At 46.7% G+C, this 54900-nt stretch overlaps 2 protein-coding genes across 13 annotated transcripts in view; both read right to left on the bottom strand.

Moving 5' to 3' along the window:
- Nucleotides 1-3803: 3803 nt before the first annotated feature.
- Nucleotides 3804-30455, bottom strand: CLIC4 (chloride intracellular channel 4). Its single transcript, XM_069035725.1, has 6 exons — nt 30283-30455; nt 15734-15843; nt 10885-11010; nt 9929-10035; nt 8561-8742; nt 3804-7810 (listed from the first exon to the last, which is right to left on the bottom strand). Exons 1-6 carry the CDS (start codon nt 30352-30354, stop codon nt 7646-7648), a joined length of 762 nt encoding a protein of 253 aa, XP_068891826.1. The 5' UTR covers nt 30355-30455; the 3' UTR covers nt 3804-7645.
- A 12802-nt stretch (nt 30456-43257) lies between these two features.
- The window catches only part of SRRM1 (serine and arginine repetitive matrix 1), a 17191-nt gene continuing 5548 nt past the window's right edge, over nt 43258-54900 (bottom strand). For 3 of the 12 annotated variants that reach the window (XM_069035930.1, XM_069035931.1, XM_069035933.1), the window contains 14 exons: nt 54714-54900; nt 54399-54511; nt 53812-54012; nt 53144-53347; nt 52491-52610; nt 50715-50986; nt 50499-50579; nt 50075-50161; nt 49302-49446; nt 47229-47333; nt 46250-46711; nt 45077-45254; nt 44441-44635; nt 43258-44245 (listed from right to left, as the gene is read on the bottom strand). The exon at nt 54714-54900 is cut by the window's right edge. In XM_069035930.1, coding sequence (XP_068892031.1) covers nt 44141-44245; nt 44441-44635; nt 45077-45254; nt 46250-46711; nt 47229-47333; nt 49302-49446; nt 50075-50161; nt 50499-50579; nt 50715-50986; nt 52491-52610; nt 53144-53347; nt 53812-54012; nt 54399-54511; nt 54714-54869 — 2424 coding nt within the window. In that variant the 5' untranslated portion in view covers nt 54870-54900 and the 3' untranslated portion in view covers nt 43258-44140. The remainder of the gene's footprint in view (nt 44246-44440; nt 44636-45076; nt 45255-46249; nt 46712-47228; nt 47334-49301; nt 49447-50074; nt 50162-50498; nt 50580-50714; nt 50987-52490; nt 52611-53143; nt 53348-53811; nt 54013-54398; nt 54512-54713) is intronic. The other 9 variants (XM_069035924.1, XM_069035934.1, XM_069035925.1 and 6 more) reach the window with 8 other exon arrangements.

Raw genomic sequence — 54900 nt, 5'->3', positions numbered from 1 at the left:
TTTGGGCCAGGGCAGGTTCAGCAGCCAAGCTCTGCCCTCCAAAGGGCCTCCACTCAGATCTCAGATGATTTTGGCTACAGATGGGAAATGCCACCAAAATCTTCCAAAGGAAATGATCACTTTGAATTTTTGAAATTAAATTAATTGAAATGAAAAAAAAAAAACAAACAATCAAGGAAAGGGGAATAGTTCACCCTACATTTTAATTACCCTACATTTCCACTACAAATGGGAACAGCCTGACACAGACAAGAAGTGAACTCATGGCCTCTAAAGTCAACTCCAGGGATCCAGATCATCCTATTCCTCCTTAGGCTCTTCCCAACAAGAACTTCACCCCAAAAACAACCTCCAACAACTGTGCAGGAGCTCCACGTGGCTGTTCACAGGGCCCAGCTCTTCTGCTCTGTGTTTAAAGGCAGCAAAGCCTCTAACGCAGCTCAAAGCCTCAGGCAGGAAACGGTTCAGGAAGACAACTGGGGGGGTCTTCATCTTTTTCCTGGCATCCCACAACAAGGGCAGGAGCATCCAGGAGCTGGAGTTCCCCTGGGAGAGCTGTGTGCACACAGCAGGACGCGCACAGAGCAGCTGGGAGAAGCTCTTTGGAGCTACTGGGCTCCCTGCAGGAGGCTGGAGCTGCTCTGCATCGGAAACATCTGGATGAAGGCAGCAGCAAAGTCATGGAAGCAAGGGAGAAACAGGAGAAGCTGTCGAAGATGGAGGGTCCTTGATGCTGGGAATGGGCAGCCAGGACTGACCAGTCCCCACGCTGGGCAGGACTCTGACCCACACCAGTTCCTGTCCCTCTGCAAACTGGACAGAAGGAAGAAAACTACAAATAAATCTGTCTGCTCCCGCTCCCATCACCAGCTTTTGATAAAGTACTGAGCAATCCCACTCGGTGGTGCAGGGTCCCATCTCCCCGGGGGCAGGCTGGGAATGCACAGCAGATCAAAGCAGCCCCTGCTGCCGAGCGGGGCCGGGCAGGCGCCGCTCCCCGTGCCCCAGCTCCCTCCCTGGCAGCCTCTCAACCCTGCTGCCTTCAGTGTCTGACTGCTCCCAATCGGCTTTTTAATCACACATCATTTAGAGCCTTGCCGTGCCCTGCACCCAGAGCTCAGCCCCACCCATTTCTCCTCTCCCCCACATTCCCCCCGCGCGTGGACAGGGATGTTCTAACCAGGCTGCCTTCGGACTCGCTGAGAGGAGTGGTATCACTTCAATCAGCCTCTTTAAAATGAGAATTCTGTGTGCAAACTGACAAAGTCATTCCCTACGTCCTGCCAAGCCCTTTGCCGTAGGCAAAGGAGCTGAGACGTCCCTTAGCATCAGTTTTGTTTGTTTATTTATAAAGTTCACGTTTGATCTTTGTTTAGTGACTGTTTTCATCTCCCTGTCCAGTGGTAAAAACACAGCAGTTCTTCCCTTGAGTCAAAGAATCATGAGTTCTCTTTTCCCAGCTCTGGAAAACATCCAGCATCAGCTTGGAGAGCTCATCCCCAGTTTAGCCAGGCCGAGTGCAGGAGGCTCTGTGGGAGAAGGGCTGCTCACCTCGACTGCTCACCTCTCCCAGTCAGGCTCTGGATGTCCCCTTAATTAAGACTTTTCAGAAACTACCTCGTGGCTAATTCACCTCCCCCACTGGGGTTGGTTTTGAACGCTGCCATCATGACCCCAACTTGCTCAGTCACAGCTTCTGGCAGTCCTGGACTAACCCAGGTTAGAACACTCTGCTACTGCCAGAGCTGCTGCACTGTCTTTCCTGGGAGGCTCAACTGCTTCCAGTCTCAGCCCTCTGCCTACAGAGCTCAGGAGACCCCACAAACCCAAGCACTTGGGAGGGAACCGTTCCCCAGATCCAGGAAATTTTGCTTTTGCAGAGGGAATTCAGTGAAGCAAAGGCCTCAAGAGCAGTTCCTTAACTTTTGGGATTGAGAATTCAGTCAACTCCTCATGGACCATTCCCATTAAACACCATCCTGATTCACGTCAGTCCATCAAAGGCTCTCCTTGGCCTCCTGTGATCCATGGAGAAGAATTTGGGAGCCACTACAGTTAAACACATTCTTGATTAGTGAGTCTGCACATCCATCCTCTCCTGGAGACTTTCAGAAACAGCAAAAACATTCAGCTCATCCTCAGCTTTCACTGCCCAAGAGCCCTGGGGCAACCACGGGCACAAGCTCCTATTCCACCCCAATGAATACAAAGGCTTGTCCAGGTTTCTCCCTTTTCAGAAAAATCTCCACCACCCTCTGACCGAGTGTTCTGTTCCTACACCAGGAAGTGCATCTCTCCAAGATGCTCCCAGGGTCTCCTCAGCCTTTCAGCTTCTGTATTTTGCTGCTGTTTATAAGGAAAATGAGCTGAGGAAACAACTAGAGAATTGTTTCTGGGATTTCCACAGCACAATTGGCACAACTCTGGGCAAACAGCCCATGTTTTAGTCTCTTTGCAATGAGAAAATTGGACCTTTGGGAGGAGGGAAGTGGCACAGGGAGAGCACAGGGCATGTTCAGCCTCACCAGCTCCCCTCAAGCTCTCAAATCTCCCATTGCTCAGTCAGCAGCTACACAGAACTGTTTGGCCCTGGGCTCCACAGCTTTCTCTAGAGCCAAAATCCAGCTGGTTTCTTGCTGGGATGTTCAGGAGGAACCTGAGTCACCTGGGGTGTGATAAAAACAAAATCTAGCAAAAATACAGAGGTCATTAACGAGGTAAGAGCAGCAAATCAGGATTATACACAAAACTTGTCCCATGTCCCCATACATTTGCCCTGTGGGACATCATCATTCCCAGCTCAACACTTCCCTGTCAGTGTTCCACACACAGAGGGGCTCCTGCAGCCCTCTTTTGTGGATTTATGTGACCAAAGACTGCAAATCTTACAGCAAAACCACCTCCAACCTCACACCTCAGTCATAAAACCAAGGGATCCTGGTTTGGGCTGGAAGGGACACACAGAAATACAAAGTATTTAATCGTACCAAGGCTTGAATTGCTGCTCTTGCTGCTCCTTCCTGCCCAGGCTGAAGCTCAGGTGATGGCATCCCAGATTACAGGCTCCAGGAATGTCTTCTGGATTCCACAAATTTCCTTTCAGAAACAAAAATCAGAGCCCAGCTACACCCCAAACACTCAGCAGCCAGCCGAGAGATGGATGGGATAAGGCTGGGGAAGTCTGGGAGAACACTTCCACTGGTGGCTGGAGGTCCCTGCTCTGCAGAGCCAGGGCCTCAGGGGCACCCTCAGATTAAACCCAAGGCTGGGAGGGCTTTGCTGGGGTGGTGGAGACTTCTTGGAAAGCAGGAGACAGTAAAGAAACATCTGAAACTCAGGAAAAGAGCACTGAAATCCAGGAATTCTGTAATGGGATCAATTCAATCTCAACTCCTGAAATGGCCACCCAGGGGATAAAGTTGAACCAAACTTGAGGTATTTTTTGATGTCTTTTTAATCGAATCTCACACATCTCTGCAAACCTGTATTCCACAGAAAAACAGGCTACCAAGATTTGTTCTTTCCACTTAAAATCTGAAAAATAATCTCACTTCTCCTAAAGAAATTGTGGAAAGTCATTATTTCTCAACTTGGTCTTAATTTTAAGAAAGTTCTAAACTTTCAAGGGCACCACAGCTGGTTATAAATGTTAGAAATAACACCAATTCTGCCTTAAAAAACCCTAAACCTGAAGGCCAAAACTGGAGAATATAATTATTAATAAGTTGTGTTGTAGAGTTCAGCCCATCATCCTGCAGTCCTGGATGACACATGAGATCTTGAGAAATAAGAGAAAGATCTGCTTGGTAGTGAAAATATAATTTTATTTAACAATAGCTGCCAGCAGTATACTGGTATATCTGTAAAAGATGTTCCAGAAAGTGAAAGACATAAGCAAACTACAACAAATTGTATCAACTCTTCAAGTATTTCTGCAAACCACGCTCCAATCCTCCATGTCCTGTCTTGGGAGTCTCCATCCCCTAATCCTGCTCCCACCCCCTCCAGAAACTAAACACAGGAGTTGGTGGCACAGGTTCTGAGGCAGATGGAGCATTTCTCACTTGGGTTACAGCCTTCTCCTGAAAAATGTTCCTGGGATGTGCTCAGGTAGTTCTGAGTGGCACAGGGAGCACAGCAGAGTTGGCTGCACTTCACCACTTTTTGCTCTGCACCCAGATAGGCATCGGTGGGTTTGGCTCGAGCATCTCCCATTTATTCCTGTCTGTGCTCCTTTGATACCAAATGCTAATTTGCTGCTTTAGCATAAAAAATTTGATTACATCTCTCTTCTTATCATGGAGCTGCACGCAGCTCTCGATCAGTTTGGACATGCCCACTGCGGAGAAAACACCGATTTTATGGGGAACTGCAAAGCTCTAAGCTGGGACTGCCAGTGTGGGACATGCAGGGAGGAGATGGACAGGGAAGCTGTGGAGGGAACTGTTCCACGAGCCCACACGGCTCTTGTTTAACAGGCAGCCTTCCCACAGCAGGGATCTCTTCAAGAAGGAAAGCTTTGTTAAGGGGGGAATAATAATAAAATAATAATAATGCATCTAGGATAATCTGTTCTCCCACACAAAAACAGGGTGCAGGTGATGGATTTTCCCTTTGTGTTCAGGAAATACACAAGTCACCTGTTTTAATGCGAATTTAAGCATATTTCAGCTTGAGAATAAAGTAAGTTATTCAGCATGCTAATACATGCAACCAACTTGCAAACAGGAATGCTTACTTGAAAGAGTAACTGCTGTTTTTAAATTGGAGAAGGGGCTAGAAGCAGCATTTTAAATTTAAACAGGGGGTAGATTAATTGCTGTTTGATGAAATTAAAAATGCATTTAAAGATCAGATTGTAAACAAGTTGACAGAAGTCAAGAATTTACATAGTTATGAAAGGGCTTTTTTAATTAGTGTGGAGCTGGTGATTGGGGCCAGATGAAAGTGCTCTGCCCACACCAGACGCTGCCTTTCCCCACTGCTCTGCAGGATCACCTATGGAGCTGGGAGCTGCTCCTCTCCACCAGATTCCTGCTCCCTCCCCGAGCCAGGAGGGGCTGGGCAGCTCCTGCCACAACAAAACTGAGCAGCAGGAAGCCTGAAAAACACCCAGGACAGTTAGCAGTGCCAAGCTGGTGCTCATTGGAATTCCACCTCCGAGGGAAAGGCTCCGTTGTGCCGAGATAAGAAATCCACTGGTCACAGACAGAGCTTGAACTTTGTTTACAAGCTCTCAGACACAATTAAAACACTGAGAGAGAATGAGAATGGTTTGAAGGCTGCCTGAACAGCAGAGGGAATGGATTATCTCCAGAAGGAGCTGGTGTTTAAGGAGGTGGGGATTTGCTTGCAGCAGCTGCACCCCAGGAACTCCTGGCTGTGGGTGATGCTCAGTGCTGTGCCTGTGCTCTGCACTCCAGGGATAATTCCCTTGGGAAGGGAGCACAGCCTGGCTCCTACAATCCCATCAACATGACTTCCAAGGGCCATCCTGATCTGTTTTTGAAAGGAGAGCTAAAAACTTAACAAAGCTATGCCCACAATCACGTGCTTCCTACAGTTTTGTGAACTCTACCATGGCAAAGAGCACCAAACCAAGGAGGGCTGGGCTTGGGTTTTTTCTCACCCTACATGTCATTAAAAATGCTGTTACCTAAATAAAAAAGCCATTCCTTTTTCTAGATGTCACATTGTAGCACAGACTGAAGCCCTACAGAGGATTCTTATGGCTGAGAAACTTCATTCAGGAGGGGAACGTGACACGAGAATACAGGAATTATTAAAGGGCTACAGTTAAGATTTTCCTAACCAGGTCACTCCCCAGGATTTTCCCTCTGTGCCTAAACATTCCTGTAACAAATCAGAACAGGGATTAAGTGTACCTAAGAGAGTTGCCTTTGAAAGAGATGTGACAGGATTGCTAAATGCCTTTATATTGGAATTCTAGCTCTAGGAAGGCAAGGCAAGGCACCACAAGCCAGGTATACAAATATGGATCTTCTATGTCAGACTAACTCCATGGGTATATAAAGTAGCAAAAGCAGGATGCTTAGAAAAGTCAGGCTGGTTTTCAGAAAGCCAGTGCTTACCAAAAAAAAAAAAAAAAAAAAAAAATATAGTGTATAAAAGTGTTTATGTGAGCATTTCCACGTTATTGCAGAATGTTAAATATTCCAAGAACAACCTAGCAGGAATAGCACTTTCCAGCTTCTAAAATCAGTTAAATATAAAAGTATCTTTACAAAAAAATAGGCATATAAGTCTAGCATTCTTTGGAGTTGTTTATGATGGTCTCTTAAAAATAACCTAGCAGTTTATTTCGTGCATCAAAATCATTAATTTTAAACTATTCCCTGGTTTAGAAACATTTGAAAATTGGTTTTTAAAAAAAATTGTAGTGCTATTCCTCAGTGTTGCTGTAAAAAGATTTAAGTATAGTAGTGCAATGATTGTGAGTATGCAAAACTGCAGTCCAGGTGCACAGACAAACAACTGGAATAAACTCAATGGAAAGGACTGTATTCCACCACCATTTCTTTACAAAATTCCCAGATTTCCTTTCAGGGAAAAAAAAAGCTACTATCATTTAAGGCAAATGTTCTCTTTAAAGGTCACTTTAGCTTTCTTCAGGGAAGAAAGGGCATTAAAAAGTTCCCACTTCATGGCTCTCAGTCCATTTTGCATCACTAATCATTGCACTGCTATTCCCCACCCAGAGTTAGGACACTACAGTTTCCATGGACTTGGGGTATGACAGAACAGATTTTTAAGTAAAAATCACCAAAAAGACCTATACAAAACAAAGGCTCTTAACTACCAAAAAGAAAACCACTTGCAATTCCTTAAGGTGAACAGAGGGCAGCTTCCAATTCTGCCGTTTCCTGACAATTATTTGTTTGCCACAACTCAAAATTCAGACAATGCAGGTGTTTAAACCTCCTCAAGCTCTTGAAGACACATTAAACATTGAGCTTTGAGCTTCCTGCCCCAGCTCTCAGGCCTGGATTCAAACTTCCCTGATGCTGAGGTCATTCAAATCCAAGTTCCACATTGAGTCCATTCTCAACCATTAACGTGACTTCAAATCCAAGAGATTTAAAAAAAACCACAGCAAAACCAACAAAACATTGCCAAATATTTTGCAAATGGCTCTTTTGGATACTAAGTTCCCTTCTCTATGTAAATAGGATAGACAAGCAGGTACAGTTCAATGTGTCACAGGCATGACAATTGTGTACAGATCTTCTGGAAAAGCAATAAATTCCAAAATACATAAATATTCCTTGTACCATACAGTGAGACAGGATCCTAAACCAATTCCTGGACAAATCATGGACCACATGTTTACAGAGAAAAGCAGCAGGGGCAAGACAATCCTTCACAGTGAAGAATCCAGAGTCACCCCAGTGCAACAGGAACACGACTGCATCGATAATATTCAAAGGCTGTGAGAGGAGGTCAGGAAAAACAAGCCTGTAATTAAGTCTGCAAACCTTAGGTAATTACTGTACCTGGTCTATCCACCGTGACTTGGAGTAACTGCGAGTTCATGCAAAAAACAATTGCTATTTGATATGAAAAGAGCAGTCTGTTAGAAGCATTGTTATGGGATATGCAGGAAGTCATCCTTTGCAAGTGCTGATTACTTGGTGAGTCTCTTGGCTACATCACTGTAAGCTATTTCAATCTCCTTGTCTCCAGGACAGGTGTTGGTGAACTCATCCCTGCTGTAAGCATTTGTCAGGTATCTCCAGATCCCTGTCATCTCCTTGGGAATCTCGAAGTTGCGGTATTTTTTGGCCACCACCTGGAACAAAAGGGTTACGTTATGAATTTACATTCTTCAGCTTAAAGCACTTTTCCAGCCCTGGTCACTCTCTTGTGAAGTTATCCTTCCAACCTGGACACCTGGGGTCACTCCTGAAGTTTCCAGAAGCTGTTCTGAGGGATGCTCCTGCCTTGCTCCCTTTGGGGTTGCCCTCAGCCAGGGAAACTCTCCTGCAGCCAGGCAGAAACTGAGCCTGTGGCTCCATCTGCAGTACAGAGCTGACACACATCACTGCAGGCAGGGAGAGGAATCAAACCACACTCCTGTGGGCACATCTGCACTCCTGTGGTTACCCCAAGCTGCCTCTTCCAAGATTCCAACCTGGTTTTATTTTATGCAATCCCTTTATTTCCCACTTTGTCATTTACTGTTCTGGAGCAGTTTTCCCTGCAGAAGTGAGCAGACGCCACTACAGCCATTCCCTGCTCACCTGATCTTAACCTTCCTCCTTCTTGTGAGCTCTGCAGCTCCCTGCAACCACGGGCTCAGTGCAGGGAAATGGGCTTTGGCTCCTGCCATTCAAATCCTCTGCTGCCCAACCTGTCCACGGCTTCACACCTGCACTGAACTCCACTGCTCAAAGCCCTTGTGAATGACTCAAATCTTGCACAATTCCAGGTGTTAACAGTGCAGTTAAGCTTACAAACAGCTGAAATTAGCCGGGCTCAGGACTGTCACAAACCATAAATATTTTCTCCTGCATTTCCACTTGGAACCCCCAGGTTTTACCTTGACAATGTGCAGTTTGGGCAGCAGGTTGCAGTCGGCCAAGGTCATCTCGTTGCCATCCAGGAACTTTCGGGTGGAGACTGTGACATCCTCCAGGCTGTTCTCATCGATCTCATCGGGGAGGGGGGAGTTCAGGTACTCGTCCAGCTTCTGCAGGGTTTTCAAGAGGCCACGTTCTAAGGCTGCACAGGAAGGGACGATTTCAAAACAAATTATAAACTGAGACTGGTGCCACGTCTGAAATACAAACGCCACATCCCTGTGCTACCCAGAAACTCTGAAGGATTTGTAACCCTCGTTCAGTTTTTGTGGCCACAGCACTGCTGGAGCTGCCTCTGTGGTCACCAGAACACTGAAACTGGACCAGAATCCCTTTAAATATCCCACAAATGCAGGTTATTTAAAAGCTGGTTAATACAGGAGTTTGCACTAATTTAAAATACTGTAAGACTGTCCACAAGGGTTTATTTTTGGTTTAAAAAGTGGCTTATGTCAGTTTCTTAAGACTGCACCTAACTGGCTTAAACTGATTAGAATTAAGCTATGCTGGGCTTTATATACATTTAAACATAATCTGTTTAATGTCACATGCTCAGCAAACAGCCCTGACCAAACACAGAGCACCCAGGCTGGTGCTGGAATACAGCAGGATATGGAATGCAGCAGCAGGTTTATGGAATGCAGCAGCAGAGGGCAGCACACCCCATAAAATTCCCATTTATTTTCCAACTGTTTACAAATATTTTGCATCTCTCCCTTTGAAATGCAGCAGAAAGGAATCCTGATTCCCTGAGTTTGGTTTTCCCTCTAAGTTCTCTGAGGACAAAATTGATTCGTACTGAACTACTTAAAGGCCAGACTGTGACTTCTTTACCACTTATTGATCTCTCATGTTAAATCTCCTGTTTTCCCTCCACACAGAAAGGTTTTAATCCTTTGGAGTGACACAAACTAAGCTTAGCTCAGAACTCCGGATGGGAGCCCTCAGTGCTAGAGAGGTGAAATAAGTGCAGCAGATGCACAGAAATTCAACCAATGGGGCACGACACAAACTCTGCCTGAAATTTGCTTCTGGATGTTAAAATATTTATCCTTCATACAAGAGTTCTGAGTGGCTGTTGCACACAGAAGATCCAATACCAGGGATGTTTACAAACCATGCACACCCCACCGAACTTGTGATAGAACTGAAGTTCTCTTTCAAATGCTGAAATCTTTGACATTAAATTTAAACAAGATTTAATTCATGAGATTCTCAAGTGTCCATCAACATGCAGCTGAACCTGTCAGGGAGACAATTCCCACAAAGCTGCTCTGAAAAACACAAGGCAATGACACCAGGAGTGCACTGTCCCCCCAGCGACCCACCTTCATTAGCTTCTGGTCTAGAGTTCTTGATAAATGCAGAAAATTTGGCAAATATATCCATTCCAGCAGTGTTGGACTCTGGATGCTTTGGTGAGAGCTTCAGGTACCTGAAAAGCAGCAAGGAGCAGATCTACAGCACATTTAGCAGAATTGTGCTCATTATCTATTAACTAGCAAAAAGCAGCACTTTAAAAAATATTTTACATCAGGTAGATTTACTAATTTATCCTTTTCCAGACTTGCTTCTGAAGTGTGGTATCACACACTAAGGTTTTCCAGAGGAACACCAAAGCACATTCCTGCTTTCTGAGTCACACATTTGTTACGAGCAGAGTGTCTGAGGCAGACCCCAGAGCTCCCCACATCCAGGGCTGCCAAGGGGGCACATCACAGATCTGTAAACAACAACACAGGGGTTTTCCACTTCAATTAATATCAGCTGTTCCAGAGAATTATGGACTCCACATCTTTTAACAAAAAACCTGAAGTCTTGCCATGGTAAAAAGACAAAACAGTTCAGTCTGTGAAAGGCAGTGTCTGGATCTGCCTGCCAGCTGAAGAGCAGAAAGCCAAGAGTCTGGAGAAAGTTTGAACACATTAAAACAGATTCTCACTGTAGTTTATTACAGGTCAGGACTGAGTTTTGTACAGCAGACTCATCTTCCTTTGCATTATTTGGACACATCACCAGAACAGCCTGTGCCTGTCACCAAAAGGAAGAGTTTGAAAGAGCAGGAAGGATGACAGGGCCATACAGAGGGTAATTTAAAAATAATCTTTAAGAGAAAACAGTTTTTGATATAAAGATGAGGGAGCTGGGGGAAGAAGGTATGACAAGCAAGAATTATTTTCCATGTCTTCAGTTTACTGATGCTGAAGAACATCTTAATTAGGGCAGAAAAGCCCTGTGAGAACTGTGCCTATCTGAGGTGAGAAATTCTCATTCTAACACTTACTTGGGTGGGGCCAGAACATCTTCCAGGAACTCTTCAATCTTGTTCACATCTGTTCTCACCTCCCCGTTGTATGTGATGAAGGGTGGGTGAGTGCCTGGAGCCAGATTCTGAAGGTCTGCTGGTTTTCTGGGGTGAGATGCAAACCAATGAAGAGTAAGCAGGGGACATCATTTCACTGCTACAAACACAAAAGCACTGCTGAGGCTTTCACATCCTCAGTTTGAAATAGACACTGCCAGTTTTCTTTCTAAAAAGTGAGTTTACAACCGAGCATTTTGAATACACTTGCTAACAATTAATTTAAAACTGTTAAAAACAATTTCCTCCTACCTCTGGCTGTGTTTATTCTCAAATCAATACAATGTTGACTAGAAGAGGGATATCTATACACACACCACACAAACACTCTCCCTCTTTCCCAAGCCCTACAGAACAGTTTATATATAGCATAATCTGTGCTAATCCTTCCCCTTCACACAGAGCTGCTCTGAAATAAGCAACTCTGATACAGCACAGTGTATAAACCATTTATTACGTGCCCAGGGAGTTCAGCTCTGGGCAGGCTGACAGATGCTTAAATACCAGGTTTAAAATTATCCTTCAGTTTCCTCCAGTGGAAAAAAGCTATTTACAAACAAGAGCAGCACACCTGGGAGAGGAATCCCCTCATTTGTATTTGATGTGAGAGAAACAGCAAAAAGCTGAAATACTCAGCCATTTCTAACTCTAACAGTTCCAACACTCCCTTCAGGCAGAGCAGAGCAGCCTGGCCACCACCTCATGCTGGCCCAGCAACAACAAACACTGGCCCAGCTGAAAACTTTGCCAAGGTAAAGCTGCCCCTTTGGTGCTGTTTGAACAAATCCCGACTGGACCATAAGTCCTGAAGTGGGATTGAGCCTTGTCCAGCATGCCCACGTTCCTGAGCCAGCTCCAGGCATCCAGGAACTGGATTTACAGGAAACTGGAACTGCAGTTCAAGAAATCCTCCTGACAACACCAGGCAGGGAAACTACGCTGGTGACATCCAGACACACAGTCCTGCAGGGCAGCATGAGAAAGCAGCGTGTTCAGGGAGAGCACTTGGACTCTAAACTGAGCACAGTTTACAAGTTTATCTTGTTTCCCATTTCTTACGAAATTAAGAACCCCTGCCAGAATTTCATGTCCTGCCCACTGCTGCCCCTTCTGTAGTGCCAAAGTGTGTTTACTTGTAAGGCTGAATGAGAAAAGTGATCTTCATACTTTAGAATATTCCATGCCCTGCTTTAAGCTAGGGGATGGAAATCTTATGAATACAAGAATTTAACTCCTTTCAATGTTTAAGCTTCCGAGAAGTTATTTCTCACTAAGAGTTGCCACCACTCTCTCACTTTTAGGATTTAAAGTCTGTCATCGGGTAATGCTTTAAGGAGCTTAACACTTCATTTAAATACAGCTTTGTAACTCCCAACAATTACAGGAAGTCATCGTGGCTCCCTTCCAATTCCCCATGTTGGCCAGATAAAATTCCACAAAAGGAATGTTATTTTAAAAACAAACACGGGCAAGACCACCGGCTCTGCAGGAATACTATCAAAGGCAAGCTTTAGCTCAGAAACAGATTATTCCAAAGAACTAACCAAAAAACTTCTCCAAAGAACCAGAGTGCATCTCAGAGCACTTTATTCATCCAGTCAGACCACCTGGACCTTTCAGGAGAAAGAAAGCAGAGATTAAGATCCCACAGCCCAGGCCCAAACATAACTCAGGGTTTGACTTCAGTTTGCTGCTCCTGCCAGGAGATTATAAACAAGCCCTGCTTTACTACAGCCTTTGGAGCACAACTACACAGGAATGGCCTTAAAAGGCTCAGAGTACAAATCCCCTTAACCGTCAAACAAGAAGGCAATTAATGTAACAGTGAAGTTTTACTGCAGAGATAAATCTGGAGAGCTTCAAAAACAAACCAAACCCAAACAAAAAAACCCTTCTATAACCACTCCAAATAATTCCAAGATGGTTTGTGCCTACCCCAAAGTTTACCAGGGGTTTTGGAGGCAGGGCTACATTAATTATCTGGCCATCATTACCCCCAGAGTTAAGGTGTAAACACCTCATGGCTTTGCCACAAACCAGAATAGCAATCAGCATGCAAATTATTTCTTGTAGAGCAGACAAAATCCAGCCCCCAAATGTAATAGATTTGTAAATTACACAGGTACTGCAATGAGGATCTGAAGAGTAACACAGGGAAAAGTCAGCACTAAAACGCCAGTCCCTCAGCAGTATTTCACACTGCTGAAGTTGGATTCACCTCTGGGCAGTCTTTAATATTTAATTTTAATATTTAGCATCGTTATTTAAGCTTTGTCTGTCAAAGGAACTGCAAAAAGTCAAAATGAAGATGTTTCAAACAGGATTTCAGCACTCAGCTGAAGGCAAGGTGGCCCTGAATGTTGTTCCAAGCCCAACAAATGGTTTATGCACTGCAGCTCTGCTCTGGCCTCCAGAACAAGCCAGAGCTCTGAGCACTGAAATGCTGCTGCCCAGAAGGGGAAGAATGAAGCCTCTGTGTGCCCAAAGAGAGGGAAGAAATGCCTGACTCCTTGCAGAGGGTGGGACAGCCCTTCTCCTTCGCCCGTGTGAGTGTTCTGTGTGTTGAGAGCAGAGCTGAGAACTGCAGAGTGTGCCTTTGTTAGCACAGTGCAATTATGGAGGGGAAACACTCGGCAGTCAGGCAATCCAGGCTCAGTTTTTCCTGTGTCCCAAGTCCCTCACTTGCCAACTTTTGTACCCAACCATGACCTTTTCAGCCTCACAAACAGACAGAACTGGCCTTGCTGTTGTGCAGCAAGGACGTTATGAGGCAGAGGCAAGCAAAGCCTTTTTTCTCTTCTTGGCCAACAAAATAAATTCAGTTGTTTAAAACAATTCCTGCTCTGCTCTTCAAGTTTGTGTCTAACAGGAACAAAGAGCAGAGGAGATAATTGCCTTGAATAACGTGCTTGTAAAGCAGCTTCTTGTGACAATATTAAGGCACCACCTAACATCTATTATCATTCTGGTAGTGATAACAAAGGAAAACAGCCCCATCTGATATCAAGCATTTCCTATTATGCACTTAGCTGGATGTGACGTTCTGCAAGCTGCACTGCTCTGCCACTGGGTATTGATCAATCCACAATGTTAAAGTTGTATTTATGGGCATTTAAATAAAGTCTGAAAGGAATTAAGTTTGTATTAATATCTATTCCGGCCTGAATTAGCTTCAGTTGTCCTTTGTTTCCTTTCCCAGAGAACCCCTTCAGTGCACAGCACAAAGGTGGTTTATTTGACCTGTTCCCCTGCAGATCTTTAATTTTGCACTAATTTTGTGTTTTCCCCTCTTCAACAGAAAAAAAAAAACCTGAAAGAAAGCTTTCCTTGTATAAGGAAGGTCAACTTTAAACATCTGCAACCAATTTATATGCTAAAAGTTAGTCTTACATCCCATTCCCCCGTCCAATTAACTCCAAGTTGCCAAGGGGACACAAAATAAAGCAAATTCATCAGGCATATTCGGCATTTTAATGATATCTAAACTGGTTCAGCAGTAAAAAGCCTTCCAAGCCTAAAATATCTCTGTCTACTTTCTCCTCCTCCCCACCCCAGTAACTGCAATAGGTTAAACAACACCATCATTAAAGGTAAAGGAAATCCCAAACCCCCAACAGTCCACAAGCACAAGCTCTGCTCCTGAGTTTCCACAAACCACAGGCAGGGCTCAGTGGAAGATGTGACACATTTGGTTTATGGGGCTGGCAGCACCAATATTTGCAGGGAAATCCCACACTGGCCAGAAAAGCTCTTTGAGCAGCTATAAATGCACCCAGAGCTGACAAAAGCTGCTTTCTCCCACTCACCACACGTGGAAGTCTTAAACACTCCTTGCCAGCACTGAAGCAGCAACTTTAGTGATTTTTAAAACCCAAACAAGTCACCTCCCTCAAAAAAATCACAAGAGGTTAAGTCCAGCAGGGTGATTTCTGCCTCATATGTTGGATTCAGTGGAGAACACTGTGTTTCTGTTGGCTTTATTCCTGAAATTCAGGTTTGGAGGCACTGGCAGCCTCCCCTCTCTGCAGAGCTGTGACCAGCAGAGCTTTACATCAGTGTGCTGGGAAAACATGACTTCACACCCAAAGCAAACACAAGGCCCCTGCTGAATTTAGCACTTTCATAAAAAAGAATGCCCAAGCTTAGGAAATTAAGACTCCTGGATTCACGTCTCGCCATTTTTAGCCACCGAGGTGCTCATTTCATAGAGGAGAAGTTGAAATTTAGGTGACAGCATCATGACTTATCTGGCTGACACCGAACAAAGGCAGAATATTCTACATTTTATTCCTACCATTTCACTTGGACTTATCTCATGGACAGGTTTTTTTATTATTATTGCACAATAACCAAAATTATTATTTAAAACATTAAGGAAAGGAGTAGGTTGCACATTGTTTGTGACAATTACCCAACAGTCACTGGAGATTTGACCAGAGGGTGGTTGACCAAAAGTATCCATCTGTCCCCACTTAGGGGATCTTGATGTGAAGTCAGTAAAGGAAGAGTCAATATTCAGTAATAAAAGACTTTGTGTGAGTTTTACAGAAGAGCATCGCTGAACAAATTCAAGAGAACTTGCCAGACCCATTATTTTTGGTTAAACCATCAGTGAATGCACCATTTACATCCAGGCTGCCTCAGTTTATTAGGACAGATTTTCTTTTTAATTTCAGAAAATCAGCCTGTAAGCCATAAAAGCTCTGGCCAAAGCTTTGTTACACCAAGGGAGCTGAACTCTTGCTGGTCCAATAAATCAAGTATTTCTTACCTCTTCAGGTCCACTGTTGTGACACTGAACACCACTCCCTTCAGCCACAGAATCATGAAGAGCCTCTGGGAAAAGGGACAGTTTCCTATGCTCTCACCATCGCTGCCAGCCTGCAGGACAGAACAGAGCATTAATCTGGGCAGGACTGTGCCACCGACACATCTCACAAACACTGGAACATCTTTAGTTAAGCACACACTCAGTACAACTGAAATTGCCACATTTATGAAGGTTTTACTTGTCATGTCCTCTAGCTGCTCAAAGAAGTGTACAGAACAATATTTCAGCCAACAAAAGTTATCTTTGACACTGAAGGTGATGCAGCTGCCCTTGGCAGCAGAACATCCTCCCCTGAGCAGCCACACCTTCTGATGGCAATTTTCCAACATCAATGTTGTTTTTTGCTCTTTATTATTCTTTTTTCTTTCTTCTCCAAGGCATAGCTAATTAATTGTAGTCATCTTCCAGTCCAGTGCCTCTATCTCTCCTGGTGCAGAGCTACTGGGAGCCAACTGCAGCCAGGAACTGAGAATTGATTGTACTGCAGGTGTTGTGAGGAAAGACATAACTGTGAGTACATAGAGACTTCACTGACAATTAAATAATATCCCACAGCCACTTTTTATAGGCAATTTATCAATCAGTCTTTGTCCTACCACAACAAAGATCCACTAGAAAGCAGCAGCGAGCTCCGCAGTGATAGCACACATCTCATCATCGCTCTGACAATGAAGGATGCATTGCTGAGCTGGAAAATTTTAGTTTTTACTGGGCTAGAATGAGGCACTGGAAACCTTTGTTATAAAATTCAGTCCTCTGAGAACTGGTTCAGTACTTAAAGCAGCCATAAATGTCAGATTATCCTGATGTGTACTTTAGATTAGATGAGTTTCAACAGATTTTGCTTATTGTTAGAGTCCTGCCAAGAGTGATTTTCTCAAAGCCTGGCCAATTCTTTCATCATCACAGAGAGGAGAATTAAGAAGGACTTTGCAGGTTAAGAAGAGCCACAGCAGGATTTTCAAAGGCCAGGAAAATAGAAAGTTTTTCAGTGAAACTGTCTTAAATTCAGAAAGCTGGTTTGGTTTTTGTAAACTCATGGGGCCTTTGCAGATAAAGCTGAGTCTCCTTTAACAGCTATTGAGGATTTATAAACTAATTAATGTTCCTACAGCTTATGGACTCATTTGTGCAAGTGTCCCTCCTGCCAGAGCTTCCAAAGATCTGGCTGTAGATACAGAATCAGTTTTCTTCAAACCTTTATTAGTGTCATTAATGAAGACTTGAAAGAAAAAAGGAAGTTGTCTTTCTGCCCTAAATGACAAATTGCCTGCTTTATCTTTGGAAAGCAAACTCAAACTTGCAGCAGATTATTGTTACTGGCTTGTCTTAAACTCTGCCATGTGTCTGCTCAGGAGACTGAATTCTAGAAGCATCCAGAAAAAGGGTAAAACAGAGCGAGTTTGGGCACTCTGCTCTGCACAAGCTCACCCCAGGGGCAGGTACCTGTGTGAGGATCCAGCCCCGGGGCTCCCTGGGCTCCTGCCTCATCCCCACACTCACAGCAGCAGTGCCTTCACTCAGCGCTCTCCTCCAGCAGCTGTGCTTTTATGGATGTTAATATTTAACACATCACTGTCCCTCCACACAGCAGGGTGGATTTCAGCAATTCCCACCACAATTACATCCCTGTGTTTACACTGGAACTGACATTTCCTACAGGTAAATTATAGATTTATATTCGTCTGCTTTTTCTGCTGCCATGTGTCAGATCTGATCTACCTTTAGAAAAAGGCATTGAAAAGCACAACACTGCATCCCATCTAAGGAAAATACGTATTTTGTACTGCCTGGGGTAAGTCATGTTTTGAAGCAGAAATAATTCTTTGACTCAGAACTGATCTCAGTCTTCAAACTTAAAGCAAAGCCTGAGCGGCACCGCAGTAACAGCACAGGCTAAAATCCCCAGCCCATTAAACTCCTGGCCCACTGGAATCCAAACCAAAGCTACTTTAAAACCACAGAACTGCACAAAAAGTTGTTTAAAATTTCAGGCATAGCACTGACCTGTGGCTTTCACTAAGATCCATCCTCCTAAGCCAAAATCAAAGTGACCAAAAAAGGCCAAACGCATTTACTTCTCCCAAAACTTTCCTTCTCTCCCAACACAAGTGCAGCATTCAAAGTGAGCAACCAACCAATAGCATCTGCTTTAGTTTAAGCAAGACAGGATTTTGGGATTATTTGAGTCAGAAGAAAGGATTAGAGCCCAATGACAGCCAGTGCTATGAACAAACCCTGATGCACTTTCAAAGCCCAACAGCCTAAACGGAGCCCAGACTTTTCTGTCTGCAAACGTTTGTCCCACTTCTGCTCCAAAAAGTCCCAAGTTATTCTGAGCACATACTGGAAAAGGAATGCACTCAGAATGCCAAAAAACTTTGGCTCCAGTGCTCTCGAGCCAAGGAATTCTGCCCTGTAACTGTTTGCCCGAGAGGCCCATTTTGTGTCTCTGTGTTTGATGCTGCTGCAGCCCCTCCTCAGGAGCAGCAGGCACTGGATTCTCCCTCAGTCCCTGGGGATTCTCTTCTGAGGGTCACCAGTCTGATGGATGTTCCTGCAAGAGTCACTCCTAGCTCTGATCTTGTCCACTAGAAGAGAGCTGTGCTGGCAGTAAACTCTAAACCTTATATATTCCAAGAATATTCTGAAATCTGACACAATTTGTCACCCAGGGAGTTAATCATGGAATAACTGTTGCTTGTCATTGCCTTGACGTTGAATTCAGGTCGGTAACTCATAAAATTCCAGGATATCTTCAGTGTCTAATCCTCATCACTATCAGAGTAAAGCAAATATTAAATGTTGACTTCTTTACACTAACCTCAGCATAGGCTATTTCTTAATTTAACAAGATTATAGTCATTCTATACTGAGGAGCTTTAGGGTTTTATTTCAATTTCTTTTTAAACCAGTCTAAAAATCCTTATTACCAGTAATACTACTAATGCCAATCTGCCTGCAACTAGGGCTAATTTTCAATTCTACCATTGCCCACTGAAGGATATGTATTCAAAAACCTCACCATTTATCTAATTTCACTGAATTTCAGGTTTTCAATTGTAGGGATTAGGACCAGACAGAAAAAAAAGTGCTATACCTCACACACAGTGAGGAAAGATGGAATTTTTCACTTGTGTGTTACCCTCTACAAACTGAATTGAATTAGAAAAACTTCTGAAAAGGTGGCAAAAAGGACCTTGTTAATTGTAAGACGTGGCACAGGGAGAGCAGAGCACACACGCACCAGAGCACTGCCCTACAGTGTTCTGTGAAAACAAATAAAGCTATTTTTAAAGAAACATTAAAGAAGAAAGGAAGTTCAAACAAGAATGGGAGAGTTACAAGGCAAGAACACAAATCAGCTGCTCATTGAGAAGTCAACCTGGTTTATCACAGTCACAGTGAAATTCCTGGCAACTCCCAGTGCCCAGCAGCTCGGCCCATGAAGGAGTGCCAGCCCTCTGGACAGGGAAAAACCCCAAAAAAATCTATTTATCCCAGTGTCTGGAAGTCTGAGCTTAGCTCAGAAGCCACCTCCTCCCTTTCTCTTCCCCTGAGCAGTGATTTCATTCAAATGAGTCTGTCTTTCCAAAAGAAAAACCCCAGAGAGTACAAGTAATAAGTAATCAAACATCTGTTTGAGTAGCTGAACAAGCTAAGGGAAGAAAAAAAATCCATTTAAGTTGTGAAATGTTTGTCTTTACAGCTGCATAAAAATTAACCTGAGTTCTGACACGAGAACCTGCGTGGATTTACTTTAGCAAGGGAGTGCTGAAGTTTATTGCAAGGCTAACAAAAAACCAGACAGGTAAAGAAACACTAAAAGGGCACAAAGCCCTTCTTATACAGCACAGATCTGAGAATTCTAGAAATCCTTGGTCCAAAGACTCCTGCAAAATTGTTTCAAATATTACCCAGTTAAAAGGAGCCCACTACGAGTTTCCCAAACTGGATCAAATAACTGCAGAAATAATAATAAAGTCAAAGTGCATCTGATGAACAATGTAATACAGCTCAGTCTCTGCCTACAAAAATAAAACAAAAGGAAAGGGCAGAACACCAGAAAACCATTTCTTAATTTACCCAAAACTCTCAAGAGAATTTCTTCCAGATCTGACATACCAGAAGTGGTAAAAAAAGTTTGGATGAAGCGGGATAAATGCATTTGAGAAGCATCTCCCAGAATACTTTTCAGCAAAGACAACTACTGGAGCCATCTGACTGCACCACCAAGGAAATCCCCACTCCTCCAAGGAAGAAATCTGCACTCTGCAAAGTCTGGAAGAATAATGCTCCAACCAATAAACAGATTGGGGGAAAATGAAAATAAATGAGAGGATATGTTCAAATTTTGAACTCAGCAATCTTGAAATACATCTTGAGTTTTAACAATGAAAACCAAACCTGCTGAGAAAACTGCATGAGCAACCCAGCATGATGCAAAGCCATTGCCTCAAACCAGCAGATAACAATCAATTGGGCATGTTTAATGAGCAGTAAGCTCATTCCAAAACTGAGTAATTAATAATAATCCTTTAAGGATTACTGTTTTGAGAGGAAATGGTTTAAGGTGAACTAACAAAGAGATTCAGCAGCGATTCCAAGGTCTGAGATAAAGGAACAGAATACAGAGAGGAGTGGTTTGATGTTCCACACATGAAAAGGGTCTGGGTATATCAGCCCAAGTCCTTGGACCTTTATCTTGCCAAGCTGAACAGACAGAATTCTGTGGTGCTGACTGAGGGTGTTTTCAGATAAGATGTAAAGAATTACACCCATGGAAGGAGTGTGACAGTAATTGATGTAACAAATACTCCCCAGAGTGCCATTATTCCAGCTGTTCCCTGTGTGCTCAGGCAGTGGATGGATGAGCCTCAGGGATGCTCTGTGCAAACACTCACCCTGCAAACCAAAGCAGACCTTAAAGGCTCCCAATGGCTCAAATACTGATGAATATTGATGTTTTCCTCTTATTCAAAGAGGAAGACAAGTGACAAGGCAATGAGGTGCAGAGACCAGGGCTGGAAAAGTTTATCTGCAATAGTGTTCCACTCCTTGTCACCCTTCCAGATCTGCAGTTTGAGAAGGGAGTTGGTTTGTGTTTTTAGGGGAGGAACAGGTCAGGGAGCAAGGCAGAGTCAGGCCCTGACTAAATCCGGTTGAACCAGATTTAATCTGAGGGCTGAGTGACAGGGACACTTCCTCCTGTCACCTCTGCCTCTCCAGAACAGGGCACAGCTGGGGCCACAACCTCCAGGGCAAGGCTTTTCCTTGTGCCACCAGGCAGAGCAAAAATGAACAGGACATTTCAACACAGGGTGGCACAAAAATGGGGCTGATACTGCTGACAGCCCAAAGAAGTTCCCTGCCACAATGAACAAAAGCAGGAGAGGTGGGAATTAGGAAGAAAAACCCAACAGCACATCCTGCAGAGCATTCAGGATATCAGAAGGCCCTTCATGCCCTGTTTCAGTGCACATCAAACATTTCATTCCTGTCACTGGGAGCCTACAGAGACAGGCAGAGCAGCCACTGTGGGGACAGACAAGAACTGAAACCACCCATTGTCACTGTCTTAAAGCACTGACAGTGGGCAAGCAAAGCTTTCCCCAACCTTCATATGGGAAGATCACCTACAGATACCACCACACCCCACCCAAATTTAGCTCTACTGAACAATTTAGGCCATCACTGCTACCTTAAATAGCCATTCCTTTGAGGAAAACACAGGCAAAATGGGGGGTGAAAAAGCATCAGGTCAGTTGCCACACCTGGAATTCTCAAAGATAATTAGCCTAGGATAATTAGTGTATATTTGCTATATGCTGACTGACATTAACACAGCCAGGGCAAAACCAGCCTGAGTTACCACAGCCTCTCATGAGCTCCATCACCTTCGTGCCTTTTGTAATCAACCCAAGTTCCACATCAGCTGAAATTCCTTTAAACTCAAAACATACTTCAAAATAATTAACAGAAGTCCCTGCGTTTATTTGAGATCTGGCTCTTACAGCAGGGAAAGGAATGTTTGTCAGCCCATTCAAGCTGCCTCTTAAGTCACTACCTTTCTGATAAGTCACCACTGTGTCACACACTGGACTGGAACAGCCACTGGCCATTTTAGGATGATGTTATTTTTAGCCCTGTGATGCTGTTCCCAAGAAAATAATTAGCAGACTTGTCTTGCCCACTTTCCTGCAACTCTTACTCACTGCTACCCAGTTCTCAGTGAAAAGCTTTGGCAGATAGCTATGGGATCCTCATGATGTATGGAAGTAAGTTCACCATTCAGCAGAATTGAATTCAGTGCTTCTAGTCCTCTGGAGAACAGGAGGTTCCATGCTCATCCTTTGGGAGAATCAAATGGAGAGTCCCAAACCTGCTTTAAATACAAATCACCATTTTCTTCATTGAAGAAATTAGCTTAATGACAGAAACACAAAACCCTGGGTGTACTGTGGACAGACAGACCCAGGACACTTCCTGCCCTGGCACAGGAAAACTCAATTATTCACTAATGGCACAAGCCTGGCATCTCTGCTGCGGCAATACCTTGAACAGAGAGCTCGTGTTGAACAACCCCCCACATGATCAGCAGGGCTACACTGACTAAAATGTGCTGGGTAACATCTTGACACAACCTTGTAACATTCTGGTAGGAAACTGTACGCAGACAATTAACTCTGCAGCACTGAGGGTTTCTTTTACACTGCCTGACAGTTGGCTTTGGGTCTCTAGCGCATAAACCTAGAGCAGGAATTGTTCATGACAGTGATTCTGTCTCCCTGCACTTATTAAATTTGTTGAAGTACAGTGTGTGCCTTGGCTACAGCCCAAGAGACCCATTTCCAAACCTCCCCCACCAAACCATGAAGCATCAACATGAGAGGAAAGAGTTGCAAACTCTGTCACTGGGGCTCAGAAGAACAGAGTCAAATTTGTATCTGTGGCATTTCAGAGTTCTTCAAATAGACCTCTGACTGTGCATCACTTCCGTGGGACAGGAAAACACAGAGCTGTGTCTGTGGTATTTTATAACCTCATTTAGAGAGAGATGAGCCAGGGGCTGGGCAGATGAGCAGAAAGAACAACCAAGAGCTGCTCCAGCTTCACCCTGGGCTGCTCCTCCTCCTCTCGGTCACTCCAGCCCCGCTGACTCGGACTGAACCCTCCCAGGAGCAGGAGAGCCCAGAGCAGGTTCATGTCAAAATCCCAGCCCAAAAGGCACCACCTGGGAGCTTCCAAGGGCTGGTAAAACACAGGATGTACAGCTACAACCACAGCTGCCTCCAGCCTGGGCTGTGAGCAGCAATGCCCACAGAAGGAGGTGTCAATGAAGACAAACTGCCCAAATTCTCAGCAGCTCTCAAAGAGCAGTGCAGTCCTGAACCTGTTCCCCTGCTAACAGCACATTGAGAAGCTCTGGGAAGGAAAAACATTATCTGAGACCAAAAGTGGGGCTGGAATTTTTATTTTAGAATGAAGGGTTTGAGGAAGGCCTGCTCCCTCTCCAACACAAGCAATGCACAACTAAAAGGCACCTCCCTGACTGAATTCCCCCTCCCCTGGGAGATGGGATCCGAGTTTCCTCCTCTGGGACACGTGTCCTTATCTCCCTTAGCTCCAGAACAGGGTGCCTCACCAGGGCACCTAATGCAGCACTCTGAAAGGCCACAGAAATCTACTTAGGCTTGCTTTGATTTTATTTTTAGATAAAACCACATAAAAAAGCTATTTCCTTTATTTCAGAAAAGCAGCTCTCCAAAGGACACGGCAGCAAAGTCCAGCCAAAATAGTAAAGCTTCAAGAGAGCCAAAAAACTCTGAAGCTGGTCCAGTAGCACTGACTGATCCCATTAGCTCTCCCCAGGAAAATATACAGATATGACTTCACTCCTGGATTACACTCCTATATTTAGTTTATGCCTAATATGGAGATTCAGTGTGCAGAACTCAGTCATTTCCTTTCCTCGGGTAAGTTCCTTGCCCTTTGTCTGGCCAACAATACAAGGAATAAGTCTGAACTCTCAGAGAATTCCCACACAGAGATGTTTGTAATTAACAGCAGTTTAGCTTATGTTTTTCACTTCGGCAGAAGCAAACACCCTAAAAATCCAGATTGCACCACAAACTACTCAAAGCATGTTTAAGAAAATCAACTACTATCTTTTTTTTTTTTTAGGGAAAAAATATTCTAAATAAAGGATTTAAAGCTCCTGAAGTCAAATCTCTATTTAAACTCACGTGAAGACAACATAACAATTTTGGGTTTGAGTGTTTTTACTGTTAAAATATGCACAGACTCTTAATACCACAAGGGAGCACCTAGCATCTATTTTAAGACTAAAACTGTATTATTCCACACTGAAAAATATGCAGGGAAAAAAAAAAAAAAAACACCAAACCTGATTAGGACAATAAGCTGTTTGTTACAGGTTATTTACCAAGATACTTTGAAGATAAAAATCAAATTAGATGGATAACAAATACAGATGTAAATTATTTTTCCATGAACCATCAATTTGCAACCAACCACCACCTTAATTAAATTTTGTTGTCTTAGACAAACTAAGTGCCTACCCTGGCAGACAAAAACCACCTTGTTTTCTCCCACGCTGTCCAGTTAAAGCTTTACAGAACTGCACTGCTCAGTTCACTGGGAAAAGAGAACATCTACCAGAACAAGGCAACAAATCCAATTACTGCCAAGTACAGTTATCCACTCTTAAAAGTCGTTCTTGTGGATTTTTAAGTGGTATGTCCAGCCCAGCCAGAAGCTTGGATTGATGTAGGCACTGCTACAAAAGCTTGCAGGCCTTGTGTTTGTCACATCACAATAAATGTTTCTTTTAAACACAATCTCAACACACACTGGTGAGAAAATAACAGTTCAGGGCTTTTTTTGTCCCTTTGAGCTAATGAACACTTTTAAAAATCTAACTTTAGAGTCCAACAGTCGCCTCCCAGAGTACACAGCTTACTGTTTAGCCTGGAGTTCAAGGAACTCCCCAATTAGATCCTGGAAGATCACAGATTTCTGGAAGGGACAACTCAGCCTTCAAAAATCCACGTCCAGAGAACCAACAACTTCTCTGCTCTCCCCGTTCCAACTAAAGGACAGACAGTCTTGCTCCTTGAATAAAGAACTCTTTCCATCCCCAGGATGAGGTCAGGATAACCATGGAAGGACTAGACAGTGCCATGAGTCACTCCAGGCTGGGAGGGGAATGATTACCAACTTCTTAGCATGCTAATCCTGTCCCAGTGCTGCCCACTGCCAGATTAGCAGGCCCTCCCACCCACTCCCTAAGTTGATGTAAGGGTTCCTCATATCTTGTTACTTCTCAACAATCAAGTATCTTTATGTCCACACAAAACTCTCTTTAAAGAGGATCTCACTCTCTTTATACATTTTCACAAGAATGCTGGTGTTCATGATGCCCTTCCCTGCTTTGTGAACTCATCACTGCACACTCACCCTGTCACAGACTGACACACACAAGCTTGGACAAGGCTTGGATCATCAGTGTTCATTTATCCCCGACTTTTGACAGCATCCAGGCCCTAAGTTTGCCCCACAACATGTGCTCAGACACACAGGCTTCTTCCACTTCCAGCCCTCAATGCACACCCTGAGAAATCCCAGCTGGGAAAACTGAGGACAGATTTGTCTCTTGTAGCAGGATCTGAGTTCCAGGAATGTGTTCCCTGGCATCTGACCCACCGAGGGAGTGACTCACAAGCACCACTGCCCATGCCCATACACCCCAACCCCCAGCCTGTGAAGGGTCTCAAGCTGAAATCTGGGAATTCACACAGTTTGCAGATTCCTCTAAGGGGAAAGGAGGAAAAGTGCCTGCGTGCTAAGACACATTTCAGCTGCAAAGTCAAACACAAGTTCTCCTGACAATCAGAGCTGTCTGGATGTTAATCATTGGGAAGGGGAGAAGGGATGCCAGGGAATACAACCATTACTCAGAAGCAATTCCTGACTGAAAGAAAGCTAACTCATCTGTGTAATCCCTCTGGAAATTATTGCCAGGAGATTTTAATCTTACTTACCAATGATGTGCAACAAAAATTAACATTTACACTTGAGACCATCTCTGTACTTTTAAACAACTCTGTGCCAAGAGCACCAGTTCCTGAATCACCAACCAGACTCAAATCAAAAAGCCAAGGATGCTTCTGGCTGTGAGAACTTTCCCAGGCAGAATTTAAAGGAATTACAGTTTGCTGGCCAGAGAAGGAAAAGGCCTGATTTATACCCACTGAGCACAGGATATAACAAAACGGTTACACCTCAGTTCATAAAGGGCTCCTTTACAACGCTCCCAAGAAATAACCCTCACATGACATTTTGCTGTCTACACCAAACACATATCAAAGACAGGCTGAGGAGGTTCTCAGCTGCTGAGGTTACATCAAACCCTCCAAGGATGATCTGGTGCATAAGGAGGAGACTTATCTAATAAGATTATCAAGCAATAACCCTGCTAAGGCTATCTCTGAGAAGCAGCACTGCATGTCTCCAGTCCTGTTGTTTCCTTGTACCGATGTGCCTTTATATTGTACAGCTACTTTGTGGGTGAAAAAAAAAACAACTGATGACAAAGAAGCTCATGGGATGGTTTGTTATGAAGCAATGTACCAAGCTATAGGGCTGCAGAGTGCCACAGCAGAGCTTACGTAAGGCAATGAGCACAGGGTGAGACAAAGGCAGACCCGAATCCACACAAATCACCCTGCTCTGCCCAGCCCTGAGCTCCCATGGAGCTGCTGCAGGAGATGCTCACGTCCCCTTCCTGCCATGGCCCCAGCATTGCACTGAACAAAACAGACCCTGAGCCCGGAAAACAAACATTTCACCTGCCAAGTCTCTGTTTGGTTCAGATACACAAAAACGGAGACAAGCTTCTGCTACAATCACTGGGAGTGTTTCAGAGTGGGGTATTTATTAAATGTGAAATCACAGCTTTTTTTTTGTACTGACAGTACAATTCAAAGGTAAACAGATAGTAGATTCTATCTGATTTTCAACACAGGTGCCCAATTTCGCAGTGACATCTTATTTGAGAGCTGCCAGAAATCCAAGGTCTGACTAATTAGCAAGTACACACACGTTACTCAGTGAAGAGGAGAGACCTTCCTCACTGACTCCCTACATCTGCTCCAACCCATCCCATGCCAGCAGATACACAACTGTGAATTTCTCGTTTGTGGAGTCTGTTGTTTGTTTCCTTTAACACCGAACTTGTTGACCCTGTGTGTCTTCACCTCGGTATTAGCAGAGGATGCAATCACCGAGTGCCCTCCAGAACACCCAGGGCTGAGCTTTCAGCAGCTCCATCCTCACACACTCCCTTATAGGAACTGCCCAGGCAGTTTTGTAACTCTGTCCTCACAGCTGAGTGGGTCTATTTGGCCAAGTCACCTCACCACGTTTTTTATTTACAATAAAATTCCACACACCATCAACTAAAGCGCAGCTATTATTCCAAGTGACCTATCTGAGCTGCATTCAGATCCCAGAGCTCAAGTTTCTCCGAGCACATTCACCACAATGCAGCCTTCACTGCTCTGAAATGCCACTAGGGCACATAAAAATATTCCTGTTAGACAATGGAAGCCTCCCTCATTAATAAAACATGGCACATACGAGGAAACCAAATGAAATCAGATACATCACTGGTTTTCTCCTAATCAGCTCTCAGGAGAAAAGACTTGGAAAATATTTACAGTTGGTTTAAAAGAGACCACAAGCAGCCCACCGCCTCTGGAATGAAAAAGTGCTGAAAGTTTTCATTGTGACAGCAAGAAACAGATTCATCACCTCAGTTTCAGCACTGCAACATTTTCTTACCTAAGTATTCTAATTCTGCACGGAGTTCTCATAGACTATGAAAATACAAGTTACAGCAGATTGATACATTATCTTCTCGAAAAAATCATATCAATTTGCTGGTGCCAACACCCTGATAGAGTTATTCCTAACTGAACCCCAGCCATGCGTGTACTCCTCCCCTCGCCGTGCCCATCCCATTTTGTCACTGATCACAATTTAATAAGGCTCAAACCCCACAGTTTGGGCACGGAGCCAGACCCTTTCTCCTGCTTCACAGGTTTGTTTCTCAAGCTTTAATCCCTACCTTTGTTTCATCTCCGTCTGGCTGCTACAATCCTTTGTGCTCAGGTCATGCAGTCACCGCCCCTGGGCCGCGGGCGCTGGGCTGAGAGCTCGAGTTTGGTCCCGAACTCCTTCCACTACCTCTGCCTGAAGAGCTTCCCTGGCTAACAGTGCCCAGGTAGATCCCAGACACGGCTTGAAAAGTGATTATCTGTCTGGAGAAACACTCGGTAACTTCCGATTTTTTTTCTAGATTCAACCACGTGAAAAACTGCAACTGAGCTTCTCGTTGAAAAAAAAAAATTACTAAAATCCAAATTTAGCGCTCCTCTAGACAGACACTGCTGGTTCTCTTCAATACACATATTCTGCTTGCATTTTCTGAAGTGACCATCTAAATGAGCCAGAAAACAAGATTCTGTTTGCTTTACAAAAAGAGTGTCCCGATAATCCTCAGCAGCTTCAATAAAGCGTGGGGCAAGAGCAACACCCAGATGAAAAAACTATTTTGGTCTGTCCGCTGGGGCTGGGGGTTGTTCTTTATCTACAGGGTTTTATAGGGAAGTTACTTTTACCTGAACATTGTGAAGGCAGACAAGAATACCTTCTTATTTTAACCTGAACTTTATCCTTAGGGCAGACAGTGCTCAGCGTGCAGCAGTCATCCATAACACAGGGAAAAGGTTTCCTTGAGGGTAAAAATCCTCCCTGATAACCCCAAATTTAGTCTTCTTAAACCCATGCCAATAAAAAAATTTCAATTGAAAAGGACAGAAAAATTCCCTGATTTCCCCCTTTCATATCATCTCACAGCTTGATTGGTCTAATTCTGATTTAATCACAATGAACACATATCTCTCGAAACTATTTTTACAGCTTCTTCCATGCCACTCCTCATGCATGAAATATTCTCTTTAAACACACCCACAAAGCTTATTTCCCTCTGCCCCCAAATCATTCTGCCATCAATCACTGCTGGAATTTGTTTAAAAATAAGAAAAATCAGCTGATGAACTTTAGGACAGATTAAGATAAACTGCCATATTATATTAAAGATCCACTGCTATAAATAATTCAAAGTAATCTGTAACTTAATTGCTGTAGTTGTAAATTCTAACCTCTACAATAAGAGCCTAAATATTCTAACCAAAATCAGGTCTGGAATCCTCCACTGCAATGCTCTCCCTGGGTCCCGTTACTGCCTCTTGATACTATTATTAAGAAGTATGACAAGTGGAAAAATTCAACACTTTTAGAGTATCATTTAAGAAATAAAACCTATACTTAGTAACTTCTTTTCAAAGCTCTAGCTGGAAATTTTCATGTTTGTCATCGTGGCTTTTATACAAAGCAATTCCCAAGTTCCCAGGTGAAGACATCTCTGATTTTCTCACTGCTATTGGAAGAAACTTCATTTGAAGAATTTAAATACTTTTCTGCAGAGGCTTTCAATTAAAAGATGTTTAAGCACAGAATGAGAAGATTACACAGAGTAATTGGTGCTACTTTTGATATGAAGTAAAAGTAAGATGCTGCATCACAAGAGCCCCGAAGGATGCAAAATATTGCATCATACAGCAATAAATGAATGCAAAACATGTGGAGATACCATATGGTATCTTCACCAGATAAGGGCAGTACAACACATGCTCATTCTTCTAGCTTGGCTAAAAACCTGGTGTTACTTTACATATTCACTTCCCGACATAAAAAGTAGACTTTCGGGGCGGGGAGCGAGGAGTAACTCGTGGTTTTTGCTGCCTTTTTGCCGCCTTCCTGCGCTTTGCTGGGCACACAATGCCGAGCGAGAGCGATCCATTGTGGCGCTCCGTTCTTCCCTTGTGCCAGCGCTGCCCGCGGTCCTGCCCCGCACCCGCGGCACCTTTTGCTCCGGGCAGAGAACCTTCCAGCAAAACGCACCGGGGCCGCACTTCTTCCCAAAAAAAGTGACTTTGCTTGCGGTCCGTCCGCGCTATCGCCCGCTCCATCTGCGCGCTCTGACTCACCGTGGCTCCCGCACTCCCTCCCGGCGCCGGGCACACGCCCTCGGCTCCGCTTTTGTGCCCTCACCGCGCCGGGAGCCGCCCCGGTGGGAGCCCCCCACGCTGGCGGGGTGCTCGGGGGGTACTCAGAGGGGCTCCCCCGCCGGCACGGAGGGGATCGGGGTCCGCAGGGAGCGGCCCGAGGGAGCCGTGAGGGGACTCGGAGCCCCCCGGGCGGGAAAGCGGAGGGAGGAAGGGGGGAAGCGGGGGGGGGGGGGGGCGCCCAACGGTCGCGGCGCGCGCGCGCTCGGCGCCCAGACGGGACGAGGCTCCCCCGCCCCACCTCCCCTCCCCTCTTTTGCCTCCCCTCGGCCGTACCTTGACGAAGAGCTCGATGACGGGCTCCTTGTCGCCTTCCTTCAGCCCGTTGACCGGCACGGACAGCGCCATTGCTCTCGCTGCTGCAGCCCCCGCCCAGCCTCGCCTCGCCCGCCGCTGCCACCGCCGGGACAGCGACGCCGCTCCGCTCCCCTCACCCGCCCTGCGCGCGACTGAGAGCGGCCCCGCCCCGCGCCCGGAGCCCGCCGGGGCCGCGCGGGAGGGGCGGGGCCCGAGGGGAGGGGCGGGGCCCCTCTGAGGGGACAATGCTGGGCAGCGCTGAGGGGCGCGGCCCCCGTGAGGGGACAGCTCTGAGGGGACAGCGCTGGCCGTGGCGGGCGCGGAGTTCCCTCAGGGATGGGGGTCTCCACGGTCACCCCCCAAGGCGATGGGGACACCCCCGTGCTAGCCAGGGGCGCCCCCGGCGTGAGAGGTCTGGGAGTGGCCTTGGCAGGGCTGCAGCCCTGTGGGCACTGCCAGCCCCGGGGAGGGGGTCGGGGTATGTGTCCCCCCCATCATCGGCTCAGCCCGCCTCACCTTCAGAGAAAAACTTCAAATCCAGAAACTTCCCCCTCACGGCCCCGCCACACCAGGGAAGCACAAACAGCTCCTTTCCTGAGAGGGGGAACAATCCATCCCAAGAGGCAGTTGAGTCTCCAGCCTAGTTTTCCCCTCACTGTTAAGGTCAGGGACTGAGGAGCCGGACAGAAAAATGTGCGGGAGAACTGGGTGAAATGTCGGAAAGAAAGGAAACCACGCTTTTTTCCAGCCTTTCCACCAAAACAGCAGAGCCCGCGATCACATTTTCCCCATGCGGCTTCAGGCCTGCGGAGCCCTCGGGAACAGAGCGGCTTTCATGGCTCGGCGCCTCCCGCCCTTGCTCCCAGTCCTTGCTTTTCCCTTTGGAAGCCCAGACTCTATTTTTAATAGTCTGAGTGGAGCTGCACCTGAGCGTCTCGGCAGAGCCGTTCCCAGGGCAGGCCGGGGCTGTGGGATCCCCCGAGGTGGCACAGAGTGACTTCAATGCCGTCTGTGACCCGGGATGAGCCTCCCTGTAATTTGTACCCAAATCCAGCCCGGGATGGCTCCACATGGAATGGTTACCAACGGAGCGCTCGCTGGTGATAACAAAACCTCCTCTCTCTCCAGGCGTTTACTGCCCTCGGTTCTGCATAACCGGATGTCTTTACGCAAATATCAGCTTTGAATGCCCTTGAATTCATCTGGAGCAGGAAAAACTGCTGTGAGCCCCTCTCTGGAGCTGATGGGGCTGGGCCACTGATGTGACAAAGTCCTTTTCATTCCCATTCCTGCAGCTTCTGGACAGCCCCAGCTCCCTGGGAGCCAGTGGAACATTTGTCTCTGTTCGGTTTAGAGTCCAAGGAATCTCGCTGATTCATGGGGTGGGACGGTCTGAGTTGGAAATCGGTGTGTCACTGGAACCAAACCGATGTGGGGCTGTGCAGTCCAGCCCTGGCCAGGAACCTCCCCCGGTAATTACCCATTAATTAATTGCAGCCTGTACCACGAAGGAAACCGTCCCACCGTTGTTGTTGTTGTTGGAACGTGGGTGGGACAGAAGGGAAGGAAATTTCCTTTAAACGGGGTTGTCCCAGAGACTCCACAAGCATCTTTCTTAGGCTTTGCGTTCGCTTTTCTGCATGGCAGAGTAGGGAATTTGCACCAGCTGGGGCCAAATGTGGATTCAGGGACTGGTTTAATGAGGGGCAAAGAAAGTTGTATCCTCTGTCTGCTGGGAAAGGCAGGAGCTGACTCCTTATTCCAGGACAAGGAACACTGAGCCAGGTACTCCCCCTCAGCCAGGGACCAAGCCTTCCTCCCTGCTTCACCAAAAAGTTTAAAATCACAGGGTTTTGTCAAACTTGCAGTACTTTCCAGAGCTCCCCACAGCACGGACCCACCTGCTCGAGAACAGGCAGTGGTTTAGCACAAAGAAACAGCTCTCCCACAGCGCCCACGAAGGTGGGTGTAGAGCAACAAATTTGAGGTCTGCGAGGCACTCGGGGCCTTTTTATGTTTCCCCAGCCCCACAAAGGAGCTGCCAGGGCTGTTTTTCCCTCACCACTGCTGCATTTCTGCTCTAACAAAAGTTCTCCCCTGCTGGTATCTCGCAGAGCAGCTAATAGCTTATTTCATTTATACCCAGCTGCACCAGCCCTGGCTCTGCTTTAATATCTTTTCAATTATTTCACTTTCAGATGACATTTTGCTGGTTTCCAGCTGCCACTTACCAAACCCCTCATGCTCCCCATTCAAATGAAACCTCTAACAATGCTCAGAACGGTCTGAAAGCTCTCAATTCTTTCCTCATTCAGTAATTGCTGCTTGTATCATTCTGGATTTATTTCTTTTCTTTTTTATAACACTTAGAATTAATTTGTCCACGCTTTACATAATAAATCACCAGTGCTCCTAACAATCCATAGGGAAATGAGCATCACCCACCTTTAACAGCGGTGAGGAATGAGTCAGGAAAGTTCAGTGACTTACTCAAAGCTAAATTTGCACGGAGCCAGGGAGTGGGGACAAAGCAATTCTGGCCCCCCACGTGTGCTCAGTGGGTCACTCCCTCGATATTATTTTATGCTGCATTCAGGAGCTTCGTTCCCATTTGGCAGAGCAGCAAAACAACGTGGGATTGTTTCACTTCTCCAGCACTTTTGGCCTTTCTGCAGCAATTTTTCCATCTCAAACTTTCCAAATGATTTTGGAACTGGAGGCATCAGATGTTAAAGATATCAAAGCAGGCCCTCTCCTGCCCTGGCTGTGCGTGTTCCTCCGGTGGAATTCGCTGCCACGCTGACCCCGGGGCTCAAAATTGGGTTTTTATTTCCACAGGGAATTTTTCAGGCACGGGAGGAGCTCAGCACACAGGTCATGTTGTCACTCAGTGGGACACATGTATGAACATCCCATTTTTTTAATTATAATGAAACTGCTGCGAGAAGAAAGGTGCCGAGGAGGTTTGGGAAGGAGAGCATGCAGTGCTGGCTGTGGCTGGAAGCAGGAGCCTGTCCTGACTGTCGGGTTCATTAGAGCTCCTTTAAAGCCCTGCTGGACGCAGCTGGAGAAGAACCTGCCCAGGGACACCTATTAAAGGAAAGGCAGGGCTGACACACCCTGGTTATAAATACCAGCATTCCCATTCCAGAGCTAATTCGGGATCCTGGGCTGGGACACAGCAGCGGAAGCGCAGCCACTGCAGGCCCAGCCCTTGTGTCACAGATGCTCTGCTGAGCTGCTGCCCCCTTAGCAGAGTAACCCCAGGAGTTCCAAGTTCCTCCCTCCCATCCTGGCACCAAGAGGGATTTTGGGCTCCATCCATCACCTGCCTCCTGGGAGGGATGATTTTGTTATGGCTCACTCCTGCACTGAGCAGGGTTTGGTTTGGAACGGCTGGGAATTCAAGAGCCCACCAGATTTCAAAGGAGTGCAGGGGAAATCCAACTTCTGCTGGTGTCAAACTGTTTGCAGCTTGCTGTAATTCCCAACCAGCTGTCCCTGGATAGTTCATTTTCATCCCACGTGGCTGCCAAACTTTAGGATTAGCTGCAGTGAGCAGCTGAGGACATGTGTGGAGCCGGCCCCGGAGCTCACAGCTGCACTGGGGGAAAATCCACAGAAAACAGCTCTCTGCTGTGGGCCGAGGCAGAACTACAGCAGCACGGGACACATCCCATGGCATTATGTGGGAAGGTGACTTCATCCCACAATTTCTGGGTCACTCCTCTGCTCCCCAGTCCAAGTTAGCACCGCTCCGAGCGCAGAGGTTGGAGAACTCAATGTTTCTAGGAAATGTTCATCAAGAACTTTTGGTGGCAATAATGGCACTTGGAGTCATTTAACAATCAATGGACTTTCCATGCTTCTTCCTTTTTTTTTTTTCCCCCTGGTTACTGGCATATGGTCCTTCCCCCGGGGAGCTGGATAGTAATTAATGCATTTCGTGGTTAAATGTTTGGACTCAGCATCTCAGGGCACCCGAGGAGCAGGGAGGGGACAAAGCAGGCATTGTCTGCAGGTTTCCCTCTGCCGCGGGTCCCCTCCCCGGAGGCACCGGGGGCAGCTTTTTGGGAATGCTGACACAGGCAGAGTTTTCACCTCGGTGCCGTTGGAACACGGGGGAAGTTGAAGTGCTTGTCACCTCCCTGCCTTTGGAGGTGATATCCAAGGAGGGGGAAAAGGAAAGTTGGCTCCCAGGACCACACGCACAACAGGAGTAACTGAATGCCTGACTCTCCCCTTTCAGCGGGAGGCTGTTGCTGTGCTCTGCCCGGGGTTTCTCGCTGCCCTACTTTCCAAATTCAGTTACCAGCCTGTCCTCTGCTGTGAGCATCAGGAAGCAACGATTTGGGCTTCTCTCTTCTGCAGGAAGAGAGCTGGAAAGGATCAAGAAGCAGAGATGGAGCTGAGTCTGAGTGCTGGGAAACCTCCCCATGGCAGCACCATGCAGATGCACGCGGACAAGGAGTTCCTTCAAGAAAAACCCCAAATCCACTGCATTCCTGGTTTGAAAAGTTATTTGAGAAAGAGAAAAAAAATAGTTTTGTGAGCCTGATTAAAACCTATATTTCCCCACCTTTATGTACAGAAGTTGCCTGAAAGTAAATTCAGGTATTGGCTGTTTTCTTTTAAGGTTAGTCCCCAGGTGATTCAAACACCTAGGCTGATAAGGAGATCTGGTGAAGAAAAAAGCACTACACAACCTGCTTCTCCCCAAATAACAACCCCAGCTTTGCCTGGCTGAGGTTGATTAAGTGGTTAAATCAGCCACACTCCCCTGAAGCAGCAATCAAATGCCACCACCGAGGTTCCCTGCTGAATTTTCATCATCTGAAAAGCCTGGAAGTTGCCGGTAGCTGGGGACTCCCCTAATGAGCCCTGTCCATTATATCCCAGCTGGGCTTCAGCACCGCGGACCGGCTTCTGTCACGGAGCTGGAATGGCAGAAACTCTGTTTGATGTGGGTTTTTAATGGGCTGCAGGTTCTGAGGGACCCGGGGGAAGGGGAGGTGTGGAAAGGCAGAGCAGCCTCTGTGTGCTGCCTGTGCCTTTGTGTGTGGGGAAGGAGGAAGCAGCAGCTCCAGCTCCAGCACCAGCTCCAGCTCCTTCCCAGCTTCCAGCCGCCCTCCCATGGATCTGCAGGGATCAATCCAATCACAGCAATGACACCAAGATGCTCTATTTTCCCTCTGGGGTGCAGCCCAACATCAGAGAGAAAAACATCCACAAAAAAACCAAGTCCAACACAAAACCTCTTTATCTCTAGGCTGGCTTGATCCAAAGCCATGAGTATTAGGAAAGAATCCTTCCCTGTCAGGGTGGGAAGGCCCTGGCACAGGTTGTCCAGAGAAGCTGTGGCTGCCCCATCCCTGGAAGTGTCCAAGGATGAGCAACCTGGGATAGTGGAAGGTGTCCTTGCCCACGGCAGGCATGGAACTGGATCATCTTTAAATTGCCTTCCACCCCAAACCATCCCATGATTCTCTGATTCCATCAGTGCAGGCCCCTGATAATCCATCCCAGTTTAGGGCAGGACCGTCACCTTCAAAAACCCAAACCACTCCTGTACAGCTGGGCACCATCTGAAGTTTTACATCTCTGCTCTGCCTGTGGGGTGAAGCTGTGCACCCCAAATCCCCCGAGCTTTCCAGGAGGTTCTTTGGGCAAAGTCCACATCAGGGATTAATGACATTTATCCCAAGGAACAAAGTGAACACATCTCCCAGAGCCACCCTGCTCCGGACCGATGGCGTAAACACTGATCTGACTCAAGCAGTGACATGATGAATGTGGGGTTTATTTCCTCCTATCTGAGTCACGCTGGAAGGAGCCAGATTTTTTCCAAGTACTCAGGAAAGAAAAGGAATTGTGGGCAGCACAAGAGGCCAAGATCTCGCAGTTCTACCATGATTTGGAAATAATCTTTCTGATAAAATTATTTGCATTGCAGCAGCACGTAGAGTGCTCCAGCTCTCCAAACACAGGGACAGAAACTCCTCCACCTTCTCCAAACCTCACAGCCTGAGGCGCTGCCAAGGGAAGGACATCTCAAATCCCTGAGATACCCACAGTAGGACAGGGAACTGAACCCAAACCTCCTGAGTCACCAACTCAAAAAGCATCTGCGGTCCCCAGCAGAGCCACTTGTGCCCTGCAGATGGGGAGAACAACAATCCTGTGGGGCAGGACCAAAGAGTTCCCAAATCTTCCCATCTCCCTGCTCCTTATCTGCAGCACACGCTCGACCTGCTCAGGCTGAAATTCTGGTATTTCAGATCACTGGATACTTGCTTTTGCAATTTTAATTATCACCTCTTTACTCCGGTGGTTTGTCTGTGTAGCGATTGCTGTAAGGCTCTTCGGGCTCCTACAGAATAACCATAAGAGCCAGTTAGAGCCAAAAGTTTAGGCACAAACCTGGGATAAATAATTGAGGACTGAAACTACCCCTCTGCCCCCCAGCCCAGCCAGGGATGTCCAAACCCACGCAGGCTCTCAGAGCATCTCTCTGAGTACCAAGGCCGTGGAGATTTTTCCCTTTTAAATCCTTTGCTTTCATCCCAGCCATGAATCCCAGCTGATCACTGCAGCAAGGTGGGCAATGGGGATGGACAGGGGAGGAATTGCCACTGAGGGGGTTAAACCACAGGCAGCTGCTTTTCTAACCCTGCCCTGATCAGCTGCACAAGAGCTTTCCGTGATTCAGGTTTCTTTCACAGATTTAAAACTCATTCCAGATAAGCAAATGAGCAATTAGCAGCACTGCATCTGTGATGTCATTAAAATTCAAATGATACCCTGGCTGCTCATTAATAGTGGGATGTGCAGTTGGAGAGGATAAACCCAAATCCTCTGTTGGCAGCAGGGAGAAATCCCACTGTCCACAGCCCCCTTCTCCCGGGGGTTGGTACCAGCAGGGCCAGCCCCTCCTCGGCCTCTCTGCAGCAAAGCGGCCTCTGAGCGGCCGGAAGAGGCTCGGTTATCAGCACACGCTGTCCATCACATGAGCTTCATCAAGCTCCTTATCAACAGGAATCTTCCCTACTTCACATGGAATGCTGAACCTGCGGTGCTGAGGGGACACTGAGGCAGGAGGGGGATCCCACAAGGATTCCCACAGCGTGTCAGCATTCCCAGCTCAGCACCGACCTCACCCCCTCCCTGCAAAAATCCCCCCGAGAAGGGCAGGGAGCAGAGAACTGGACTGACATCGGCTGCAGCGTGTCCGTGCTGCTGTGCAGGCGGGGAAGGCCCTGGGCTGAGGGCAGGAGGAAGGAAGCGGAGCTGGAGAGGGGCCAGATCCCCACTGGAAACGCGGCCGACCTTGGGACAGGCTCTGTGCCACAAAGCCTCGGGGCTGCAGAGCGGCTCCTGCAGCTGATCCAGAGCAGGATGGAGACCCGAGGGTGACTCAGCTCATGGGATGCAGTGGCCCAAATGGTCTGATCCCCCTGGGAGAGGGGAAGGCTTTTTTCCAGTGGAGAAATTCACCCTGTGGCGAGCTGGGAACCCACAGGCCACTGACACATCAGTTATCCCCAGGGCCCTGTTCTCCCACAGAACATGCGGATTTCTCCCTTTTCACACAGCTCCCTTCACTTATCTCTGTCCTGGATAACAGCAGGTGTCCACTTTCCCCGTCTGGAAAGACGAGGTAAACTGAAAGCGGAGTCTGCCTGCAGCCATAGGGACGGCTCCCTTTATCCTCCCCTATAAATAATAGAAGGATTCATTCACAGGCTTGTAATAGATTAAAAATAAATAAATAAAAAAGAGCTCAATTTTGTTTTGCCAATCATGCACTTAATGTAATTTTCCCTTCTCGTCCCTTTGTGCCGGTGGACTCACAAAGGTTTTAATAAGCTGGAAAGGTGCCAAACCATTTTTGTCTCATTAAAAAAATATCAGCACGGTGACAAAAGTAATTTTTTTCACATCAGTAGTCAAATCCACTTGCTGAATTAAAATCCAGCTGACAGGGAGACTATCAATTTTTAATGGGAGCTTCCTCCCTCCTGGAGAGGAGAAGCCTGGGGGGTTATTCTTAAAAGGGATCCACATTTCTCACAACCGTTCCGCCGGCTTTGGTTTCATCTGAAGCTCGAGTTTTAAAGCCTGAATGAGGAATTACAAAAAGCCCCCCCATGTAAAAAACCTCCTGAGATCTTCGCAGGCTGTGCCCCCACGGACATTCCCTTCTCCCGCTCCACGTGTGGGTCAGGGGATGGACCCCAGAGAGGCAGCCGAGCTTTGTGCACTCGGGGCCAGGACACGGCACGGGCACAGGTCAGGGGTGGGGACAGAAGCCAGAGGAAGGTCTGGCTGAGCAGATAAGGACTGCACGTGCTTTGGAGAGTCCGGCCCCTCACGCTGACCCTCCTCTCCAGGGGCCATTCCCCAGCTGACGGCGGCGGCAGAATTCCATTTATTTCATAGCCACAACAATTTACGCGAGCTGCAGCTCTGCCCCTGGACTGAACACAAAGCCTCTGTGGGGGAACCGAACAATTCCCTACAATTCCCCTCCTCCCCGCGCTGCTTTCCCAGGACAGCTGTTTTCCGTGTTTTCTTTTAAGTGAAACAGAAGGATCCTGAACTTCCCAGAGATTGGGAGCATCGCCCCCCCCATGCCCGGATCAGCACAAGGCCCAGCCCCACTCCTGCCGCAGCCGCAGAGAGAACCTGAGCCCTCCAGGATCTGCCGGACATCTGCATGTCCCCGCACGGCCCCGCTGCCGCCGGGTTTAGCAGCTCGCTGCAAGAGCAGCCGCGGCTGCAGCGGGGTCACTGTGGGAGCCGCAGCCCCGCAGCCCCGCAGCCCCACAGCCCCGCAGCCCCACAGCCCCGCAGCCCCACAGCCCCGCAGCCCCACAGCCCCCGGCCCGAGGCTCGGCGCACAAAGCCCGCATCGACGCCGGGAGCTGCCTGGGGCGGCCGCATCCTGCCTTTGTGTGGGAGGAAGGATGCTCCGGACCCCACATCCCTCCTGCGTTCAACTCCTTGGCCCGGGGAAGCAGATGTGGGAGTTCAGAACGATTCCTGACCCCATCCCGGGCTGGGCAGCCTCCCCCCGGCCCGGCCTGGAGGTCAAGTCCCACACCTGGCCCTGGGAGGTGTTCACCACACAATTCCCGACAGATTGATCCCGAATGAGAAAAACCACGACTCTTACAGAATCTGCCACAACACGAAAGCTAAAGATAATTAATGAGTCGGTGATTAAAACACCTTGCACTGAAGGCTCAGAGACTTCTCCCCTGCGGGGAGCTGTGCTCCTGGCACTGACCCCAGCCCCGGTTTGGGAGCCAGCACATTCCCTCCCTCCTGCAGCGCTGATTTTTAGGATTACCCAAACCCCAAAAGAGGCTCGGCCCAACCCCAAAGCGCGGCACAAACAGGCACGGGTGGCCCCGCGCGGCTGCGTCACCGTGAGTCACCCCCGCTCCAGTCCAGGCTTCACCCGGCCGGGTTTGGCGTCAGACCTGACTCACCTGCCCCGGGAGCTGGCCAGCTCCCATTGCAGAATCCGACACTCCCAGCTAAGGAAGAATTTCGCAGCGTTTTCCCTCCCTGGGAGATGGGCTGGAGCCACACGACTCCTGCTCGCTGCTCGGGCACAGCCCCCACACAAGACACCAGCAAACCCCAGAGGAGGCACCTTGGGCTCTTGATTTTAAATAAAAGACTGGGGAAAAAAGGGAAGAAAAACCCCAAACTCTCCTTTCCAGCTCCATGACAAACTGTGATCCTCATCCCTTCAGGAACAGCTTCCAGTCCATCCCTGGCCTGGTGAGATAGAGCCAAAGCCACTTGGAGATGTTTAGGTACAAACCTACAGTGAGAACTGGGGATCCCTCTGAACATCATCTCCCTCTGTGTAGTGGTTGTTCTAATACTTTAAGGGCCTGATTGCCTCCAGCCAGCCAAGGAAGCAAACACAAACCATCACCAGTGGACCAGAAGATCTTTAACCATGTTAGGTGTTCCCTGAGCTCCACTCACAGCAAAAGGAAACGCTCTGGCTCAAGTCAGAACTAAACTGAACAAGTGATAACAAAGCAAAGCACTTCTTTCCCCCAGAACCCGGCTCAGAACAAACCCAGGGCTGCAGAACAGCTGAGCTGTGTCACCCCCTTGAGTGCCACACAGCAGGGAGGAGTCCAGCTCCTGCTGGACTTTAAGCAGGGACTGCTTCCTGAGCCAGAGGGAGCCCAGATAAGAGTGGCTGGTACAGGACATCCTCTGCCTCCAGCCAGCGGCGGGGAACCATCCCCAGCTGTTGTTTCACACCCCAGCTGAAGAGACTCCAGCAGTTCCAGCCTCTTTGAACTCATCCAGGATTGCTGAATAAAGTTCAAAGGTCAAACTGGTGATTAAAGTCTGGAAATACACAACTCCCTGCCCCATTGTGCTAAGATTTAATAATCTTTTTATTATCCTTGAAGAGATATAATTACTTCCAACAGCCATTTATTGAAATGAGTTGGACCTGATTTAAGAGAAACACAATTCCATTGGAATTGTCAGTGCTGTGGCTGCTTTGAGACATTGGTGACCTCCACAGTGGACTTCAAGCTGACATATCAAAGGTTTATGAGATGATCCTGTACCAAATCATAACTTATGACACACAACAGCTGGAATGGAACTCCACCAAATACAGCTCTGTGCCCTGCTGAGCTGCTCCTCCCAGAGCTGCTTTTTACACCAACACACAAAGATTTGGAGTTTGGTGCTCAAGGAATGAAGTCAGAGTGCAGAACTGCTCCTCTGAGCCCAGGCCCCTCCCTGCAGCCCTCACTGCTCAGGACATGGATTTGTCAGGTGAGGGAGGCTTTGGGATGGCTCCCAGCACAGAACTCTGCCCTGGTGCTGGGATTTATCCCTGGGCTCCCAGGGAGCACCAGGCCCTGCCCAAGCAGCAGCAGAACAGTTCTGTATCCCGAGGCAATTCAGGGTAAATCCCTCAGCTCAGGGAGCTCCATGCAGCACTCCCAGGCAAATTGCCAAAGTCACACAAGTGGAAAAATTTAACAATCCAGCCCTGAGTTTCTATAAACTTGGAACTGTTGCACACACACACACCTGCCATTGTCCCACCTGTTGACACAACAAACACATCTTTCTTCAGAAGCAGCTACAGAGACTGACCTGTGACTCACCTCAGCCTCACACTCACTCCTGGGGACTCAGTTCCATTTAAATTACACAGTCCAATTAAACTTGTTGTGGAGTTAGAAACAATTATTGCAGCAAACCCCTTACCTAGACCCTGTGTCTGTCACTTCATGAAGGTGGCCTAGGTCAAGAAGCCAAAATTCAGCAAGAGCAGATCCAGGGTACAAAGAAGTGAGATCCAGGCAGCTCCTGCCTCATCACGCCAGGCACCTGCAGGGTCATTTCTGAACTACAAATAAAAGGATTTAAAAACAGAGAGAAGAGGTTAACCAAGAAGCTGGAGTGGGGAAGGGATCAGACAAGTTTGGGTTTGGGTGACAGGAGCTCAATTAGAGGATCACGAGTGAATTCAGTGGTGTCATAAACAGAAGAGACACAGATGGAACCCAGCCCAGCAGAGATTCTGTGCTAAAAAGGGTCTGTGCAACAGCAGGGACAGGGACAGATCAGGAGAGGAGAGGGCTGATTATCCCAACTGGTATTTAAATGAAACGTTAGTATTTGACTGGGTAAGTAGGAAGGAATTAAAATATTAACCTACACACAATTTAGAACTTATATCCTTTTTAAACACCACATTTAAATTGCTCTTTTTAAGCCTACACCATTCTTTATGGATAGATGAAAAAAAAAGACAGGGAGCACCAACAATAGAAACTCCAAAGGAGATGGAAAGATGGAGGGAAGGCCTGGCCCACCCCAAACCAGCAGAGGTCCTTTATCAGTCCTGGAGGCAGGAGATGGAAATAGGTGTGAGGGACGATAAGCAGTGACTCAGGTCCTGAGTGTATTTAAAGAACTTCTATTAGTGCTAAGATTAAAAGGCATTCAGAGGTCACTAAACCCGGGTGGAAGCAAGATTGGGATGATAAAGGAGGAGGCATTAAACCCTCGGGAGCTGCACCCCTGCAGGCTCTCCCGGGACATCCAGGGAAAATCCAAGTGAATGAGGATCAGCACGTTCCGAGTTGGGTCTGTGGCTCCACAAGCACCAAGCTCACCCAGATGGACTTTGTGAAGAAACAAAAGATTCAGCACAAAGGGAAGTGCAGAAGGAGCTGCTCTGAATCTCCCCTTCCAGCCAGGACCTAGAGCAGCCCTGCCTCAGTTTAAATCCTGCACAAGGGCAGGGAAGACTCATCAAATCTCCCATTTCACTGTGCACATCACAGCTACCACAGCTGCAACACAAAAAGAATTCAAAAGCATCTCCAGAGAACTTCAGACTTCAGAACTGAGCTGATTTCAGAAACACAGCTTGAGTTTTCACAAGAACTCCACAGCAGCAACCCAGCAAGTTTCCAGTGTGATTAAAAGGGGGTTGGAACTGGGTGACTTGTAAGGTCCCTTCCAACCCAAACCACTCCACGATTATGGAAAGGCAGGGAGCCCCCAGGATGCCTCAGATGAGCTCTCACACCACTACAGCTCCTTCTCTAAGTCAATCAAACCTGCTGTTCATTTCTTGCAGGGCCTTGAAACACCTCACTTGCTCTGACCAGCAATTTTCACAGCAAATACTGAGTTTAAGCTTCTCCATGCTCCCAGAGCACTGCCCAGGTAAGGCTGGTTGACTTCTGCTTTGCAAGAACTCAGCAGAAGCATCACTAATTAAAGGCTTTTCCTGCTCCCCCAGGCCAGTTAAAAGCCCCAATTTTTCCAGAGCCAGCACAGTGGATCAAACACTTTCTCATCTCTGAGCAGCCATTAACCCTGCACAAAACAAAGCTGATTAGCAAATGTAAATGTCCAGATAAAAACAGCCAACATCTGTTTAAATTTAGAAATTTATTTTGTTTAATCCACAAGCTTTATATAGCTTTAGTTAAAAAAACAAAAACAAAGAACAGTGAAAACATGACAATATCCAAAGTTCAGGTTCCTCTAAACTTTCAAAGAACACAGCTCTGAAAGTTGCTCAGACCATTCCGAAGAACCGTAACGAGACAAGATTTATGAAGGGGGCAACGACAGCTCACAAACAAAATTTATGGAACTGAAGGAATTACTTTTTTGTTTTCTGGGACTGCTGATCATGGAAACTGCCCTTTAAAAAAAGAACATAAAAATACAAATGAAATTCCAGTGTTCCAAATCAACATGTTACATCAATATAAACCCACAGTGTCCTGGTAAACAACATGCTTTCATTTATGTACCACTCTAAACTGCTATTCTTGATTGGCTTTAATGGAGACTATACAGGCAACAGTAGAAAGCATTAAAATAGAGATGTACTTCCTTGGAATTCTGCAGTGGTTTTACTCCTGGGCAAGCCTACAAACCACAAAGGTTAGTAGCATCATGTAAGTGATACAAAAGAAGTCAAATGAGACCCTCGCAAAATCTGCTCAAGGCTCTGCTGGATTTCAAAGAAACGAGGGAACTGACGGTCATGTTTCAAACCTCCAAAACAAATTCCTACTGCTTCTAAAAAGTCTCACTCTAAATGAAATTATGCTGCCAATGAAAGAATGTCACTAGTACACTGTGGACACCTTTTGTAATGTAAATCCATGCCCTTTGTACATGGTGAACCTCAACCTAGCAATTATTACAACAAATGTTATATTCTAAAGCTCAAACACATTTAGCAATTTGAAATTGAATTCTGAGTACAAACCAAATAAAATGTACATTATATCAAAGGGTTGGCCTAGGAGGGGGGGGACACCTGCGCCTTCCTCATGGACCTCAGGGCCTTCTCCCGCAGGTGCTTTTCTAGGTCATCCAGGTTGTCCTCGGGTTCACTTTCTGTCTCCTTCAAACAAACACAAAGACTTGCTTCAAACACGCCAGGCCCAGCCAGGCTGAGCCCTCCCAGCACTGAAATCCCCCCACAGAATCCCACACCCCATGTCCCACTTTGGAATTAGGGCTGTCACAACACCAGCACTGCAGTGCGCACCCACCCTGTCTGCTCACACTGGGCCTTCACAAAGTCCCAAATTCTTACCTTTTTGGGTTCTGTCTCTGCTTCCTGGTCTTCCTGTGCTGAGGTGGTGTCTGCTGCAGCCACAGCAGCAGGTGCTGCAGCCGCCGCCGCCTTCTCCTTCTTATGCTTTTTGTGTTTCTTGTGCTTTTTATCCTTTTTATGCTTCTTATCCTTCTTTTTCTTCTTCTTCTTGCCACCACCTTCTTGATCTGAATTCTGTAATAAATAATTCAATAGATGCTACAACTCATCTCTAAGGCTTTAAAATTCTCTGGCAAAGAATGGCACTGTCCCTGGGAAACACCTCAGAAGAAGAGGGGAAGGTAACAACCAACCTGTTCTCTTCCCACTGGGAGTAATCTCAGTTTGCACACTGAGCATAAATAAGCCCCCCTCACTTTGTAGATCATGAAACTCAGGTACACTCATGAAATGGGACAGACTTTTTTCCCAGAAGTCTTGATTTTCTGTAGAATAGCATTTTTTTCCAGATTTGGAGATGTTAAGCTTGAAAAAATTATGTTGCAAGTTGTTTTTAGAAGTTTTTAACTATGAAGAATGACCCCAAGCAGTTTTCCCCCCATGAATAACCCTTGGGCTGTTTATGACAGCAACCCTAGAACCCAAAGCAGTGCTGCTTTATGGGCAGACAAATACCCTGGCAGGTGATGGGCTCTGAGTTGGGCTCTTGGCCTTTTTTGCAGGTGACCAGTTTGCAGAAGGAGAGCGAGACCGAGCAGGAGATGCAGGTCCTTGGTGTTTTTTGGGAGCTGTCTCAGGTGACCCTGACGCAGATCGGGACGAGGACACGCGCCGGGGGCTGGGGGTGGAAGCCCTGAGGAACACAAGAGTCACAGTCAGAGGTGAGACACAAACCAATGGAATATTAACACAAGAACCAAATGAACACAAGTGCTTTAACTTGGTCAAGCTGTGCTGAAAGAATTTAATTGATTTAAAAAAATAAATAGATGAATTGCTTTGCTGATTTGTTAAAAAGGACAAAGCAATCCAATAGCAGAGTGGGTCCATAATGCAGAGGGATAATGCAGCCTGAAAAGCTGTTAAACAACCCTGCTGCTGCTCAGAACTGATTGCTGCCTTTCTGGTTTCACCAAGTTATAACCACAGTAACAGTCAGGAGAACAGCAATGCTGTTTTATTGTGCAAGGCTTTCCACTCAGCTCCATTTTCCTTCTGAAAACATTCATAAGCCAGCACCACACTTTTCACTGCTTGCTCAGAAAAGCAGCATCACACTAAAGATGAAAGTATTTAGAATGTTAGCAGTTTATCCTGAATGGCCTTATGGAATGGCCACTTATGGAAATATTTCTGAGCTAATGAGAAGTGTTGGTTCCCTTCCACCGTTGGGTTTGAAGACAAAGTTAGGTTTTCGTTAAAGCCACCAATTAAATAGAGGGCTTTGGGGAGAGCTCGTGGCAGCATTCCAGGGTCTTATAAAAAGGAGGGAAAGGGACTTTTTATGCAGGCAGGACAGGGAGAAATGGCTTCCACTGCCAGTGGGCAGGGACAGATGAGACACTGGGAAAAAAATGTTCCCTGTGTGGGTGGTGAGGCCGTGGCACAGGGTGCCCAGAGCAGCTGTGGCTGCCCCTGGATCCCTGGCAATGTCCAAGGCCAGGCTGGACATTGGGGCTTGGAGCAGCCTGGGACAGTGGAAGGTGTCCCTGCCCACAGCAGGGGATGGCACTGGATAATCTTTAAGTCCCTTCCAGTCTAAACCATTCTATTAGCTATTTTCAGTGCATTACAACTGAACAAAACCCCCTCCTAAAACCCAAACCCAGACAAGGAGGAGTTTTTTACTTTGTTTTCTTGGGTTCTGGCGTTCTGGACACCCTCCTGATGGGCCTGGTGCTGGGTGAGGGTGACTGCCTCCTCTGCGGCGACGCCGACGCTCCCCGGCGCGGCGGTGGAGGACTGGAGGAGGGGTGGGAAGCTCGAGGCCGTGGTGAAGGTGAATGCCTTTTGTTTTGTGGTGGAGAACGTGTTTCCCTGTTGGATCTGCTGGGAGGAGACCCCTTCCTGTGCTTGGAAGATATGGAAGGGGAGCGCCGTTTAGCACTAGGGGAGCTCCTCTGTTTTGGCGGCGGGGAGTGGGAGACTCTGCGCTTGGACTGGGGGGAAGGTGAGGCCCTTCTTTTGGGAGGGGGAGGAGGAGAAGCTGTTCTCCTCTTAGGAGGGGGAGATGGGGAATATCGCCTCTGGATCGGGGGGGAGTATCTCCGTGGAGAGGGAGAACGTCTGCGAGGGGGTGGTGATGGAGACCTGCAAAGAGAACAAACATTCAGGGGCCACCCAGGCATGGCAGTCAGTCAGCAGTGCCCTGCAGTTCACCCAAAGACAGGGAAAAGGACTCTAGAATTCTTTAAAGCTTCTCAAAATTTAAACCAGAATTCTTTAGAAGTTCTAGGAATATAAAATAAAACTCTTCAATTGCCCAGAAAGGTTGTGGCTGCCCCATCCCTGGAAGTGTCCAAAGCCAGGCTGGACAGGGTTTGGAGCAGCCTGGGACAGTGGAAGGTGTCCCTGCCCATGGCAGGGGTGGGATGGGCTTTAAGGTTCCTCCCAAGCCAAACCATCCCATGGTTCTGCAATTCTGATCCAGGATTTGCAGCAGCAACCCAACGACATCCAGGCCATGCACCCACCACACCCAACCTCACCGGCACAACCACAGCCCCCTCAGCTTCCCAGCCAAGGAACTGGGATCAGGGCCCTTTCCCCATGCCCAGTGGGAAGTCCCCAAGCCCAGAGCAGGCAGCTGATGGCCACAGCATGGTACCTTCGGCGAGGCGGGGACGGGGAGCGGCGGCGCCGGGGCGGGGGCGCCGGGGAAGGGGAGCGGCGCCGGCGCGCGGGGGGCGGCGAGGGGCTCCTCCTCCTCCTGCTGTGGAAAAACAGGGATTGATCAGGAAACCCCCAGCTGAGCCACGAGGTGCTTTGTGTTCTGCTTTCACTACACAAAATCAGCTCCTTCATGCACGGTAAAATGAAATTCTACTGGGAGCACTGATGGAAAAAATGTGCTTAAATCTTTCTGCAGAGTGTGACACGATGAGTGCCTGACTGTGATCGTGAGCCCACCACAGGTGTCTGACTGTCACCCTGAGCCCATCAGAAGTGTCTGACTGTGACCCTGAGTGCACCACAGCAGCCAGGACACAATTCCACATCTGAACAACCTGATCCATCACCACCTTGTAGCCAGAGAAAGGCCAAATGGTTGGAGTAATGGATGGATCACGTGCTGATTTTGCCTGGGGTAGAGTTAATTTTCTTCACAGTGTGAAACTGTGCTCCTGAAAACAGCTTTTATCTAGGGATCTGAAATCCAAAACTATTTATTTCTTGAAATGCAGTGAAAAAAAATCCACAGTGGTTGCTAAACTGCAGCTCTCTGGATTAAAATTGTTCACCAAACGAGCCATGTTCTGCTTTGCAGGGTTTACAACAGACTTCTGGAAGGGGGAATTCTAATCCAACACATACTTGCCTAGAATTTTAAAGGAGAGGAATATTGGAAAAGTGAAATATTCCTTGTTTTAAAAAAAAACAATTAAGATTAAATGCCTGCATAAGGGAAAAATGAGAGCAATTAAAAAGCAAAGAAGCTCATTTACATAAACTGAGATTTGATTTCAAATATGCTGGGTATTGTTCTCCAAGGCAATGAGACAATTTGTAGATAAGAGTTTGCTACAAAATACAATGTTCTTTTATGATCCAAAAAACCCCCAGCCTTCAAATGTACTAATTGTCCTAATTAAACATGTATTTATGCAATAGGCAGTAGGTGAATTCAGTGTGTTGCAAAACAAGATCAAAGCCTTTGAATCCCAACCTGTTTTCCATAGAAATGTTTGACAGGATCCATAATTAGGGAGGTCTGCATTTTTGAGGGAGTCATCCTTATCTCCTACATCATGATGTGTGCTGTGAGTATCTGCTAGTTAGGGCTTAATTACAGCCTGCTCAAGGGTCATTACATCCAATTAATAAACCCATCAAGCACCCAGCTTCCTGCACCTTTCTGTATTCCCAGATCAACACAGACCAAACAGTGTCACAAATAAAAAAGGCACTGCTGTTTTACTTATTGTCTGCTTCCAGTAGTTCCAAATATCTCATGAACTGAGGAATGAGAGTTTTGAAAACTCCAATCATCTGTGACCCAGATCAAGATCTTAATTACTTATTGTAAGTGTGCAGGAGGGTTTGAGTCAGTGGCAGCAGGAATCCAACACTGCTCACCCAAACCTGAGTGTCTGGAGCGAGGAGCCCCTGAGGAATGCAAGTGTTCAGCTGTTTTCAGGCATCAGTGAGATATAATAACATCAGTTATTGATGTCACAGGCTGATGTGAATTAACAAGGAATGAGCAGTGAAGGACACAGAGCAGGTGGTGTTCCTGCTCTTTTTTTTTGGCAAGTGAAGTGGTTCCAGATCCAACACATTAAGGAGCACATCAGTCTGAGTTTCCCTCACCATGAGTGTGCAAGTCTAAAGGACAAAGGATGGCAAATGCTTATCCATGCCAAAATAAATGACAGCCTGTTTAAGAGATGAATTTCTAACCAACCTTTTCATCACTGGCGATTGCCACCTCTTTTCCATCTGCATCCTGAGAGCAGTGGAGGGGAAACAAAACAAAACAGATCTATCTGCCATGGGTCTGAGGCAAAAATGAACACGTTCAGAGAAAGGTCAGAGCAATTTTTACCAAATGAGTGTAACAGGAAGGACATCTTGAAACAAGATTGGGCCAAGTGGGCACGACTTGATGTGTATTTGGTGAGAGGTGCAGAGAGATAAACATTAAATAGCAGGAAAGGATGAGTTAAGTTCAAGCAGTTACCGAGGGGAGGATTCCTTCTGCCGCTTGCGGGGCGAGGGCGAGGGGCTGCGCGAGTGCGAGTGGCGGCGGCGCCTGCCCACCTCCCCGTTCTTCACGTTCGACCTCTTGGGCCTCTCCTCTTCTGAGGAAGATGAAGAACCAGAATCTGCAAACGTAGAAGAATCACTCTCTGGAAAATGCTCCTTGTGACACTGATCAGTTGCTGACAGGGTAATGCTGACAGGGTAAAACCAACCTCCTCTCCCATACAACAAGAACCCAATGTTTAAAAGCAGATCAACTGAAAGTGTTGGCTGAAGCCAAGTGATACATCAATCTACCAGAGCTGGGTAAAAATACTTGCAGCGATCTAACTGTCCCCATAAAACCTGGCTAGACAGGTAACTTAAAAGGTGAACTGCAGCTGCTTTTTGAAACTATGTGGACAAAAATACCCAGGTGAATTTTCTGATCTCAAGCATTAAAGAATCCAAAATAAGGACAGATGAAGTAATCCACAGCACACAGTATTTGTGTGTGATGTTAAGAGTTTACAAGCGCAACTTTTAAAGATGCAAACCCATTAACAAAAGATGTAATAACCTTTAAAAGTCATACTTTTATTCTTCCTGAGCAATAATTAAAGTGACCTCATTATGAGTGGCAAATCTGTAATTAAATTTACAACAGCACTGCAGAGCACACAGCAAATAGTTTTAATCTATATTTGAACTTAACTACTTCCTGCAAAAGTAAACTACAACCCCATTTTAGGGAATTCCTCTCCCCCATACCAGATGAAGACTGTTGATTTTGCCTCCTGTACTGGCGCCTCTGTTGGACAGAATCGGCTGCAGCCATTTTGCCTCCTTTGTCTTCTTCTGAAAGGACACACAAGGACAGGGCACTTAAACCAAGGATATAGATTTGTCTTATTCAGGCAGAAGCGAAGTTATGGACAGCAGACCACCACGTATGGGGCATTCCCCCACTCAGATCTTAGGATGACATAAGGCTGGAACACACTTTGGCTGAGTTTTTATTCCCAGCTATCTTGGATAGAATGAGGCAGTAGGAGTGATCATCTTTAGAGTTCTGGAAACTCCTGCTGTCAATGCCAGACTTCCAGGAGGGCTCAGCCCTTCACTGCCCTTTATTATCAAGTATTTTTGACTAAAAGCCCCACCCAGGAGCACAGCTGGAAAGCCAGAGCTGTACCTGATTCCGACAGTTCCGCTTTCCTGGGTTTGGGTGCCGGCGAAGGAGATTCTCTTTTCTCAGTACTCTTATGCTTGGGTGCTACAAGACAAAATGAAATCCCTCAGCTGCAATTCATGCCATTCCATGCGCTCTTCTGCCCCTACAAACCGCACACACCATCTTTGAGGGAACCAAAGCCCAGAACGGGCCATGAGCACCGATGGCTTCGCTCACCTGAAGCCCTGCTGGGTGAGACGGAGCCGCGGCTTTTCCGGGTGCGGTTGGACTGCTGGGGGGTGGGCGAGCGGCGGGGCTTGGGCGGGGGGCTGGCGGGGGGCGAGGGCCGGTGGCGGCGCCGGGGGGGGCTGGCCGAGGGGGACAGGCGGCGCGTTTTGCGGGGGGGGCTGGACACGGGTCTCTTGGGAGGCTTCTTTGGTGGAGAGCGGGAACGCGACGAGGACGAGGAGGAGCTGCTGCCGGACAGCGAGGCCGAGGAGCGTCTTCTCCTGCAAAGCAAAGCCCACGTCAGGTCCTGCCTGGCCACAGCGGGGAACATTTCAGCACAAAGAACAAAGAACTGCGGTTGTTTGCAAGCACAGACACTGAGCCACAGACAACAGCACTTCCCAAACATGGTGGACTGCCTGCAACCCTTGGTTTGGAGAAGAGGAGGATAACGACCAATCTTTCACAGTTATTCTTAAACTACAGTAGTGAGCTAAAAATTGTTAGTGTCACCTTCACTGGCTTTCTGTCAATCTACAGGCTACAGCTAAGCCTTTTCCCTGGAAACAATTAGTTTTGGTTGGGCTCTCTAACTTCTGGGTGGTTAAGAGAATTCTCTGTGTTAGCACGTGTGACTTAATGATCTCCAGAGCAGATGTGGGTAAGAGTTTAGTGTGCAAGCACACTAAAATGTTTTACACCAGGAGGTGAAAATTTCAGACAACTTAACAACTTAACAATTCAGACTCGATCTATCCATCCTTATGTTTTAGTCTTTCATCTTTACTTTGCAATTTTAAAAGGTAGGGCCTCAGAATTCTGCGGCAAAATTTGTGGCAAGTTCTGTTGCAATTGTGTACCTGCAGAATCCACCTTTGGCTGCAGAATTCCTGAGAACCTGGAAAAAAGAAACCCTACCTTGAGTGAGATAAACATTTGCTGAAAGGGAGCTCTTGTACATCTTGCAACATACATGTTTGATACTTTTCACAGTTTTCCCAGTAACTGTGTGAAATGAACATATTGACAAACTCAGGAAATAGTCATCACTTTGTCACAGAAAGGAAGAGAAGTGCTCCTTCCTCAAAAACAACTGCTGTACACAAGAAGCATCACTTTGGTTCTCCTCCTATGAAGAGGATAAGAATCTGTTCTCTCCCCATGAAGACAAATGTCTTATTTTGACATTGCCAAAAGCACATCATTTACTTTGCAAGGCAGCTAAGAGTTTTGCCTCTAGAACAATTCTTATGCTGTGAAAAATGACTTTCAACACCAAAGGGCAAAACTTGAAGAATTTTAAGTATGAGAACATGAAGAAGAAACATACTTCAAGTCCAAATTTAATTTTACGTGATAGAAATACAAGTCATAATTAAAAATTCCCAATGAGTAAAATTCAATTACTTGTTCTCATTTTTTTTCCCCAGGCAGGAAAGAAAAGCATGAAGACTTAAGTAAAAAAGCCCTAAGAGATGTCATGTCAGTCTGTGCTGGGAGCTACCCAGAGCCATTTGAAGAAGTAACAGCTCTGAAATTGCCACTTTTCAAAAAGGAGGAATTCTCATCACTATCCTAACTCAGAAGAAATCATTTCACAGCTACAACTGTATTCCCCCACAACACACTCGGGAAATGTGACACCGCAGTTTTTCCATCACTCTAATCACACACCTGCCAGTGCTAAGGTGAGGTGAACGAGGTAATTTTGCTAACACAGCTACAGTTCCCTTTTAACTTTCCAGGTTTAGCACTTCCAGCTGTCTCAAAAAGCAGGGCTCTTACCGCCTCACGGGGGATCTGCTCCTCCTGTGCCTGGGTGGGGGAGGCATTCTCCGGGGCGGGCTCCTCCTGCGCGGGGACGGCCGGCGCCGGGGGCTGGGTCTCCTTCTAGGGGAGTAAGACCTGTCACAATCAGAAATTCCAATGAAAAGCAACTATCTAACTTTCAAAATTGAGGAAATGTATCCTCGGGGCACTGAGTGCAGAGTTGCTTTTCTCCAAGTGCATCATGTTAAGGTTGTATTTAGATGAGGATGTGAGATGTACTATCAGGCACAATCAAGGCTTTGAAGTTTAACAACATCTCTCTATTAAGCAGTGAAATACTAAAAAAAAAAAGGAGGAAAAAGGAGTGTTTTACAGCATTTTCAGCATCAAACTCATGACCTAAAGAAAGGCTACACAATTCCCACTATCAATATTAAGCAGCCCAATTCCTTCTGCAGTCAACGCTGGTCACCATGAGCATCTTCTCACGAATCAGTACAAACAAAACACTCCCAAACACATTTATGCACCAAGTGCATCTTTCTTATTTGGCCCAAAACATCCACACCTCTAAAAACACCTCTACAAACATCACCAACCAGGAACACTAAGTGGCACCTTCAGCAGAAAATATTCTCAACCTTCACCATCAGCACTGGAAGCCCTACCTTGACCGTGATCTGTGGCGCCTTCTGGGTCGAGAATGAGATGGAGAACGGGATCGGGATCTTGACCTGGACTTGGACCGAGATGGGGATCTCTGACGAGTCTTCTCCTTCTCCTTCTCTCTCTCCTTCTTTGAATTACGTTCTGGTGAAGTTTCCTTAGTCTCTGGTACAGGAGGTTCAGGTTTAGGAGCTTTTGGGATATCACTGTTAAAAAGAAGGACTTTATTTGTAAGCACATACAAACCACAGCCTGTAGAGTAACATTTTAGAAGCTGCCAAGATATTCCTCTACAACAAACATTCTCCTGCCCATCCTCTGACAAGATGCTCCAGGCCTGTGAAAAGAGTTACAATTTGGTACAATGATTCAAAGAGAAGAGTAAGTAACATAGAGGCTACATGATGACAACTTGCTGGAAGACAAGATGACATTGTCACAAGTGACAATGACGACCAGGACAATGAAATCACAGTGGCAGCAAACCACACTGCCCTTAGAATTCTACACAGGACAAAGAAACCTCACTGAAGATTATTAAATAAATGCTTTGGCTGTTGCAGGGGCACAGGGAGGAGCAGGCATCGCCCAAGCCAAGCCCCAATCAGGTACTAGGATAACGATTCCATTTTTTAAAGGCAATATATGGTTCTACACACGGAGTTCTCACCTGTTTGAAGTTGCCTCTTGTACAACAGTCTCCTTTGGTTTCACGGAGGGTTCTGGCTCAGGAGTGGCCTCTTTCTTCTCGGGGGCAGGGGTGGCACTGCGGCTCTTGGTCCGGTGGTGGGGGGAGCGGGAGTGGCTGCGCTTCCGCTCGCGGCGCACCGGCGACGACCTCCGCCGAGGGGACGGAGAGCGGGACTTGCGTCTGGGGGGAGAGGGGCACTTACAGCTCAGGGACAGGCAGCAGCTGGAAGCCCTCTGCAGTCAGGGACACTCAGCACTGTCTGCAGCATTTAAAGCACACACAGGACTGCACTTTCTGCTGCTAACTGACAGACAAATTAAGATGTCAAACAAAAAAAACCCAACCCCTCAAAACTAACAAAGCCTGGAACGGATAAACCACTAAAAACAACACCCCTGTCAAAGCTGCTCTGGTTTACTTGCAATTCCTGCTCAGCAGTAGGTCAGGCCAGCCTGCTACAATAGCTAAGAGGGGTATTTCCACAGCTCAATTAATTTTACTCTGCCACGTGTCCTCCCTCTGTTCTCTACAGTGTTCCTGATACGCTGCCTGTGCATTTTCATTACCTTCTTGGACTCCTGGATCTGTCTCTTTTCTCTCTGTTGTCTTTGTCTTCCTTATCTCTCTTCTCTTTGTCTTCATCTTGTTTCTTCATGGAAGCCAGTTTCTCCTGCTCTATCTGTGCAACCAAATATCAGCACTTAACTCAGAGGCAGCACAAAGACCTTATCAAATATGCATGTCCAACACCAGCAAATATCTGCTTCAGGACTGGAACATTTTGCCCAGACAGCAGAGTTCTGGTGATCCCAAAATGTCTACTGCAACAGCCACCAATTCTGCTCACAACCCACCCACAATTCCATTTAAAAAAATCCTACCTGTCGCTGTTTTATTTCTTCTTTCTTCAGTTCCAGAAATGCAGTTGGAATACCAGCAATGTTTTCTTGTGCACTTAATAGCAGTGGCCACAGTTCTCCCATGAACTCCCTAGCATTTTTCCCATTCAAAAAACCAGTCAGGTTGATTTGCATCATTTTGGAATCTGGGTTCTGCAAAGAGATATGA

The sequence above is a fragment of the Aphelocoma coerulescens genome, chromosome 23, assembly GCF_041296385.1.
Source record: "Aphelocoma coerulescens isolate FSJ_1873_10779 chromosome 23, UR_Acoe_1.0, whole genome shotgun sequence".
Taxonomy (NCBI): Eukaryota; Metazoa; Chordata; class Aves; order Passeriformes; family Corvidae; genus Aphelocoma; species Aphelocoma coerulescens.
The sequence above is the reverse complement of the archived record's forward strand: the minus strand, read 5'-3'. Positions and strand labels throughout refer to the sequence as shown.

Bases quoted from the DNA above. Each gene is read 5' to 3' on its own strand.
- CLIC4 (XM_069035725.1), bottom strand. From the start codon at position 30,354: ATGGCGCTGTCCGTGCCGGTCAACGGGCTGAAGGAAGGCGACAAGGAG. The intron at 15,844-30,282 runs GTACGGCCGAGG...TCTGTCCTGCAG, and splicing joins TCATCGAGCTCTTCGTCAAG to GCTGGCAGCGATGGTGAGAG. The intron at 8,743-9,928 runs GTGGGTCGCTGG...CTTCCTGTGCAG, and splicing joins TAGACCAGAAGCTAATGAAG to CCTTAGAACGTGGCCTCTTG.